Here is a 72,089-nt window from a genome sequence, read left to right as displayed (position 1 = left end):
GGCCGTGGAAGACCCGTGTACATGATAGCTTGGATTTAGAAGAAACGTGGGTCTCTTGTGTGTTTTAAAAGTTTAACCTGCCCCCAAACTTCACACACAACCACGATTTATTTCATGAGAGACAGCGACCCTAACCCCAGGCTCAAATATTGTGCGATCTCGGTTTTTAGCAAGAGACCCAAAGAGGAGAGATTCTAGTTTCAGCACCACGGAGAGCTCCTCGCGCGGTCCTTAGCAGGGCTGAGATAACAGGTCTTTGTTGGTTTCTCTCTCTCCTTCCCCCCCCCCCCCCATTCCTAAGCAAAAGAAAGAATAAGAAAACCGGGCATCATAATCCCGGGTGGTTAAGGTTGCAACCCGACCTCCCATTTACCTGGGAGTGAGCCCCTTTTAACTCAATGGGACTTGTGTCTGAGTAAACACGTGACATAGGACCGGGCTTTAAATGATTCCGAAGAGCCTCTCTGCGTAAAATCATTTAAGCGGTTGCTTGGCGTCTGTAGGGCAGATATATACAGATATATACAGATATAGACACTACAGTTGATTGAGGTCCCTTTCTCTCTGTCTGTCTCTTGCAGCATCAAAGATTGCAGTAAGGAAAAGATAGCGTTTTCTTTCTCAATTCCGTTATTTTATTTTATTTTTTGAGCATTATGATGTTAATGTTTACCAGCGTTGCTTTACCTCTCGGTGCCGGGCGCTTTTGCCCATTACCGTAATGCCCCCGCTGCGCGCATCTCTTGTGCTCATTTCTGCAGGAAGGGGAGGAGCAGCCGTTCCCCCCCGCGGTCCGCACCATCTGCCTGTGTGACCTTTAGCTTTCTTAAGGACAGAATCGCGGGGGAAGGCGCGCGGAGAGGGCGGGGTGCGGAGATGAGCGAGCAGCGCCTGATGGACTGGCTTAAAAAAAAAAAAACAGGAGCAGATTTTGGACAGCAGTTGTAGGATTTCAGCCATGGAGCCTGGGCTTCAGTTCCAACGCGGAACATTTTGCTCTGTTCCTTCTTTCGCTCGCTCTTCCTCACTCCCTCCTCCCCCGCTTCCCTCCTACCCCCGGCCAGCTGTTCAGGGGATTCCGCCCAGATTATGCAAAAAAGGGTTTTAGCTCCTTTCCTTTCCTTTTGTTGATTTGAGCTGCAGCCCCACACCCTCGTCCAGAAGGATAGGGCCCCGATCCTCAGGGCTGAGATACAAGAGCCATGTGTTGCTGTCATTTACCTGGGAAGCTCAGGGGAACTGACTTCTGCTTAGATCTGCATAGGATTGCGCTGTTGCTTGCTTGGGAGTAAGCGCCGTTGAACTCAATGGGACTGACATCTGAGTCGACATGCACAGGATTACACCGTTAATCCAGCGGAAGCCGAAGGAGCAGTCCCAGCTCCTGCTTGGTGCAGAGCAAGGGGATTAGTCTGCCCAGAGGATGAAAAAAACCAACAACCTGCGTTTCCCTTCAAGAGGGAAATTATTTTTTTTTAAAAAAAAAAATCATCATCATAATCAAACCATCTGGATTGCCCGTTCGGGTTAAACTACACAATCAGATAAGAAATCAGCCTAGAGTACATTCATCATAGGAGGCATATGCAGCGCGCGCCCCCCCCCCCCTTCCCACCTCCCCAGCACATGCTAATAGCTGAAGACTCGGCATATCGCCATCTTAACTTCTTCTTTAATGGCTCTTATTTAATCACTCATTGCTCGGCGCTTGTCCCATACTGGGCAGAGGGGGAAAGGCATTTTCCCACTGAGTGCTTAAAAACAGGGCATCTATGTGGATGGGAAGAAATGAAAATATGTGGTGGGGAGTGAAAACTATTGTTGTTCCTATTTATTGCATTAACATTTCCATCCCGTCTTTCTGTCAAAATAACCAAGGTGACAAATAGTATAGTCATAAGCACTCATACTGCAAAGTTATTAAACTTAATAATAATGACAATCGTCATTACCATTGCGGCTGCTAGTAGTAGATTTGATAGAAGGGGATGCATCTAGCAAATCTGCATTTGAACTTCGTTGCCGTGTTAATTTGTGAGATGAGGTCTCTTTTTCTCTCAATAAACCAGGGCAATGTGCTGACCATTTCAATGATCCGTCATAGATAGATAGAAGATAGATAGATAGATGATAGATAGATAGATAGATAGATAGATAGATAGATAGATAGATGATAGATAGATAGATAGATAGATAGATAGATAGATAGATAGATAGATGATAGATGATAGATATAGATATTTTAAAATTAAACTATGGAAGAAGAAAAAGACATCCAGCTCAATCCTATGCATGTTTTCTCAGAAGTAAATCCTATTCTGTTCAGTGGGATTTACTCCCAAATATTGTCCACAGGATTGTTTGAAACCTATGCACCCTTATGTGGAAGGAAACCCCATTTAACACCAGAAGAGTTATTTTTGCATAAACATGCTGTTAAAAGTCCTTCTGTTGAGGAGCCTAATTTGTGTGTTGGTTATCATAAAGCATTAATCTGGCACAGATAAAAAGACAGTGGGTGGGGAGTCTTTCTTCTTGATGAAAACCAGGGTGTTTTCTAACTGCTTATTTCCAAGAATCACCTATTTTTTACTATTTCCCTTGCAGATCTGGACTTCTAGGGATCCCTTTATAAGCATAATCTTTTATCATGTACATGGGTCTCCAACTTGGTGGCTATGGTGCCCATGAAGGCTTTCACTGGTACCCCTGTGCAGATGCCACAGAATCTGAGCCTTTTTAAAATTTAAAGTAAGTCTCTAGCCCTCCTAGAAAGAAAGTTATGGGACAAAATGTGCAGGTACCTTTTAAGTGAATTTTGTGAAATAAGGGTGAGTGTGGTGTGGCAATCTTGTATCTTTTCCCTGGTACTGAGGAATGTTTCCTGGTCTTATTAGACAGCAATAGCATCTCTGCGTATCTGTGTGAAATCAATATTGTGTGATGTCCACAATCAGGACCTGCAGCACATAGCTGACTATCCACGGTAAGCATTAGGTTGTTGGGGGAGGGAGATGTCTTCCTAATTTTTTTATACCACACCCCTCCACAGCAGCTGTTTTGCAACTGGCACCCCCGGCATCCACTCACAGTTTGAAATGTGCACTGCAAAAAGATTGGCGGCCCCTGATACAACATCGTCACAGCCGCTTACAATACAACCGATGCTCCTTGCTTGTTTTGTTGGCTTTTTAAACTATTTAAAAATTGTTTCTGTTTTAGAACTTCCAGGTTAAACAGCTCCATGGGACAAATAGGACAGTCCATCTTTCTTGGAGTCTGTGTGGATATTTTCTATTCTTTCACAGGATTTCCCCCTCCAAACAACTTTACTCAGAATGAAAAAGGCAGTGGTGAGAAAAGAATCAGGGGACCAGTTATTGTACACGTGTGTGTGTGTGTACATGTACATACACACACACACTCATATACATATTCTGCAGTCTTTATAAATTGCTAAAGAACTCCACAGGAATATATTTCATCCCACTACTGAGGAAATCTGTCTAACAAACCATTCAAGCATGTGTCAAGCCATCTGCATCCTTGGAGATGGAGTGACAGCTAATTATAACCCTCCTAAATGGCATCCCCCCTCTCCCTTCACTTCACTTCACCCCAATATAGGGCTACGTAACTGGCAATCTTTTGAGAGACATTCTTGCGTTAAGGTCTTTTCCCCTCAGCCATGAAAGTAAAACCTTGGTGTTTGGTGTGGTGCACCAAACCACTGATATTTTCACCGCAAAGTGAAGTCACTAAGATGCAGCCTTGGTTTCCAAGGGCAGCTGAGTGTTTGCTTGGTTTTTATATTCAAAAAATGAGCTTGGGAAAGATGGTGACGTATAATTTTGCTCCCTTGAGTGTCTTTCACAAAGGACAGGGGCTCTAGCTCAGTGACAAAGCACGTGATATTCATGAACACAAGGACACAATTTTTTTGTGTCTAATGAAGAGATATTTGAGGCCAGGATTGAAGAAACCCTTTTGCCAGAGCTCTGGAGAGCTGTAGCCCAAGCTCTGTTGTAGCTGTTGTATAGTCCGTTGAGAAATGTTGCATCATGTATGTTTTAATTCTCTGTCATTCATTAACTCCCTGCCCTTTGAAAGCTAGCGTGGCAAGGAGAAGAATTGTAGCCTAGTCTTCTCCCTGATACATTTGGGCTTTTTTTTCATAAACAGGGAGGTTTGCCTGTTTTTACCTATTCAGCAGTGCAGCACAAACATGCTGCCTGCAGCTCACCTATCATATGATATTGCCTGAACATGCCATTCGCCTCTCAGTTGCTAAATCAGATCAGATGACTATTTATCCACCTGCTTGCTGTAAGTCAGGACCTTCCACAGACTACCACTACTCCAGCAAGCTGATCCATATAAACTAGACCTCAGTGTCCCTCTGGCAGAGAGCCAGGAAAGTACACATACAAAGAGCAAATAGGCCAAAGCATTCAAATGGCAGGGTGGACCTGTGTCCCCCCATGGTGTTGTTGGACAACAGCTGCTATCACCCCAGACTATTAGACATTCCGGGTGGGAGGTGGAATCCACCAACATCTGGAAGGCAACAGGTTCCCCATCCCTGAATGGGGAACCCGTGGCCTTCTAGATGTTGGAAGCCCAAGCCTTCCAGATGTTGGAAGCCCAAGCTCCACACAGCAAGGCATCTCCTCTATCTCCTATCATCAGCCAAAGTGACCCATTGCAGGAGTACGGGAACCTGCAGCTGCCCAGATGGTGTTGAGCACCAGCTCCCATGAGCTCCAGCTGCCCAATAGTCAGGAATGATGGCAGCTGTAGTCCAACAAGAGCTGGAGGCCTACAGCTTCCCTCACCCCTGACCTTCCAGGAAATTTATTCCCTTCCCTATACCTTGGCTGTGGGCAAAAGCAACACACTTGAATCTTTTCAAGAGGAAAGTTATTGGGGCAAAACTCCATACCACCCAAACTCACGTCTCCAGTGGCATTTCAGCACTGCGCCGTTGATGTAAAGCAAATCAGCCTTCTTCAACCTGGTGCTCTCCCAATTCTTTTGGGTGATGACTCCCATCAGATACAGAGATCATGGCTGGGCTGATGGTAGGCATAGTCTAAAACATCTGGAGGGCACCAGGTTGGAGGAGACTAGAGTAACTTGGCCATCACAACTGTAGGGTGGCCTCCTATGACTGGAGTTATACTTTACAGTATATAATTAGAATCATGTTTAATATCGCCTTGCTGCTCCACTTCCATCTCCTGGGACATTGGCTTGGCTTTCCTTCCTCAACCATTCAAAGGCATGGTGTTTTGGGACTGTGAAACAGCCGCATTGGACCATCAGGAGAGAGGTATTACCAGCCAGGATGGGTAAATATCCCATTTTCTCCACTTTGCATACCTGGCGTCTCAACCAAAATCCTTCGTCTTTTATTGGTATTGACTCATAGAATGCCACATGCCTGCAGTCTGAGCTTCTGACAACCACTGGCAGTTTAAGGGCAAACTTCGCGTGTTATAGGAGATCTGTGATCAGGTTCACCGTATTTTTTGAAATAAGTTTAACGCAATTTCAGAGTTCTGATTTTGATCAGAGCAACTATATTGAGAGAGTGGAAAACTGGAGGGAGGGAAGCTTAAGCACCCCAATCTCCCCTGCCCCAAGATGCTTTGTGAAATTGGGATTAAGTCTCAGCATATATACTTTTTCCTACTCCAGTGTTTATAGTAGCTTCAAGGGATGACTTAGATTGAAAGCAATAACATGGGCTACTTCTCTGATCAACCCTGAGACCCAGCATGGCTGCTTTGAAATATAAACAGACAGACAGACAGACAGACAGACAGACAGACAGACAGACAGACATTGGGAAATCTGATCACAGATCACCTATGTCACGTATGACCTGTACATTCCAGTGATGATCTTATTATTGTTATATATTTTTCTGATTATATTCTTCTTGAACTGTACTCGCACAACAGATGAAGGAAATAAAAACACAGTTCGGCCTCAATTTCTTTTTCCACTGGTGTTATTTCATCTGCTTGAAATGCAGCAAGGGTGTGTCTAGAAATAAAATGTTATTGTCTTTCCCTGGCTAAAGCTGATTTTGACCGTGTGTCCAAACTGTTCCAGTTCAAGTGACAGTAGGACCACTGACATCAAAGAGTTCTATCTCCTGGTCTCCTCAGCACAACTTCAGAGCAACAAGTGCAGCTGGCGTTAGGAGTGGGCCTGAGGAGGCATCTGCTGAGCATCCACGGATTCAGGTTGTTCTCCCACTCCTTGCTCTGGCCTGGACCACAGCTGATGGTGAGAAGGAGGAGTCACAGATGCCATTGCCTGCTTGCTCATTGGTTCTCTGCCTGGCAGGCAAGCAAGCAGATGGGAGCAATGATGGGGAAGAGGAGCAGGAGCATCAGCTGGGGATCGTGGCAGTGAGGAAGTAGACTCACTGATGGAGGGGATGGTGGGTCCATAGAGGGTGTCTTCCCCAAGGGACATCCTAAATTTGGAGCCACCACTGGCAATAAGAGGAAAATGTCATTATCAATCTTAACACTCTAAGGATCAGTGGCGTTCACTGTCTTCACTGCATTCATATTCACAATAGCCATATGGTGTGAGAGATGGATTTTCTTATTCCCATTTTACTGAAGTCGAACTGATAGTGAAAGAAAAGGTTCCAACAAGTCATCAATGAAGCCAGGCTTCCTGAGTATATAAAAGTCAACAGTCTCATGCCTGTGCTCTGAAAGAGCTAGAAACTCATTTGAGAGATTTTCATCCTGTTTGGTTCCAGCATGCTACACAAAGTTTTGCCTCTGAGCCATGTAATAATGAGGCAAAATGCTATCACTGGGGTAAAGAAGGACCACAACCTTATTAACCTATAGACATTGTCTGCAACAGATTTCCTCTGATTAATACTATAACCCTCAAGTATGTGTTCAGCCCATGACAGTGTGTGTCATTTTCTCACCAGTTGCAGCTCAACAGGACAAGTCAACCTGGTTCAGTTCCACTGATCAGTATGAATGTAAGAAGTGTCTTTCTGGTTTGGATCGATACAGCCAATCTAGCTCAGCATCCCATTTCCTGCAGTGGCCCATCAGATGCCTCTAGGAAGCCTACAGCCAGGGCATGACAGCAATGGCGCTCCCTCGCTGTTGTTCTCCAGCAACTAGTATCCTGATGCATATACTACATCTGAAGTTAGAGGTTAGAACCTTCCCACTATGAATTTGTCTAACCCCCCACCAAAGGCATCCACGCTGGTGGCCACCATCACATTATGTACATGCCCAGCACCTCCTAGCTTCCTCTGTCAAGAGGTCTTGAGGGTGCTCTGTCCCCAGCATCACTTCCCTGAACTCTTAATACCTGAGTTGGTGAGTTGGGCAGCTCCCAAAGGGTTCTAGCCCTTGTCCCCCAAGCCCAATGGTCCTGAGATGTTGGTTTAGAGTGGGTATGGGGAATCTTTGGCTCTCTAGATGTCATTGCACTACAGAGCCTAACATTCCTGGGCCGGATGGAAGTTGTACCGCAGCAATATCTGGAGGGCCAAAGGTTCCCCACACCTGGTTTAAAGAATCTCCTTTTACAGGCAAGGTACTTTAATCGATACCCTCTTTTTACCTGCATTGGCCCTGCCAAAGAAAGAAACCTGGGAGGGGACTCAACTGTCTTGGATAACTACCAATAGGTTGTGTTGCAGATCCTTAAGAAATATATTATAACCCATATCTAAGAAGTGGACCCCCATCTGTCCAATACAATTGTGACATGGAATACTTCAAACCCAGGCGAGGGATATCTACACACACCATGTTGCTCTCTGCTGCCTTGCGAACTTTTCTACAGCCTCAAAAAATGCACCTAGGAACACAAGGCCTCCTCAATGCTCTCCTTTAAATCAACTCATCACACAATCCAAACTGTGTGCTAGCATTCCGCTATGGGCCAGATGTCCATCCTATGCTAGGAGGCTCAAAACCTTCCATGAAGGTATGAACCTGGTTCATTTTCCTCCAAATGAATCAACAACAGGTGAGGTGGAGGACACCTATGCACATCTGCATACACACAACCCTGAAAGATGGACAGGACCATTCCATGGGACACTTGCTGAAGGGAAGGACTGGAGCTCCATGGTAATAATAATAATAATAATAATAATTTTTTATTTATACCCCGCCCTCCCCAGCCAAGGCCGGGCTCAGAGCGGCTTACAAGCAATAATAAAAACAAGATGAGTGATTACAACTTAAAAACAAAAATAAAATACAACATTAAAATAATGGAACATTAAAATATTAAAATGGAGCCTCATTGCAGGAGAAGGAAAAGAAAAAAGAAAAAGGGGGCGGAGGGAATCAAATTGGCTCCAATCCAAAGGCCAGGCGGAACAACTCTGTCTTACAGGCCCTGCGGAAAGAGATCAGATCCTGCAGGGCCCTGGTCTCATGAGACAGAGCATTCCACCAAGTTGGGGCCAGTGCTGAAAAGGCCCTGGCTATGGTTGAAGCCAATCTAACTTCCTTAGGGCCTGGGACCACTAGGGTGTTGTTATTTATGGACCTTGAGGCTCTCCGTGGGGCATACCAGGCGAGGCGGTCCCGTAGGTACGAGGGTCCTAGGCCGTGAAGGGCTTTAAAGGTCAAAAGCAGCACCTTAAATCTGACCCTGTACTCCACCGGGAGCCAGTGCAGCTTGAAAAGCACTGGATGAATATGCTCCCATGGCAGAGACCCTGTGAGGAGCCTCGCTGCAGCATTCTGTACCCGCTGGAGTTTCTGGGACAGCTTCAAGGGCAGCCCCGCGTAGAGCGAGTTACAGTAGTCAAGCCTGGAGATGACTGTTGCATGGATCACTGTGGCCAGGTCGGGGCGGGAAAGGTAAGGGACCAACTGCTTGGTGCGGCGAAGGTGGAAAAATGTCGCCTTGGCTGTTGCTGTGACTTGCGCCTCCATGGAAAGGGAGGCATCAAGGATTACACCCAAACTCTTAACGGAAGGCAATGGCACTAATTGGGCCCCCGCAAGAGAAGGGAGTTGGTCCCTCATCCCCATGCTATCCCGACCTAGCCATAGGACCTCTGTCTTCGAAGGATTTAGTTTCAATCGGCTCCCACGAAACCATCCAGCCACAGCTTCCAAGCATCTGGTCAGTGTGTAAGGGGCCGAGTTGGTGTGGCCATCCATCAGTAGATAGAGCTGAGTGTCATCAGCATATTGATGACAGCCCAGCCCAAAGCTCCGGATAATCTGGACAAGAGGGCGCATAAAGATGTTAAAAAGCATTGGGGAGAGAATTGTGCCCTGCGGCACTCCACACACCAAGGAGTGGCGTGACGACATTTCCCTCCCTAGTGCCACCCTCTGTCCCCGACCAGAGATAAAAGAGCACAACCAGTTACGGGCTATGCCCTGTATCCCCACGTCTGCAAGGCGATGGTCCAGAAGATCATGATCGACCATGTCAAAGGCTGCTGACAAATCTAAAAGGATCAGCAGTCCTGACCCGCCTCGATCCAGTTGTCTACGAATATCATCTGTTAGGGCAACCAGAGCCGTCTCCGTCCCAAAACCAGGACGGAAACCGGACTGAAATGGATCTAATGCCGATGTTTCCTCCAGAAACCTACCAAGCTGTTCAGCAACCGCTCTCTCAATTACCTTACCCAGGTATGGAAGATTTGAAACTGGGCGGTAATTGGATAGGTCTAAGGGATCTAATGAAGTTTTCTTTAAGAGTGGACGCACCACTGCTTCCTTCAGTTCCCCTGGGAATGTCCCCGTGTCAAGGGACAAATTGATAATTTCAACCAGGGGGGTCCGCGCAACATCTGGACACTCCCTAATCAGCCAAGACGGGCACGGATCAAGGAGGCAGGTGGTGGGCCTACCAACTTGGAGGAATCTATCCACATCAGTAGGGAGTATCCGATCGAAATGGTCCAACACTGGACCTGAAGTCAGTCGAGGGGCCTCCAGTTCAGTCACTGTGTCTAAATTGGCAGGGAGGTCACGGCGGAGCAACAGGACTTTCTCCGCAAAAAAGCTCGCGAATGCCTCACAGCTGTGGGTCGAATTTGTGCTTAAATTTGGTTGTCCTCCTAAGGACGTTATTGACCTAATTATTCTAAAAAGTTGTGCCGGGCGAGAGCTAGCGGATGCAATGGAAGCTGCAAAGTAAGATTTCTTAGCAGCTTTCATAGCCATCTCATAGGCTTTCATAAGCGTCCTATAAGATGTTCTTGAGGCTCCGTCACGAGTCCGTCGCCATACTCGCTCTAGCCGTCTGAGATCCTGCTTCATTTTCCGGAGCTCCTCAGTAAACCAAGGGGCCCGGTTTCGACGGGGTCGCAGAGGGCGCTTAGGCGCGATCTCATCAATGGCTGCCAAGAGCCGGTTATTCCAGTCCTCAACAAGGTCATCTAATGAGTCGCCAGGAGGAGCAGGGTTCCGCAAGGCTTGTCGGAATCTATCAGGATCCATCAGTTTTCGCGGACGAGCCCAAATAGGCTCGCCACCCGAGCCGGGGAGGAGCGGGAAGTCAATCTTGGCTTTTAAAGCGTAGTGATCAGACCATGGCACTTTCACAGCAGGGAGCATGATCACATCTATGCCAGCCCCAAAGATCAGATCCAACGTGTGGCCTGCTTGATGAGTGGGGCCCAAAACAAACTGGGAGAGCCCTAGTGTTGCCATGGAAGTCACTAGGTCTAGAGCCTGTGAGGAGGGAGCGGCATCGGCATGGACGTTGAAGTCTCCCAAAACCAGTAGGTTTGGGAACTCCAAGGCCCAGCCCGCCACCACCTCCAGCAGATCTGACAGGGTGGCTGCAGATGTGCTGGGTGGTCGGTACACCAGCCAGACAGCCAAGCTCTCCTTGGTGCCCCACACGAGACCAACACATTCAATGCCAGAGATCGCCGGTGATGGCAGAGCTCTGAAAGAGCAATCCTCCCGGAATAACAATGCTACTCCTCCCCCCCGACCTACAGTCCGCGATTGATGGAGGACAGAGAAACCTGGGGGTGTTATCTCATGTAGGGAGACTACTTCGCCTTCCCGTACCCAGGTCTCCGTCACGCAAGCCAGGCGAGGTAGAGAATCCACATTGCACCCAGAATGTCCCGGGTACAATCCATGGCATTTTATGGCTGGGAAAGACTCCTTGCCTGAAATCATAGAAAGCCAATGCCGTTCAGTGTAGATAATAATGAGCTAGATAGACCAATAGGAGAAGTTCCTGGGTCGTTGGCCCTTATAGTTTAATACTGCTATAACCAATCCACATTCAGATGCCTAGGTTTTGTGGCTGAAAGATTTTGAGGGTTAAATAATTGTACTAAGCCCTTTAAACAGGGCCTCTCTGGGCTGTTTTGGGGGGGCCAGGGGGCGGAGGCAGGCATATCCAGCAATGTAGCATAAACCCAATAATCATGCATAAGTGGTAGACTGACTACACATCATTCTGCCTTATTAGTTGTTCTGTGATTCTTCCCCAATATCAGCTTCCTGTTTACCATCTGCAGGGGCACCCTTGCTCTGTAGAGTAACAAAAGTGGGACAATAAAATAAATAAAATAAAATGAATAAACTGGAACATTTGTGGCATGAAACCTCATGAGACTTCAGCAGGAAGTTAACAGGAAAGACACTGATTAGAAACAAATCAATGTGCCCTTCCCAAGACATTGGCAGATGCCAACAGGGTTGAAAGTGGAATTGCATAAAACATACCACCCTCCCCCAGATACCATCATGAGCATAAATAATCAGAATGTACAATAGATAGGATCCCAGGAGGGGCCCTTGGAAGATTCGTAACCCACTTTTCAGTTTGCAAGTGTGAAAATGAGGTACAAGTTTAAACAAATACATTTTTTTAAAAAAAATCAATCAAACAGGCAGAAGAACAGGTCAGAGCTGTGGAAGCAGTTTCATCATCATCATCATCATAAATTTATACCCTGCCCATCTGGCTGGGTTTCCCCAGCCACTCTGAGTGGCTCCCAACTGAATATTAAAAACACAATACAGCATTAAACACTAAAAACTTCCCTACACTGCCTTCAGATGTCTTTTAAAAGTAAGATAGTTGCTTATTGCATTCCACAGGGCAGGCGCCACTACTGAGAAGGCCCTCTGCCTGGTTTCCTGTAACTTCACTTCTCGCAGTGAGGGAACTGCCAGAAGGCCTTCGGCGCTGGATCTCAGTGTTTGGGCTGAACGATGGGGGTGGAGACGCTCCTTCAGGTATACAGGACCGAGGCCGTTTAGGGCTTTAAAGGTCAGCACCAACACTTTGAATTGTGCTCGGAAACCATAAACAGAACAATTGACCTGTTCAGATAAAGCAATGGCCTGCTTAAGAGGGGCAAGCAGCTGGAATCATTTGCACTCCTGGTTCCATAATGTAGGGGCCACCAATGCGAAGGTGTGCTCAGTGATCATTGGCCTTGGAGACAGCAGGATCATCAGAATATCCTATTAAAGAGCAGGAAGACACATCTGGAAGAAGGCATCTGCTCAAGTATCCCGGGGCTTTAAAGGTAAGATTTCCTGTAACGTAAACAGTAATTGGCCTAAGCAGCTAAACCTTTCTCCTGCTTTCTGAACATCTGCTAAGGCAGACTAAAAACAAAGACAGACCTTCTTGCTTTACCTCTATGACCCTGGAAGACCACAAGTGCAACAGCATTTCCTATTCCCCATTGAAATCAGCAAAACGGGACCCAAAGATAAATTCACACCTTCCTAATGGTAGAGACTAAACGTAGGCAACCTCTTCACCACAAACCTTCCTACATATTTTACATGTTCACACCTGACGTGTGGTGATGGAAGCCATCCCTACTGCCTGTCAGGATGATCAAAAAGAGGAAGTGACTTCATAGTAATTTGGACATTTGAATGGGCTCCCTCTTTCTAATAACACAGGCAAGCCACATTCCTTGATTTGTCACGTTCATATCCCACCTTTCCTCCAAGGAGCTGAAGAGGATAGGTATCTATGGTTCTCCCCCTCAGCACACTGCAAACAACTCCCCATATTCTGCAGCAGCCCTAAATAAGCAGCAGAACAGGGGTGGGGAACCTGTGCCTCTCCAGACGTTGTTGAACTTCAACTCCCAGAAGCCCCAGCCAGCATGGCCAATAATCAGGGATGATGGGAGCTGCAGTCCCACAACATCTTGAGGATTATGGGTTCCCAGACCTGAATCAGGAGCTCTTGGCACATATGAGGCTACAATCCACCCTCTACATGAGGGGTGGGAGGGCCACTTTTTTCTAGTCAAGGGACACATTCCAGGGGGTTGTAATATGCAGGGGAGATGGCAGGGTGGCAGCGGGTGGAAAAGCTTGAGGCCATGATGGATGGAGTCAGCAACAAAAGTGTTCTGGATTAACTAGTCTGGATTAAAGACTGCCGTGCTGAGGGGCGCCATCTGCTAGGGGTTAAGCCCTTCTGAGTCTCCTGAATATTTTCTGGGAGGGGGCCGTCCCCCATGTCCAAAAGTGGTGGAGGGGGCTGAGCACGGAGCCGAGCATGGCCTCAGGTTGGCTCCTCCTCCAGCCATGGAGGGGAAGGAGGCAGGAAGGTGATGGTGGCCATGGTGGCAGGATGATGAAGAGAAGGAGACAAGGCAATTGATGCTATGCTGCACCCATAGGCGCCGACTCCATGGGGCTTGAGGGGGCTCGAGCCCCCTCAAAAAAATTTTTGGGGGGGCTCAGCCCCCCCAATAATCTCGGGCGGGCGCCCTTCCAGCAGAGCGCCGCCGCCGTCCCCCGCCTCCTCCCCACTGCTCCTTCGCCAGCCAGCCAGCCGCGCGCCCTAATCGGAGAGCCCCGGCCGGAAATCCCGCAAGAACAGGGGAATCCCGACTGGCCACACCTCCCAGCCAGCCAATCGGCTGGCTGGGGGGGCGTGGCTTGCCCTATTTAGGGCCGGAGCCACTTTATTTGCATATTCATGAGCTTATTTATTATTCATGAGCTTTCCCGGGCCCCCCCAATATTTTTTCTAAGTCCGCGTCCCTGGCTGCACCACGCTTCTGCCACATTCGGACCTGCCTCTGGCTCCTCCAACATCCCGATGTCACAACATTGGAATATTGCATGTGCAACGTTGTGGGCCACATTCTGCCAGTCCCCCCCACCTTCTATTCTTTTTCAGAAGCTAGCACCTCTAGCTCTGCTTCAACTTTCACCATGACTTTGTCAGATTGAAATTCCCAAGCTTGCATAGCTCTGCTCAGAAGTAAGCCCCACTGGTTTTGATAGCAAAAATCTACTAATTTGTTTCGAGAGAGTAGAGGGAAAATATTTTTCTCCCAAGCCCAACAGGCCACCAGCACTAGGCTTCACTGGCCACTGTTGTGATGCCTCCAGAAAGAGGCATAGCAAGACCAGGTGGTACCCAGTGCGGGAAAAAATTGTCAACCCCCCCCCCCCATCAATAGCTCGGGGTAGGCTTGGGAGTCATAGGTGGGCGCTGAATGTCTGCCCCCCTTCCTACACCTCTGTGCCCCCACCCCTGCAACTCCCAAGTACCCCAAGCCTCAGGGGAAGGGGAAGAGCTATGCTGCTTTGCCGGGGCGCTGGAAAAGCTGCGTCCTCTCAGGAGCCACGGCTCCCATCCGTCCCCCTCTCTGGCTCGCTGCAAAGCGGCAAAGTGGGAGCCACTTACGGCGAGCCAGGGAGGGGAGGGAGGCTGGGAGGGGGGGCCCACGGCTCACCGTAAGTGTCTCCTGCCAGCGGCAGAGGGATCCCACTGCCGTCCGTACGGCGCTCCAGTGGCACCAGTGGGAAACCACTATGTACAGCACATGTGCGGCGGCGCTACACACAGCGCATGCATGCAACACCGCACATGCGTTGTACATAGCAATTTGCCGCCAGCACCACCCAAGAGCCGTACGGACAGTGGGGGGATCCTCTGCTCGCAGCTGCAGCCACGAATGGCGGATTCTCCACATGTGGCTGTGGCGGTGTGATGGCTGCTCACACCATAGCTGTCAACGTTTTCCTTTTTTTACAGGAAATTCCCTTATTCCGAATAGGATTCCTCACAAGAAAAGGGGAAAGTTGACAGCTATGGCTCATGCCGCTGCACCCAGGCTGGGGTGACAGGGCAAGCACCCCACAAGGTGCCTTCTTGTCACCCTCCCAGACCTGGAACCCGGGGCGCACCACCGCCCCTGCCCCCACCCTGCGACGCCACTACCTCCAAGCCGCCAGGGTGAGACTCCAGGCCACCAGCATGACATCAACCATTCCCAATCTCCTACCTGAGTCAGCGCACCTGGAGGCCACCATATCCAGCACTGTCCCATCTGCCATTCCCGGGACCTAAGGATTCTTCCCTAAGCATATAAAACAAACCTTTGGAACAAAGGAGGCCTCCTATCCATTTCAATGGGGCTGGCACAGAAGGACATCCTGGTGGATCTTGTGCCCGCTTTATTAGTGCCACTTGAGAAGATGGGGCCAATCCCATTATTCTGTACAATTTCCTTCCCCAACATTATGGCTATTGGGTGAAAGCTTTCTCCTAATAGCTTCTATAACTTCAAGGGCTGAAATAGCTAGTTGGCTCCTTTCAGAATTTCTCCGATCTAATGTTCTTGTTGGTTGGTGCTGTTTACTTATTCGGCGGTGGAAAATATTAAGAAGTCTGTAAACTGTTTGCTTAAATTATTTCTTAATATGTTCCCCCCACCCTGCTCTCTCTCTCCCTCTCTCGATGTGTGTCTCAGCACGGAGAGCGTGTGTGTAGGCCCCTATATGTTGTTGCAAAAACTTAATGGAGTGGAAACAATGAATATAAATGGAGGGCATTTGGGGGAAGGGGGAGAGGATGCTGCATTAGCTGAAGCACTGAACAATGAAAATAATTTATTCTTTTTTTAAAAAGGGGGGGGAGAAGAGTGTTGTGTTCTTTGTATCTTTCTCTGAAATCCTGCCCTCATGAAAATGAATTTCCAGGACAGAAATTAAAGATCAACTACAACATTTATCATCTTAGCATGAACTGAAAAGCTGGATGGTGGTCATTTTGTCAGTCTCAGCTTCTACATAAAGTCCAATGGAAATTATTATTTCCATTACTATTATTACTGAGCCTGCAAGGCAATTCACAACCCACACAGAACACAATAAAGCTGGGATGAATTTCAAAGCGGAGCTTGATCTACATACACAGCTGAATACAGTGGTACCTCGGCTTACAGACGCTTCAGGTTACAGACGCTTCAGGTTACAGACTCCACTAACCCAGAAATAGTACCTCGGGTTAAGAACTTTGCTTCAGGATGAGAACAGAAATCGCGCGGCGGCAGCATGGCAGCAGCGGGAGGCCCCATTAGCTAAAGTGGTACCTCAGGTTAAGAACAGTTTCAGGTTAAGAACAGACCTCCAGAACGAATTAAGTTCTTAACCCGAGGTACCACTGTAAGGTCATATACATTCTGTCCTGGACCCCTGGAGTAGCACCTGGTGGAGCAAGCCAGGCCCACGGAGAGCTCCTAGTGAGATAGCTTGGAGCCAGACTGAAGCCTTTTATGCCTTGGCATTTGCTTGTCTGTTTGTTTGCATTTATATCCCACCTTTTTCTCTAGGTGGCACACATGGTTCCCCCCATTTTATCCTCGCAACAACACGCAGGTTAGGCTGAAAATCAGAGCAGTGTTAGAAATTAGCCAGGCGCCAGGTGCGTTTTGCGACTTGCACGGGTCCCATAGCGACCACGTGGAAATCTCTGGGTGCCAGGTTGATGGCTGATATCTCCATCTGGCTGTCCCCTCCAGCTTTCTCAAGCAGGTAAGCAGAAGAGCTTATTTATTGCATTTATATCCCACCTTTTCCTCCAGAGAGTATATGGTTCACCCCACCCCTAAGTTAATCCTTACAATGACCCTATGAAGTGGGTGAAGAGGCTGTGACTGGCCCACGGTTATCCAGGGAACTTTAGGACTGAGTGGGGATTTGAACCCTGATCTCCCAGGTCCTAGTCTGACACTATAACAACTACACCACCCTGGCTTCCTAGCATACTTCTGCTGTAGGGCAGCTATATAAATAAGGTAGGGTAAATATAGGGGAATCAAAATGTCACTGAATCTGACACTGTAGTTACATTAAATAAATTAAAAATTAAAAATTGTCCAGTAGCTCCTTAGATACCAACTAAGTTTGTTCTGTGTATAAGCTTTTGTGTGCATGCACACTTCTTCAGATACCATGCACATGAAAGCTTATACCCAAAACAAACTTAGTTGGTCTCTAAGGTGCTACTGGACAATTTTTTAATTTTTTAAATTTATTTCGACTGTGTCAGACCAACACAGCTACCTACCTAAATCTGTAGTCACATTGTAGGCAAGTTGAATCTACAGAGGTGGCAAATGTGTAGCCCTCAGCTGTCATCTGCACGGCCAGTGGTCAAGGGTGATGGGAACTGTACCCCAGGAAGGTCTGGAGGCCCAAATCTTCCCCACCCCTGTATTATAGCATTGTTTCATTTTGAATTCCAAATAGTTCTTCAATCTGAAGGCCTTGTATGCCATCCAAGCCTGTCACAATGTTCATTTTGGCCTTTGCGTAATGATTTTCAGTAGCGATCATGTGGTGCCCCATCTGTTAGTGGGGTGGTGAGTGTGATACGGATAGAAGAACACTTTGACGCTGGAGTTGCGCAGCGAGGTTAGTTCAGAATGAGGGTGCAGGCAACAAGCCATGCTGCTCATCCCACCACTAACAATGTCAGGAGGAGGTGTTGTGGCAACCATGCAGCCATCACAGGGCCATCACTGTGTAGGTGAAGCATTGTGTGCATCCCCTTTCGCCAGGAGCAAAATGTGATGTCCCTGCAACAAGAGGAGCAATTCATTGCCAAGCCTGGTTCAGGCTTCTTGCATTAATTCACAAAGCTCTAAACAACTTGGGCCAAAAAACTTGCAGGATCACCTGATTTCTTATGCTCCACTTTAGTCACTGACATCTTCTGATGGGACACTTTGAGAAGAGCCACACCTTGCTTGCTTTCATGTGTCTTTTTATTGCTCTGTGCAGTTCAGACAGGCCTTTGGAATGAAAAATATTTTACTAACTAGTTTTTATTGGTATGTTATTGATTTTTTTATTGTTATCTTTTATACAGTACTGTCTTGTTATATTATCTATGAGCATGTGGTCTGGAAGCATTTAAATAAACAAATAAGGAACATGTGTACAGAACCACGGATTGCCCAGAAAGACACTAAGAGGAGTAGTATTTTTTAATTAACTTTTTTTATTTCATAAAATAAATTTGCTAGATGACATACCATTATTATTGGCTAGGAGAACAGCTTAAAGAAGCAACCTCAAATGAAAACGCACAGTTCAGCACCCCCGTCTCTCCTCTCCCAACACACTTTAGGTGAACTTGCCTCCACCCATTTTATTGCAAATCGGCAGCAAGACTGATTCTGACCCACAGGTCCATCACTGTCATATCTGCCATAAAGTGGTGGTGAAGGAGGAGGTGGCAAAAACATGCTTTGCTGCTGCCACTGCATCCTCAAGTAGCTGTCCAGCAGAGCTTTTCCAAGTGATGAAAGGGCTAGTAACATCTGGCCGGAAGACGGAGATGATTGTACTTTCAGAGGCCTACAGTGACAAATTTGCGAGACACTCCAAGGTTAAAGTTGCTCATAAACACACAAAAAGTGATACCAGCGTTCAAATGAGGAAGTGTCCAGAGCACCGTCTGGCTGCAGGCCGTCTTGGATTAGTTTCCACGGTTGCAATCTAAGGATGTGGGCAAGCTGCTTGAAGGATTTCAGCCAGCACCATGTCCTCTCCACCCAAGCCCATCATGGCTGATAAGAGCTAGACAAACAGATATGGCAGGGTGGGTCCAAGGAGTAGTGACTGCCTTGTTTGGGAGGGCAGGGAAAAGGTGTCATTGACCTTCAAGGACCTCCCTGGAACCAGGCACATTGGAAGATGACCAGCCAATATCCCTTTTTGTGGCAAGGCGCTCAGCCTGTTTGAGCTGGTGAGAAACTGCCTTTCATCGGCATCTCTAAACGAATCATAGCACATTGGAAGGTGCTAAGGCTAGCAGATTTGATTTTGTCAAAACTTTGGTTTGTTCTCTAAGTGCCTCCTTCCCGCCAACAATCCCACCCCCTGGCTCCCAGCCACATCATCCCCTGGCAGGTCTTGAACAGTGTAGAACAGGAGTAGGGGACCTTCTCACAACCTTGAGGGCCGCATGCTGGGGTCACATGACAGTGGTGGGTGGAGCCAGAGGCAAAACTAGGTGGAGCAAGAAATGCATGCTTTCCCTGTGTACATTGAGCTAGTTTTTACAAACACACACACACTCCTCTCAAATCTCCATGCTGGCAAGCAAAGGCATTCTCCGGGTTGAAGGATATGTTCCAGCCAGGGGAAAACATTTGGGGAGGGGGAGAAGATGGGGAGGTGTATGTGATGTGGGGTGAGTAATGAGGATCAGATAGAGAAGCTTGGAGGACCCTTTGACTTCTGGCTCCCTACCCCTGGCCTAGACCATGCTTTGGATGATAAGGAAACAAGCTTCTTTTTTCTCGCAGATTGATGCGCTGACTTGCATCCAGGGGAAGCCCTGGCTGAGCTACTGAAAGTGATGGAGGGATGGGTTTGGGGTTTTTTATTTTTTTAAAAAAAAAAACTGCCCGGACCACATGCCTGTGCCTCCTGCTCTTGCCTACGCAGCAGCTGCACCGCCATATTTCCATGTGGCAGGAGCTAGCACAATGCCGATCTCTTGGGCTCGGGACTTGCAGGAAGGCTCCCCAACCCCCGACTCCCTCTGCTTGCAGCCTGGAAAGGGACAGACTGTTGAAGAGTCGGCAACAGGAAGGAGAGGGAAGAGAGAAGGTACAGAAGGAGCTGGTGCAATACAGAGTCAGTGGACTGGTTCTCGTCCTCACGCTTATCAGAAAGGGTTCATCAGAGCCTTATGTGGGTTTTAAACAGGTTTTTTTCCCCATACAGTCATACCTCATGTTACGTTTGCTTCAGGTTGCGCGTTTTCAGGTTGCGCCCCGCAGCGACCCAGAAGTACCGGAAAGGGTTACTTCTGGGTTTTGCCGCTTGCGCATGTGCAGACGCGCAAAATGACGTCATGTGCATGCGCAGAAGCGGCGAATCGCGACCCGCACACGCACAGACACAGGTTGCATTCTTTTCAGGTTGTGAACGGGCCTCCAAAACTGATCCCATTTGCAACCAGAGGTACCACTGCATTGTGTTTTAATGCTGACCTTAGGGTCAAGGGCAGGTAAATTGTTGTTGTGATTTATTATTATGGCAGTCAGAAAATATACCGTATTTTTCCGTGTATAAGACGCCCCCATGTATAAGATGACCCCTATCTTTTTGAACCCTAAATTAAGAAATTGGGCCAGAGCTAGAGCCTGAACCCAAGCCCGTGTCACCCCCGCCAGAGCCCAAACCCAAGTCCAGGCCAACTGCACCACAGCTTGACCCCAAACCACTGTGCATTCACCATATGTATATAACACAACCCCCAATTTTTGACTTAAAAGAATTAGCAAAAAACATAGTCTTATACATGGAAAAATACGATATATCAAAGCCATTTACAGCAATATAAACAAAAACATACAACAAAAACCATTTAAAAGAGCCAAAAACAGACATCAATAAACCTTCGTGGAAGGATGCATTCTTAATGGCCTGCTTATGCCTGGCGAAATAGAAGGCTTCCTGGGGACTTAGGGTGAACAGCAGATCATTAATACTGATGATAACAATAAAAACTGTTATTATTATAGCAGGGGTGGGGAACATCAGGCCAGGGGTACGGTATGCGGCTTCTCTTCCTGGCCCAAGGCACTCTCTCAAAGCTCACTCTCTCCACTGGTCACACCCCTTTCTGGGCATTGCTTCACATCCAGAGCGGACTGCAATGGATCCTGGCACTCTGAGAATGCCTCTTGCTTGCCTGAAGCTGGGATAGAGAGAAAGGTGAGTGGCTGTGTGCAGAAACTAACCTCCTGCACAAAGGTAAAAATTATATGCATTGCGTCGCCCACTTTCGCATCTGGCTCTGGGCATGTGGCCCTCAGAAAGCTTCCCAGAAGGGAAAGCAGCCCTCGGACCATTAAAAAAATCCCCACCCTTGAGTTTTAGGTGTCCTTAAAGCTGGTTGTACAAGAAAGTAGGAAAAGGGCTTACGTTGCATTTCTTCCTGTGGTCAGCAGACACTTCTGCACTAAGCGACTGGACTCCTCCACCCACCTCGCCTCTCATTGGTCATTCCATCTCCATAGCAACCACAGCCATGGAGCAGGGTGAGGGGAACAACCTCAGGGACATAACTGAAGTCAATTTGTCTGCTTTTTCTAAAAAAGTGTAAAGCTGGAACCAGAGTCCAGCTTTGTGATGGTCATTGCAATGAGCCACAAGGGCTATCCAGGGAAAGTTTATTCTCCTTGCAAGATGCAGCAGATTTGAGATTCGGATCCACCATTATGCTGAGCAGAGTCTCTCCCAAACGGAGCAATATGTGGGGCAAATCCCACATGGCCTCCAACTCCCTCACCTGCCAGTGGCAGATTCTGTTTTCTGGGACAAATCCATGTCTGTATTTTGCCTTTTGGGGGTGCCTGTGGGAGGAAAAAGAGGAAGAAGGGTCCACTTCTCTTCTACTCCTTTGTGGTTGCAAGATACATGCATTGAGCAATAGGGTGGGTATCTTTTGCAGCAGAAGGAAAGAATCTTTTGCTCCAGCCCTTCCATGACACCGATCTCAGTAGACAGCACTACACCCATTATATTATTATTAATAATAATTACCTGCCCATCTCTACTTCTTCTATCCAGCATGCAATTAGGCCAGCCAGCCAAGGGCCTGGATTTGGCCCTCAGACAGAAGGTTCCCTAACCCTGGTTTAAGCAGAAATGCCAAGGATTGAACCAGGAACCTTCTGTAGAATGCCCTACTGGACTCCTCCACCCACCTCGCCTCTCATTGGTCATTCCGTCTCCATAGCAACCACAGCCATGGAACAGGGTGAGAGTAACAACCTCAGGGATACGGCCTAGGACCCTCGTACCTATGGGACCGCCTCTCCTGGTATGTCCCACAGAGGAACGTACGGTCTTCAAACAAAAACATCTTGAAGGTCCCAGGCCACAGAGAGGTTAAGCTGGCCTCAACTAGAGCCAGGGCTTTTTTGGCTGTGGCTCTGGTCTGGTGGAACACTCTGTCACAAGAGACTAGGGCCCTGAGGGACTTGACATCTTTCCGCAGGGCCTGCAAGACAGAGCTGTTCCACCAGGCCTTTGGCGAGGGCACAGCCTGACTCCCTCCTTTGGCAATCCTCACAGAACTCTAGCCCAATGGTTGCCATTTATCTGATTGGAATTAATTTTATAATGAAATGATTTTAGAATGTTTTATCATTTTACTGTTGTTAGCCGCTCTGAGCCCGGCTTCGGCTGGGGAGGGTGGGATATAAATAACATTTATTATTATTATTATTATTATTATTATTATTATTATTATTATTACCCCAACCTGGGATATGAAAAAGGGGCCTAGGAAAAGAGTCGTCGGATGAGGAAGCAAGGAAAGCAAATGGGAATGGGGAGTGGTCCGGAATAATGAGTAGGAGAGGACCAGGAGACGAGCCCAAGGATGGAAAGAAAGCTGCAAGGTTTAGCAATCAGAAAGGAGAGCCTGCCCATGGACAGGATCCGCAGGGCACTGAAGAAGGTTGCACAGAAATTCAGAAGAAGCATCGCTCCCTTTGCTTACCTTTGCAACAAGCAATGCACCATTTGGCTTCCTCTGGACTTTCCACGCAGCCACACAAACACCCCACACGCTATTTTTAAAGATCCTCCAAACTATTACGCATCATCAGGGCCTCTCTGCCCAAATGCTGCGCTGCCACTTACGTAACTGAGCCCATTGGCTTCCCTCCCTCCCTCCCCTGCCCCCACCCTGGTCCCGGCTTTGCAAACATGGCCAGATTGCATACAAGAGGCATCTGCTCCAGCACAAAGAACATTCTGTGCAACTGACGTACTGCAGAGGGGAAAGTCGCACTCATCAAGACCGTGTTGGCAGCGGCCGCGGAGCAGTTTTGCAGGCTGACGAAGCATGGCTGTGCGCTCTCTCTCTCCCTCTCTCTGGACCACCACGCACACACCCAGGTCCTGCTATATATAAAGGACTTGGTTCAAGGCACTCCTTCTCCCTGTCCACTACACATGCAGATACACAAAGTGGGTCACTGTGTCGATTCAGTGGATCATTGTAATGCATTAACTCCCGTCACCTGTGAGGGCAACTCAAGCTTTCTGTGCTGCATTCATTCCAGCCGCACAATATTTATGCTATACGGTGACATTTTGCATACAGCTCTACTACAAGCAGAACAGCCAGTGCTCCGTGTCCGAATGTTTTAACTCTCAAAAGTCCATACTCTGAAAAAATGGGCATGCAAATGTGTTTTATGTGTATGTTTGCCATAAGATAGCCTGCTTGTCATAGCCACAGAGAGGGGCGTGCATGCAAAAAGCTATTGAGGAATGTCACTTGCTATACAATATACACACAAGCACACACTAAGTAACATTTTGGAGGTTTCACCTTATACACTTCCAAGAATTTCTCAGCCTCAGTAAGGACTAGGTGCTTATTTCAAAAACCAAACAAACGTTGACCACCCGCAGGCCCTACAATATAAGCCATATCACAGAGTGCAAGTTTTTTTGAATGCCACATCTAGTACGTAGGTAAAACTACAGCCAGCCTATGCACATGTTTTAGAAACCACAAATCTACAATCTTTTCCAAAAAAAGGAAAGGGGAAGCAGCCAGTTGCTAAACATTTCAGTTCTGAGAACTGCAGCTTGTCAGACTTACCAATAATGGCTATAGAGATACCAACAGATATAACAATGTTAGCAAAGAGGAATAACTTATGGGTGTACACACTGGACACATTAACAGCACATGGGGGAAAGTTCAGTCGGTAGAACATGAGACCCTTAATCTCGGTTCGAGCCCCATATTGGGCAAAGGATTCCTGCAGTGCAGAGGGTTGGGCAAGATGACCCTCGCAGTCCCTTCCAACTCTATGATTCTATGGTCTCAGCCATCACTTAGCTTCAGTGAATGAAGCCCCTCTGAGCACTGCATCCTCAAAGCTATATAGCTGCCACCTTGGAAATAACATCATTTCATTTTTATCATTTTATTGTTGTTGTTGTTGTTGTTGTCGTCATCATCATCTATACCCCATCCATCTGGCTGGGTTTCCCCAGCCACTCTGGGCAGCTTCCAACAAAATATTAAAAATACAATAAAACATCAAACATTAAAAACCTCCCTAAACAGGGCTGCCTTCAGATGTCTTCTAAAAGTCAGATAGTTGTTTATTTCCTTGGCATCTGATGGGAGGCCATTCCACAGGGTGGGTGCCACTACCGAGAAGGCCCTCTGCCTGGTTCCGTTACTTCACTTGTCGCCTCAGAGGCCCTCAGAGCTGGACCTCAGAGTGATCGATTGGGGTGGAGATGCTCCTTCAGGTATACAGAGCAGCTGAGGAATGCAAAAGCCAGAATGTGTTGCCATGTAAATTTGAAAAAACCTCTGTTTGTTAATCACAGTAACAGGTATATTATGTTACTGATTAACTGGATCCTAAAAGGGATCTAGACCAAGCTTGCATGAAGTGCTGTTTGATCCTCTTACGACTACCTCTCTATCTATAAGACAAAATGCAAATATGCTGGTTTTGTTGATAAATTTTCTTACCCACAGGGCAGCATCTTCTTCTCTTCTTGTATATGGAGTACAAACCAGCCCTATAGAAAGACGAATGGGATTCTGCCAAAAGTGTTAGGCTGAAATGGTCTCTGGCTAGAAACAGCCTACTTTCCTGGATGCACAAGGCTGACCAAGAAGGGGGTATATGCATGCACACACACAAACAAGGAAGGGGCTTATGCACGTCCTCAGAAGACATGGACTTTGGGTGGGTAGGTTGACAGATGGACCAGCAGCCTGATCCAGACAGCAGCTGCTGCATCAACAAGAAGGATCAAAGGAATGCTTCTGACATGGTGTCCAGTCTGGTCTTCTGGACAATTCCCTCCAAACAGAGAGAAGGGATGAGTTTGCAGTGGAGGAGGAAAGGGATGAGCATGGCCTTTGGGGCAACAGCTTTGGGGAGGGGGGACATTTTGGCCCAGTCTAACCCATTTGGGTTTGACAGTAAGTTTAATTCTATTCATTCAGTGAGAGCCAGTGTGGTGCAGTGGTTAAGAGCGGTAGTCTCGTAATCTGGGGAACCGGGTTCGCGTCTCCGCTCCTCCACATGCAGCTGCTGGGTGACCTTGGGCCAGTCACACTTCTTTGAAGTCTCTCAGCCCCACTCACCCCACAGAGTGTTTGTTGTGGGGGAGGAAGGAAAAGGAAAATGTTAGTCGCTTTGAGACTCCTTAAAGGGAGTGAAAGGCGGGATATCAAATCCAAATCCAAATCCATTCAAGGCTCAATAGAAACTAAGGGTTTCTCTTTGTGGTAAATTTACCACCCTGGGGATTTGTTGAAGGGCAGGATAGAAATCCCTGAACCAAATAATGAAGCAACCCAACTATGATTTAAGTGCCAAAATAGCTCTGTGAGGAGCAGGAGGTGTATGGAGGAAATCCATCTCCATCTAGGACAGGGCTCAGCAACCGTTTTCAGCCGTGGGCCAGTCCACCGTCCCTCAGACCATGTGGTGGGCCGGACTATATGGGGGGGGGGGGAATGAACGAATTCCTATGCCCCACAAATAACCCAGAGATGCATTTTAAATAAAAGGACACATTCTACTCATGTAAAAGCACGCTGATTGGGCCGCATCCGGCCCACAGGCCTTAGGTTGCCTACCCCTGATCTAGGAAATGGGGCTTTGCTTAGAAACTCAAAACAAAATGCAGGAAATTGTTGCACCTTACAGGTGCACAATATTACCTAATCCCCTTTGTGATTAAGTGACTATCTACCTGAACTGAACTACTGACATTTGCAATAACTTTATTGCCTCCCTATAGCTTAAAATATGTCAGCTACCCTCCCCAGTGATTCCTGCTGATATGTCACTGCAACTGCAAGAGAGGTTTTTACAAATATAAATCACTGTTTGGCGTGTCTTTGAGAAAGATAGGAAACATGCTTTATACTGAGACAAGCCACTGGTCCATCTAACTCAGTATTGACTGACTGGCAGATGCTTCCCAGGGTTTCAAACGGGGAGCCAGACAGCCCTTGTTGTTGAAAATAATCTGGTAACTACCATAATGTTCTTCAGCAAATGAAGGGGAAACAATAGACATTGGTTTGACTTCTTCTGAGTTCTTGAGTTTTCCCAGCCATAGTTTACTGGGGACAGTGCTCCATTTAAAGCATGTTTAAAGCATGACTTCCACCAAAGAATACTAGGGGCTTTAGTTTATTAAGGGTGCTGGGAATTATAGCGCTGTGGGGGTAAACCACAGTTCCCAGGATTCTTTAAGGAAACCCTTGTGCTTTAAATGGATGGTGTGTATGCAACAATAAACTATGGTTGGGCAGTGTCCCCACTAAACTGTGGTGCAGCCACTGCAGCATATAGGAGAGGAGAGACTGGGGACTCCGGCACAATAGTAAAGAAACAGCAATTTGAATGTGCTATAAACATGCAACACCTGATGGCACCAGAGAGCAGGAAATTTTAAAATGTGATTTTCCATAGGGATTTCCCCCCCCCCTCTTGCTTTAACAATCTAATTTCTGACTTATTTATAGGGTCCCACCCCACCCGTATTTAGTTCCACCCTGGAACTACTGGTGATGAGGCACTGCATGGTTATTTTCAAAATACAACCAAGAGTCTTGTGGCATCTTAAAAGACTAGCCGATTATACATTTTGTCGATGAGAGGCCACATCATGTGATGCGTTGTCTTTAGTCTGTGTATAACATATGCAAGGATGTGCACGCGCACACATGCAGAAAAAGTTCTACGTTGTGGGGCAAGAAGGCCATGAAATGCAGGAGTCGCTGAGTCTGAAACATTTCATGCAAAGCTCAAATGTGTGCCGCACAAGCACAGGGATCGTTCACAAAGTCAGCAATGGGCAATACAGCAGTCTCCCTACCTTGGCCATGGCTGATTTAACCCTGGTTGTGGGAGGGAGAGCTTTGGTCTCAGTTGAGTCCTGAATGAATAGGATCAAACCTGCTGCTATATTTCAGCGCAGTTCCAGGCCTTGGTTATATTAATCTGACAGAGCGTGGATGATAACAGGGAAGGGAAGGGCTGCTCCCCACTGTAGAGAGGCCAGCAGTTCATAAATAAATGCATCTCATACATAAATGCATCACTCGGAGCAGCCACAGGCTCAGAGAGAGGAACACACAGACCAACCTCCCAAGGGAACAGACTGCAAGAGCGCACCAACTGCACCACTTCCCGCCCCCAACCGGGTTCATGCATAGCATTAGCTGTTTTCATTAACCCTTTCTGTTCTTTCCCCATCCCCCCTTTTAAAAAAAAAGATTTACAAGGCTCACATCTCTCTCTAGAGAATACTTCTTTTGTATCTGCCACCTGGAACTCCCATCTCTACCTGACAGGCAAGCAAGAAGAATGAGCTATTTAAGCAGCAGAGGCAATCAAGGGGTCTTGGGCGCATCAGGAAAAAGTCCTGGCCTTGCTATTGTTATTTTTATACACGTATCAAGGATCAGAAATCTGTGGCCTTCCAGATGTTGTTGCTCAGCTCCCCATCCGCCCCAGCTAACAGGCCCAATAGGCAAGGTTTTGGAGGGGAGATGGAGTCAGAGAGAACCTGGAAGACCACAGATTCTTCACCCTTGGTGCATGTCTATTCCCTGCCATTTAACCTGTGTAGACAGCCTCCCAAGCTGACTTGCTTACAAGCTTCACGTTGCAGCAAAAAAAAAAAAACCTACAAAGGAGTATTGTTCCACCTTAAAGATGAACACCTTCATTTATTGTGGCATCAGATAGTCACCTTCAAATATCTGAAGAGCTGTCGCATGGAAGATGGAGTGAGCTTGTTTCCTCCTGCTCTGGTGGGTAGGACCCAAAACAATAGATTCACGTTACAAGAAAGGAGATTCCAATGAAACATTAGGAAGAACTTTCTTATGGTAAGTGTGTTGAGTAGTGGAACAGACTCCCATGAGAGGTGGTGAACTCTTCATTCATTGGAGAGTTTTACACTGAGGTTGGATGGCTGTCAGGGATTGCTGTGATTCCTGCATTGCAGGGGGCTGGATTAGATGATCCTTGGGGTCCCGTCCAACGCTGCACTTCTACGTGTTGGATGTGATACATAAGTAGCAGTCAAGTACAACATTCCTTGTTTTCCTAGAGTGGACATGCAGGGGAATGTTTGGTCCAGCCAGTCAAAAACTTCCTGTTTCCTCCTGGCTGGGACATACTTCCTTTGCATGTAACTAGAGGTGGGCATGACCTTTCCTACCCAGGTATAATAATAATAATTTATAATTTATACCTCGCCCATCTGGCTGGGTTTCCCCAGCCACTCTGGGCGGCTTCCAACAGAATATTAAAATACAATAACCTATTAAACATTAAAAGCTTCCCTTAAAAGGGCAAGGCATTCAGCACACCCCCTCTCTTTGACTTCCTCTTTTTCCATCTTCATTTCATCGTGTGAACTGCAGTGACTGCCAGTCTGCAGTCACTGGGATTAACACCCATATGGGGTAGATCCACATGTACATACAGTGGTACCTCAGGTTAAGAACTTAATTCATTCTGGAGGTCCATTCTTAACCTGAAACTGTTCTTAACCTGAGGTACCATTTTAGCTAATGGGGCTGCCGCCACTGCCGCCACAATTTCTGTTCTCATTCTGAAGCAAAGTTCTTAACCCGAGGTACTATTTCTGGGTTAGTGGAGTCTGTAACCTGAAGCGTCTTTAACCAGAGGTACCACTGTATTTGCAAGTAAGTCTGCCTTCAGGGATCCAACTGTGAACTGACGATGTGAGTAAACTTCTTTTATATACTTTACACAAGATTGTGGTGTGTTTATTCTTTTAAGAGGGATAAAAGGGAACTTTCCAGGAACCAAACAAGCTTGCAACCAGCTACCCACTGCAAGTTTAAAAGGGGAATGTAAAACTCTGCTAAGGTATAGAACTTACTAGCGCAAGTTAGAAAGGATATTAATAAACAGTATATCTTCTCCTGCCTCCCTGAACATTCCCACATGATGCTATGTTAAACTTTCATAGACTCAAGCCCACTTCATCAGATGTATCTTATGCCACACACACAAAAATCAATTTGTTAGACTTGAAGGTGCCACAAGGCTCTTTGGTTGACTTTTGTTTACAAGTATTCCTTTTGAGGCAGTCATTTGATTTATCAGACGTTAGTCACTTTCCCCTCACTTGAATGCCTGCCACTTCCTCTCATATTGCATCTTAAGATGGTGACCAGATGCAGGCTCCATGGCTTCCGTATCAGCCTACTTGCTCCCTTCTCTTCTCTCCTCTTTGTTTGCCATCTAGGCCTGATGAAGAGTTCTGAAAAACTCAGAGGCTCACACCCCGTTTTGTGATGTTTGGGTGATGAAAGCATACCCCTCCACTGTCCCGATTAAATCAGGACACCCAGGTTTGGACAGCATGTGAAAGTACTGTTCTGGTGCAGATTCTGGAAGTCTTCAAACCCATTTGCACTTCATTAGGCACCTTTAGGCACCAGGCAAAAACGTTCGTCTTTAAGTTGCCATTAGTAGCACACGCAGCTTGCGGACCTAGAATCATAGAATCATAGAATCATAGAGTTGGAAGAGACCACAAGGGCCATCGAGTCCAACCCCCTGCCAAGCAGGAAACACCACCAGAGCACTCCTGACATATGGTTGTCAAGCTTCTGCTTAAAGACCTCCAAAGTAGGAGACTCCACCACACTCCTTGGCAGCAAATTCCACTGTCGAACAGCTCTTACTGTCAGGAAGTTCTTCCTAATGTTTAGGTGGAATCTTCTTTCTTGTAGTTTGGATCCATTGCTCCGTGTCCGCTTCTCTGGAGCAGCAGAAAACAACCTTTCTCCCTCCTCTATGTGACATCCTTTTATATATTTGAACATGGCTATCATATCACCCCTTAACCTCCTCTTCTCCAGGCTAAACATGCCCAGCTCCCTTAGCCGTTCCTCATAAGGCATCGTTTCCAGGCCTTTGACCATTTTGGTTGCCCTCCTCTGGACACGTTCCAGTTTGTCAGTGTCCTTCTTGAATTGTAGTGCCCAGAACTGGACACAGTACTCCAGGTGAGGTCTGACCAGAGCAGAATACAGTGGCACTATTACTTCCCTTGATCTAGATGCTATACTCCTATTGATGCAGCCCAGAATTGCATTGGCTTTTTTAGCTGCCGCGTCACACTGTTGGCTCATGTCAAGTTTGTGGTCAACCAAGACTCCTAGATCCTTTTCACATGTACTGCTCTCAAGCCAGGTGTCACCCATCTTATATTTGTGCCTCTCATTTTTTTTGCCCAAGTGCAATACTTTACATTTCTCCCTGTTAAAATTCATCTTGTTTGTTTTTGCCCAGTTCTCTAATCTGTCAAGGTCGTTTTGAAGTGTCATCCTGTCCTCTGGGGTGTTAGCCACCCCTCCCGGAATAACACCCAGAATAAGAGAACGAGAAGAACATACGTTTAAAGAAGACTGGAAAATATTTATCGAATATATGGGGGGAAATTGTGTGCACTTGAAAATGTTGGCAGCATTCAGATAAATTCAACAGTGAAAATAATTTTTTAAGGAATGTAATAATGGAATACTTAATGGTTTAGTTTATATAAAATATGCAGGAATCTATGATATGCAAAGTGAACCATGGAAAGAGAAAAAGGGAAGGTTTTGATATGTTGAGGTTGTTTAAATGAATATTCTAAATTGTAAAACAGAAAATTTAATTAAAAAGTATATATCTATAAAGCAAAATGATATTTTTTTAACCAGGCCTTTGGCTGACATCCAATGCCCTTTTAAAATATTGGGGGGGGGGGTCTTGGGGTTTTTTGTTTTTATTTTGATTATGTATTCTGCCTTTTTATATTGTGATTTTATCTTGTGAACCGCCCTGAGACCTGAGAGTATAGGGCAGTATACAAGTTTAATCTATTATCATTATCATTATTACTATACCTTTAAAGCAGTATTGACTCACTTTAAACAATCATGGCTTCCTCAAAAGCATAATGGGAACTGCAGGTTCTTAAGGGTGTTGACAGTTGTCAGGAAATGCCTATTTCTCTCACAGAGCTACAATTCTCAAGAGTGGTTCAACAATCCTCTTCCCAGGGGGACTCTGGTATTGTAGCTCTGTGAGGTAGGGATGCCATATTTCCAAATTTGAAAACCCGGACACAAAAGTTGTTGGTCGATTTGCAAAAATTCTGCCCGAATGCCATTTCCCTAGGCTCTTGTCTGGGAATTTCCGGACGTATGGCAGCCCTATGTAAGGGAAATCGGGGTCTCTTGACAACTCTCACCGCTCTTCACAAACTACAGTTCCCAGGAAGCTTTCAGAGAAGCCGTGGCTGTTTAAAGCGGGGAACTACTGCTTTCTTCCTGGCCAACAGGGGTACATTTTTATATTTCTTTAAAGGTTCTCTGTAAAATAAAATTTAAAAAATTGTAGTAAGGTAAGGGGTCCCTCTGCTGGTTGGCTTTGGAAGCACACGTTGTGGTTACGATCAAGATGAGAACTCTGCATAAGACATGGCTGAGTACACACACCCCATAGAGTTAAAGCGTGTGGCTTCCCCCAAAGAATTATGGGGACTGTAGTTTGTTAAAGGAACTGGGAATTATACTTCTGTAATGGGTAAAGTACAGTTCCAATGAAGCCATATCCTTTCAATGCAACTATTTGCATAAGGAGCCTTCCTTTGGGCTGTACCCCAAGTTAGAGTAAATATACTGATAAACAGATTGGTAGCTTATCAGCAGACCTTATCTGCTGATAAGCAGATCTGTAGTGACGGGTGCTTCCTCCTCCCACACAGGATTTTTCTGGGGAAATTGTCTTTTTCATTTGTGACATGATAAGACAGCCTCCAGGGACATGGGTGGCACTGTGTGTTAAACCACAGAGCCTAGGACTTGCCGATCAGAAGGTCGGCGGTTCGAATCCCCGCAACGGGGTGAGCTCCCATTGCTCGGTCCCTGCTCTTGCCCACCTAGCTGTTCGAAAGCACGTCAAAGTGCAAGTTGATAAATAGGTACCACTCCGGCGGGAAGGTAAACGGCGTTTCTGTGCGCTGCTCTGGTTTGCCAGAAGTGGCTTAGTCATGCTGGCCACATGACCCAGAAGCTGTCTGCAGACAAACGCTGGCTCCCTCAGCCAGTAAAGCGAAATGAGTGCCGCAACTCCAGAGTCGGCCACGACTGGACCTAATGGTCAGGGGTCCCTTTACCTTTAAGACAGCCTCCATTTAAGGAACGGCCAATTGCTTTAAAAGCAGGAGCAAATTAGGAGCAGGATCCTCTGAAAAATTTGGCAAATAAGGCAGCGTGAGTGCACAGCAAAAGTCTCATCTAGAAGAAACCCCAAGTGTTTGCTCACTGAAGACTTTCACTGGCAGAGGATGGATTTTGCATTATCGCAAGCAGCCCGTATAATTACTTCGGTGACCGTGGGAAAAGCCAATCTGTGCAGCAACCTAACACTTGACGAATTAAATATTAGAACTTTGCATTGTGGACTAGAGTTAGATTCTATCCTCTGGACTTTTCTTTGCTTTTCAGTTTCAGAATAAAGTAGCATGTTTGCTTGCTTGCAGCAAGAAGTAAGAAGTAACGTGAAAATGTCAAGTGTTCTGTAAAAATATCCATCCTACGTTATCCTTTCCTCTTTTAAAGCACTTCCTAAACTTACAAAATGGCTGTATTTCCTTCTTTTTCTTGAAAATTCCGAGTGCACAGAGAACGTGGAATGCTTACATTTTCAAAATGGATTGATGCAGGCTTGGGGAGAGCAGATCCATCAAAATGCAGTATTTATGTGGAATATAAATACATCATATATACATGGTTTCACAAGACAGCAGCTGGAGTGCATTGGGAGCATGTGCAGAGCCTGAGATTGTCTACGCCTGGATAGGAGGCCTCAAGTGAACATCATGGATACTATCTTGAAGAAGTGAGTTGTAAATGTGTGTCACCCTTGTAGTGATTTAGAGACATTTCCTTGCAGGAAACATTGGAATGAGAGTTTAGAGATGATCCCTGGAGAATAGTGCAAGCAGGCTATAGAGCCTGACTGGCTGAGAGGGCTCCAGCGAAAACCACTTGTTTTAACTTCTGCTTAATAAACCCTTGTAACCTCTTGCCTCAAGATACTGAACCCACACTTATCATAAGCGGAGGCCACAAGCCTTCCAAAGCTGTACAGCTTTCTTCTGCCTTGTAGCAGCTAGTGGTACCTCAGATTAAGAACTGAATTCATTCTGGAGGTCCGTTCTTAACCTGAAACTGTTCTTAACCTGAAGCACCACTTTAGCTAATGGAGCCTCCTGCTGCCGCCATGCCGCTGCCATGCGATTTCTGTTCTCATCCTGAAGCAAAGTTCTTAACCCGAGGTACTATTTCTGGGTTGACGGAGTCTGTAACCTGAAGCGTCTGTAACCCGAGGTACCACTGTACTGTGGACAAGAAATAACTGTGGCCTGGTCCCAATTTAGCAACGGAACCGCCAGCATCAGAACTCTTGCAGCTGTCATCCAACCTGCAAATGTTTGGGAATGTTGCAGGAAAGAGACCGGGGAACCTCAGGGCCCAGGGCCAAATGTGGCCCTCCAGGCCTCTCTATGTGGCCCTTGGGACTTGCTCTAGGCAACACCTCCTCCTCAGTCCCCATTCCTGGTTGGAATGTGTCCTTGCAACTGCAATAATGCCTCTTGTTTCTTTGGAGGAAAGACGTGTGCATATAAACCAGAGCTTTCCAGACTTTTCTTGTTGGTGAAACACTTTTTACACATGCATCATTTCACGATGCAGTAATTCAGTTTTCCTAGCAAACTGGAGGTTAAACTAACCCCTTTCCAGCGCGGGGAGCATTCATGTGACACACACTTTGGAAAGTTCCAATATAAACCTCTTGTTGTGTATGGGGTGTTAGGGGTTAAACTACCTCTGGGGTAGTTTGTCTGCCTTTGCTCCCCACCCTGTGCTCAGCTCTCACCTGTGGCTCCGAGAAGCCGTCAGCATGTGACAATGGCCACATCCCAAGAAACAGCTTTGACTGGCTGGCTAAACCAGGTGAGGGGAGCCGGTGGGTCTTAAACCCTAGGTGAGTTTGGGACTTCCCCTGCATGCAGAGACAGACACTGGCGGATTGAGCAGACAAGACCAACAGTGGGTCCAACAGTCGAGGAAGTGGTTATTGCACATGCTGTAGAGGGAAGTGATGATGATGATAATGATGATGATGATGATGATGATGATGATGATGATTTATACCCCGTCCATCTGGCTGGGTCTCCCCAACCACCCTGGGCAGCTTCCAACAAAGTACAGTGGTGCCTCGCAAGACGAACGCCTCGCAAAACGAAAAACTCGCAAGACGAAAGAGTTTTCCGTTTTTGAGTCGTTCCGCAAGACGAATTTCCCTATGGGCTTGCTTCGCAAGAAGAAAGCCCATAGGGAAATCTCCGGGGACCTCTTTTAAAATGCTGGCGGTCGGGAGCAAAGACTTTCACCCACTGCCAGCCTTCAGAAGAGGTCCTGGACCTCTTCTGAAGGCCGGCAGGGGGCAAAAGTCTTTGCCCCCCCCCTGCCTTCCCGGGACAGCGGAGACTTCTCCGCTGTCCCGGGCGATCTTAAAATGCTGGCGGGCGGCAGCGAAGCTTTCGCTGCCGACCCCCAGCATTTTAAAAGCCCCTGGGGCAGCGGAGACTTCTCCGCTGTCCCGGGCGATCTTAAAATGCTGGCGGGCAGCAGCGAAGCCTTCACTGCCGACCCCCAGCATTTTAAAAGTCCCCGGGGCAGCAGAGACTTCTCCGCTGTCCCGGGCGATCTTAAAATGCTGGGGGGCGGCAGCGAAGCCTTCGCTGCCACCCGCCAGCATTTTAAAATCGCCCCGGGACAGCGGAGGCTTTGCTGCCGCCCGCCAGTATTTTAAAATCGCCCCGGGACAGCGGGGGCTTTTAAAATGCTGGCGGTCGGCAGCAAAACGCTCCTGTCCCCAGAGCTTGCGGGGCGGGAGGTGGGGAGAAGGGCTTTTCTTCCCACCGCCAGCCTTCAGAACAGCCTTCTGAAGGCTGGTGGTGGGAAGAAAAGCCCTTCTCCCCCCCCCCCCAGCCTTCAGAAGAGGTCGGGGGACAGACTGTCCCCGGACCTGGTCTGAAGGCGGTTTCCATAGGAACGCATTGATTGATTTTCAATGCATTCCTATGGGAAACCGTGCTTCGCAAGACGAAAAACTCGCAAGAAGAAAAAACTTGCGGAACGAATTAATTTCGTCTTGCGAGGCACCACTGTATTAAAATACAGTGGTCTGTTAAACGTTAAAAGCTTCCCTAAACAGGGCTGCCTTCAGATGTCTTCTAAAAGTCTGGTAGTTCTTCTTCTCTTTGACATCTGGTAGGAGGGTGTTCCACAGGGCGGGTGCCACTACTGAGAAGGCCCTCTGCCTGGTTCCCTGTAATTTGGCTTCTCGCAGTGAGGGAACAGCCAGAAGGCCCTCAGCGCTGGACCTCAGTGTCCAGGCAGAAAGATGGAGGTGGAGAGGGGCAGATGTGGCTCATCAACCTGGGAAGGTAGCCCACCTAGGAGAACTCTGATCCTAAACCTCTGCTGCCTTGCAGAATATCTTGGGAGGGAGGGCGGAGAGAAAAGGCTAGGGAATTTACCCTACACAAATCCAGAGTGAACACCCTAAAACAGCTGGATGGCACCTTAGGAGTTCCTTCCAGCAACTCCTGAAGCCAAGCTGGTGCCAAACATATTGCTCTGCTTTCCTTTGGGTCACATCAGCGAGGCCGAGAAGGAGGTATTGTCCTCTGGGCAGCCCAGGATCTCCACACACACTGCTCAGGCTTGCACTCCAGGAAGCTCCCTTTGGTGCTGCTAATGCAGCGCTTTGACTTCACCCCTGGAGGCACACTCCATTGTCTCTCCAGACAGGCAGTTGCCGACAACCACCACCACAAGTGTTTTATTGCGTGGCTGGAATACTGGACAAAGGTCCATTGCCCAAGGGTCAGATCCATTGCTCTGCCCACGTTTGCCTCTGACTCTGCCCTCCACTGTAATGCAGCTACCAGATGGTTTGCAGCTCTTGGGCTGAAAAATGTTTCCCATTCCTGATAGAAGTCCATCCAACCATGCATTATTATTTAGGTTCATCAGGGCTTTAAACCAAAGAGAACCAGCCAACAACTTTGCAAAAGGATGGCGGGTGGGAGAGGCTTGAAGGTTAGCCTGTTTGTTAGGAAATTCAGTGCGATGGGCAGGTTGCAGAGCAGGTGGCTGAGCTGGGAGGCGGCAGAACCACCTGACAACACGGTGGCCTTGCCAAGCCACACGGCGCTTCTAGCAAAATGCCTGCAAAGTGCTTCCGCTCCACTAGCGTATACAAGCTGGGGCAAACGAGAGCAGTGGCATGAAGCAGCAATACTGTTGCACCTGCAGAATTTTAAGACAGCCATACCTTTTCCTTTCCAATCAGTGCAGGTCCACAGCTTTCTATTGAAACTCCGTAACTTTTCATGCCACAAATGTTCCACTGGAGCGTCTATTGCCCTACCTTCATTGTTTTTCTTACACAAGAGCACCCCCTGCAGATATCAGTGGAATAATACCGGGGAAGCATCCATAGGCATAGCCAGGATTAATTTTAGCGGGGTAGGCTTTATGTTGGGGGCGGGGGCAGAACGAAGATCTGTGATACAATTGGTCAGTTAGCTAAGTATTTTTATTTATTTCTTTGATTGGGAGGGGGAGCTGCCCATGGAAGCATCATAGAAGAACTAAAAAAGTATGGATGGATTGTCCAGTCCAAATCTGCTAAAAAGATAAAGGACCCCTCACAGTTAAGTCCAGTCACAGATGACTCTGGGGTTGCGACGCTCATCTCACTTTACTGGCCGAGGGAGCCGGTGTTTGTCCGCAGACAGTTTTTTCCGGGTCATGTGGCCAGCATGATTAAGCCGCTTCTGGTGCAATGGAACATCGAAACCAGAGCAGCACACAGAAATGCCATTTACCTTCCCGCTGGAGCGCAACCTATTTATCTCCTGGCACTTTTGGGGGCGTGCTTTCGAACTACTAGATTGGCAGGAGCAGGGACCAAGCAACGGGAGCTCACCCTGTCGCAGGGATTCGAACAGCCGACCTTCTGATCAGCAAGCCCAAAAGGCTCAGTGGTTTAGACCAGTGTTTCCCAACCTTTTTTGGGCAAAGGCACACTTGTTTGATGAAAAAAATCTCGAGGCACACCACCATTACAGCCCCGTGACGTCAGCGCGCAGCGTCACGCCGGGAGGGACGCACGAAAGTGTAAGTTTCAATTTTTTCCCTCCCCCTTGCTGGGGAACCTCCAAGCTTTGGGGGTGGGGGGGGGAGGAGGCAGCAAAGCGAGGCAGGAAGGAGAGCGCGGCTTGGCTGGGTGAGCTTTGGCAGGGGCAGGGAATGAGAGCCGCGAGGCGGGCGCTGCGGACGGAGGCGCTGCCCGCCGAGCTCGCAGGCAGCCAGGCAGGCAGATGGCGAGAGCCCCGCGCTGGGCGGCCTCTCCTCGCCGCCGCCGCCCCGCCTCTCGCCGCCCGCCTCCCTCCAGGCAACATCTCGCGGCACACCAGGCAACATCTCGCGGCACACTAGTGTGCCGCGGAACAGTGGTTGGGAAACACTGGTTTAGACCACAGCGCCACCCACGTCCCATCCAAATCAGCTACTAACACACTATTCTTGTATCAGTGAGTTGTTGCAGAATACGCCTTCAAAAAAGCAAGGACCAGTCTGGAGGGGCCCCAAGACAGACTAGAGCAAGTTGAGTTCATTGTAGCTGCTGCAAGCACAACTAGTGGAGGAGAACTGAAAAGGCAACCACTCACTTCACCTCTTTGAGCAAGGATGAGGAAACTGCAGCTGTTCGGCTGCTGTTGGGCTACAGCTACATCCTTGACCTTTGAACAAGCTGGCTGGGGCTGATGGGAGTTAGAGAGTCCTGAAAGACCAAAGGTTTCCCATCCTAGAACATGTGAACTTAGTTACTTCCCACCCTAGAAAGACAAGACATGAGCGTCAATCTCACCCTGATTTAAAGCTGTAGAAGCATCCAGAGTTAGCTCTGCACAGGGGAAGATTTTATCAGCATCTGCACCATTCCCAGCCATGATTTTCATAACCAAGCAGCGACTCGAGATGACATTCTCAGTTAATCTGTGGCGGTGGTCAGAGGAATCCCCAGCAGAATGGAGTTTACCGAGATTGTCAGAACACACTCAGAGTATCCTGCTTTCTTTACCTGAGGAGAAGGGCAAGATTGTTTTCTCCCTGACTAAAAGCTGTAGAAGGGGGAGTAAGAGCTTGCACTTCCATGCTGTTGGAGCCCATCACCCAACCAGTATGGCCTGTGCCAGGAATGAGGGGTACTGTAGTCCACCTAGAAAGTCACAGGCTCTCCATCTCGACCACAGAAAGGTCTGCAGAGATACAGAAAACAGTTGTGGGACTCAACCAAAAAAAGAGAGCATAAAACTTGTTTCAATCAATATATGCAAGTCCAAACCATGACTTTGCTAAGCAAGGATCTAGATCTGATGATAGGCAAAAGCTGAAAAATGAATCTGGCTCTTTAAAGAAGTTAGTTCACGATGAATACACTGAAGTTGCAAGAACTACCAAATCATTTTGCTTTGCCGTGTTTGCAATATTAAAAAAATGGCCATTCAAAAGGTTTTTATATGAATCTTCACTGATGTAGCTCAGTTGGCAGAGCACATGCTCTGCATGCAAACAGTCCAAGGTTCAACCCCCAGTTTCTCCAGGTGGGACTGGGAATGCATCCTGCTGGAAACCCTAAAGTGCCACTGGAATCCTAACCCCGCATAGTGAGTCAGTGTGAACCACACTGGGCTACGTGGACCAATCGTCTGACTTGGCATAAGGCAAGTGTCTATTGCCTGTCACAGAACATGGTAGAATGTTGGGCACTAGCTTTGAGAGCCAGTGTGGCATAGTGGTTAGGATGTTGGACTAGGACCTGGGAGACCAGGGTTCGAATCCTCAGCCATGTGGCTCACTGGGTCACCTTGGGCCAGTCATTCACTCTCAGCCTAACCTGAGGGTTGTTGTGAGGGTACAATGGAAATATGTACGTCACCTTGGAAATATAAATGCAGTAAATACCGTATTTTTCGTTCTATAACACGCACCCGACCATAACACGCACATAGTTTTGAGAGGAGGAAAACAAGAAAAAAAATATTCTAAATGAAACGGTTGATGTATGATTTTTGTGGTTCATGCTGCGGCCACAGACATGTGATCTGACGGTGAGTTTGGGGTAGCCCAATGCAAAAATCCTGAGGATCCATGTGGATCCATGCTTTGTAACCATGTTTTTGCACCATTGTGGCTCCAGGCAACAGTGGGTGCGTGATTTTTTTGGTGCAGGCTGTAACCATGGATCCTCTGCTCACGACTGCAGCAGATCCCCCTGTCATCCGTAGGCATTCGCTCCATAACACGCACAGACATTTCCCCTTACTTTCTAGGAGGAAAAAAGTGAGTGTTATGGTGCAAAAAATACGGTATGTAAATATGATCATTTCGGTTGCCCTTTTCTGAATCTTTTCCAGCTCCACAATACCTTTTTCAGGTGAGGCAACAAGAACGGTATGCAGTATTCAAAGTGTGGCCACAACATAGTTTTTTTTACAATAGTATTAGGTTATTGGTAGTGTTATTTTCAATTCCTTTCCTAATTAAACTTAACATGGAATTTAAGGTTTCCACATCATTTTTGAATCATCTACTATAACCCCAAGGTCTTGTCCCTGGTCAATCACCACCAGAGCCTATGTGGTTCAAGTAAAACTACGATTTTTTTTTGAACCTTGATATTTATCACTTTATGCTTGTTTACAATAAATTGCATTTGCCATTTTACTGCCCGTTCACCCAGCTCCAAAGATATCCTTTTGGAACTTTTCACAATTCCATTTTTGCTTTAACCCACTTTGAACAATTGGCACTGGCAGCTAACCTGTCTTACCTCACTGCCCACCCCTAATTCGAGATCATTTAGGAACAAGTGTCCCAATATAAATCCTTGGATAAGGCTCTCCATTTCTACATACCTCCATTGGGAGAACTGTCCATTTATTCCTACCCTCTGCTTCCTGTTTCTTAAACAGTTATTGATCGTAAGAGGACTTCTTCCTCATACACCTTGGCTGCTAAACTTAGTAGTCTTTGAGGTACTTTATCAAATGCTTTTTGAAACTCTAAGTATTGACTGGATCTCTTCTATTTATATGCTTTTGGACACTCTCAAAGAACAAAAAGGTTAGTGAGGCAGCACTGCAGAAGCCATGCTTCAGCAAGACGACTTCTTTTGTATGCTTGGCAATTCCATCTTTAGCCATGCTTTCCACCACTTCCCCCAGAGAAACATCAAGCTAACTGGCTTGAAATTTCCCATATTTCCCTCTAATACCTTTTTTAAAATTGGTGTTACTCTGGCCTAACCAGTCCTCAGGCACAGACACTGATCCTAAGGACGACTGCTTTAAAAAGTTAACAAAATGACTCCACTCCACAAATATAAGCACGCATACACAACTTACATAAAAAGCTGGGGTGGGGGTCATCAGGAATGGGGCTATCTGTGGAAGCCTCAGCATTATTTAGTTCTATGTGAATGCCATTAGAACTGGTTGGTACCCTAGCTGGTAGATGTTAGGGCTCTAGTAAAAAATAAAGCGGATGCACAGCAAATCTGAGGTCTCCCCAGAAAGTGGTTCTTCATGGTTTCAGAGAGAAGCCCTATCTGGAGATGCCAAGTGTTGAACCCGGCACCCTTTTGCATGCAAAACCTTTGCTCCACTACCAAGTTACAGCTCTTTGCTCTCACACACTAAAAGTATGAACAAGTATGACCAAGCTACGATTCCAAAGGATGACTGAGCTAGATGGAAATACTTGTCTTTATAATGTACAGTCAGATAATGCTTTTGAACAAACGGCCTAACGGAAAATGCATTTCTCTGTTAAAGGGAACACACTACTTAAGAAAAATCAACTTTATCTTATGAGGTCACCCTGATCCCCATCCCTGGCTGAGGCTAGCATAGGTGGATGGGGAGGGAAAGTCAGCCTGTTTTGCTTTAAACACACAACCCACTCTACGGCTAAGTGCTCCATTTGATGTTCAAATTGAATTCTGAAAAACCACAAATAAGCGAGAACATCTGCTACCAGCAGCAATACAAAGCAAGTCTAGAAGAGGCTACAAGGAGCAGAAGATTAAAGTCTCTTTTGCCTTAGATCCAAAAAAACTTCCATGTACTTGTGAGCCATGGCCACCGATATATCCCCCAGTCTCACTTCACGGGACCTATTTCACATGTCCTACCTGCCATTTCCGTTCCAGCAACCTTGGCAACTACCCTGCAGTGGAGGTTTCACCCGCAAGTCTGGCTACGAATAATTAAAAAAGATCTCTGAAAAAGAGCCAGCATGCGGCATATGCAGGGCTATCTCTGTGTTAACACGTATGAATTTTATTTGTGGGGGCTTATTCTATAATTTATAAGGTTGCACTCTTTGCTCAGTTATGATTCATAGATTTAAAAACCTTCCGAGTGACCAAAAAGTGTATTTGATAAACGGGTATTATTATTTTTTTTTAAAGAGCAGCATTTCTAAAAACTGCAAATAGCAAGGATCACCTTAAGAAAAAAGGATCCTCCTTCCGCTCCAGCACAGAAGGTAATGAATGGTTCTTCAATGCACTCTCTAAAAACGAAGTGTGATTTTTTTCTATCGCTTTTTTCTTCCTTTATATGCAAACTGAATCTACTAGAACTCTGGTAAAAAAAAATTTTAATCATGCAACAGCTCTAAGTATATTTTGCTGTTGCAGCAACACCAACAAACAACTAGAAATTTTTCTCTGCCTTCCACCCCATCTCTATTTACACACATGCCCATTAAACCTTTGCAGTCCAGGAAACTCAAATTGCCCAATGTTAATTTCTGCACTTGTGTACTGCAACAGCAGAATATGCATACCACCCTGTTCATATGCAGGGATCTATCCTGAGTTTTGGAAGCCTTTTTAAAAATAAAAATCAGAGTCCAGTTCTCCATCATAATGGACAAAACAATATTCAAAATCTGCAGTATTGTCATGCACAACTTTTGTTTGTACAGTATATACTGTGCCTGCCTAAAGAGCAGCACTCCACACACATTCAAATCAAGGTCCATGTTTGCAAAGACGTGGGTATTTAGTGCCATACACAACTAAGTGATGTCATGTTCAGAATTTTGCAGACGTTGGGAGGACAACAAAGTATATGCAATTAAATGGAACACATACCGAAAAGGTATCCTTTCTAGAACATTAAGCAACTATACCTGGGGTATTCCAAAGCATCTGGAGGGTAACTGCCATTAGCCCCAGCTATCATGGCCATGTTGGCTGGGGCTGATGGGAGTTGTCGTCCAAAATATCTGGAAAGCATCAGTTGGCAAAGGCTTGCCTAAAGGGAATGCCCTTTGCAAAACCACTAACGCAACAAGAAATTCAATGTCTTTTAGCCACAAGTGGCAGAGACATTTTGAGTACTGTGAATTGCTTTAGCTGGTTAAGAGTTGGAGATTCAAAGCTAATATGAATCTCCTCTTTGCATCTTTTATTAGGCCTAAAAAGGACAAACCATAAGAAGTGTTATATAGCTCTATGGTCTGGCAAGGCCATGATATCTACCTGCAGCAAAGTTGCTGCATTTATTCATTTATTAAATTTATATCCGGCCCAGGGTGGCAAGAAGGTCTAAATTAGCGCTTGGTGGTGAAATAACTTTGTTCTTCCTCTGCTCCTGCAAACACTGCCGGGGAACAAGTCAAGATTTGGTTTGTCCAAACCGAGGCTCATGGTATGTTTCACTTCAAAGAAACCATGAGCTTAATTTTGAGACTGACAAATACACAGAGGCAAAGCAAGGGGCAGCGTGTTAAAAATGAATGAGGTAAGTCAGAAGTATAGACCTTTGTTTGCCTCTGTATCCTTGTGAAGCACACCCAAAAACATGCAGTGAAAGATCAAAGGAAAATGGACAGGGCATTTTTTTCGTTCCTTTAATTTTGAAAACTGAACATCTAGGTGGCCACATTCTCTCCCACCACTCGCAGCCCTTCAATTGCAAGGTCTTATGTGGTAAGTGTCCCCTTTTATTCTAGCTCAATTACCCATTGTTAAGACCTGTTTATATAGCACTTTGAGCAGAATAGTCTACAACCTGTGGGTTCATTTCTGTTCAATTGCTATTGACTTGGTCAAATTTCTGCAAATTTTTACATGAACAGTCATGCATATATTGTTGGGTCTTTTAAACATGTCACCTGAGCCAATCGACTGCATGGAACAGAAGTCTGGGCTAATGAGAAAAGAGGAAATGTTGTTTGTCTAGACAAAAAGCTTACAGAGGTCACATTAGTACTAAACACAAGCTCTCACATAATTTTACAGCCTCGGTCGTATTTGGCCTGAACTTTCGTCATTATTTCTGTCGTATCATCTCAATCCTAATGAAGTCCCTTTGTCCTTCATCCCCTACTGAAACTTACTTAAACAGGTATTACTTAATCCTAGCATTGTTCTACTTGTCAATTTGGTCCAGCTGCAATATGCTGACAATGAACCTCAGCAATTCAGATAACACCTCAAACCTGGGATAGCTCCCCCCCCCCCCCGGAAAACAAGAGTTTGCTAACGTAGGCAGGAATGCCCCATACCACCAAACAAATCATCCCCCAATATTAGAGACCACTGTGATGTAAAGCAGGTCTGCAATTACAAACACCTGGCCTGTAAAAGGAGACCTCATAAATGCTACTTGCTTTAGAGTAGGGATCACCTTTGGTGTTAAGATAATAGTCAGGCAGTAACTCCCTGAGAAGGGAATTCTTAAAATGAGAAAGACCAGAACTAGCCAATGAACTAGAGGCTGGAAAGCCTCACTGAAGTTCATCACACCTGCTTTTATTCCTCGTACTGAAGCTTCTCATTGCTGTGCACAAGCGCTAAAGCAGTGGCCTACGGACTAAAAACTAAGGGGCCAAAAAGTGATGCTCAACAGGATCTCACGTTTATTATTGAGAAGTGATTAATGGTGAAAGAAAGGCAGCGCCCATTCCTCATTGGCTTAACAAGAAAACTGAAGAAACATTCACTACACAGTTTACAATATTTTTCTTCCAAAATTAATGTTCCTGTAAACAAACAAGTTTTTACCACTGTTCTCAGCCTTCAAATCAAATCAAGCCAGACTTAATCTGTAATCCATATAATGCACAAGAACAGAACATTTCTTAGGACTCTTCGTATTTGACTTTGAGAGAAAATGAACCACCCCTCAGACACGACCTTGCCGACAGATTCCATTCAAATCTTCTAGGCATAAAAAATCAAATTCTTCATAAAATTCCTCTTCCAGTCCATGGAAAAAATGTTATTTATTCCACTTTCCATGGTAGATGTCCAAAAGAAAGTCACAACTCGGTGTTCCAAGTGCAAATGTCAAAAAAACCAGAGGGAAGAGAGGTTTAGAAGGCCAGGAAACCAGGGAAGCGGCAGGTTTAAAAATTAGAGAAAAAGGCATATGCCACTTGCGGACTTTAAAATCCGATCAACATAGTAAAAAGACAAAAAAAACAAAGCGTATGCTCTGAAATCACAACCAAAGCCAAAAGAAAGGGGACAGTTTTCACCTCTACTCTACCTAGAAGGGTTTTTTTTGTTTTTGTTTTTAAGTCCTATGTCTCTTGTGAAATTCCAATACTTTTTTTAAAACTGTAAGTTTATAAGAGTTTGTATGAAGTCAATGAAACAAGTTCTAATTTTCTCTGGTGTAGTTTTTCGTCCTTTCTGAAAGATATCCATGTTGCAGCATGTCTGCTGCAGTCTCTGTGGAAGGGCTCGGCATTTTACTTGACACGGCCTTGACGTTCCTACAGGAGAGAGAGAGACAGAAAGGTGGCGGTTAGTGGCACGGCAGTTTTGTAAAACTTTTAATAGTATTATTTTCACTGCTGAATAGGTTAATGTGAGTCATTCTGTGGATATTCAGCTGAGCTGAGCTACCTCCTCATATTCCAAATATACCAGACAGCACCTGCTTTGTGTACATTTTAATCCCTAAAACATCTTTTGAAGCAAGCCAGTCTGTATCATGAAAAACATTCACTTGGGTCTGCATCCTCCTAGAGATCCCAGTATTTCTAACAATAAGCAAATTTTTGGACCTTAACTAGATCAGGGTAGGCACGTGGCTCCCTCTAGATGTTGTGGACCACAACTCCAGTCATCCCTGACCATTGATCATGCTGGCTGGTACTGATGGGAGTTGTCATTCACAACACCTGGAGAGCACAATCTTGGCTACCCAAGAACCAGATAGTGGTAATTTCTGTTTCTTCTTCCTCTTTTACATTGTGAAAAAATTAGTAAACAAGTGGCAATGCAATAGTTGGTATAAAGTGTGCTATCGACACACCAGCTGAAAACTAAGCTACGGAGGCATAAAGCTCTCCAGAGGTGATGGCAACTGAAAACACAACACTCCCACTCAAAAGGTGTCAGGGTAGAATTTAACTGCATTCCATTCCATTTATGTGAACAAACTTTATGTAATCATACTGCACCTTCCATTTACCTGATCATTTTATAATTTAACCACTAAAAGCAGAAAGTTAATGTGGTCTGAACCTATATATTGCAGGACACTCAGCATGCATCCCATCTAAAAGTTGAAGGCTAGGCTGCTAACTAGCAGCACTTCAGGAAGAGTGAAAAGAAATCCCTTTACTATTCAGGCATGACTGATCCCTTCAGGCTACTGAGAACATCATGTCAGCTGGTTATCACATGTTTGATACCAATGCAGGGGTGCCAACAGAGCAGACTCTGCTCCCATGTAAATCTAAAGGAATGCAGAGACAAGCTTTAAGTTACATACTACTGTGGTGCCTCGCAAGACGAAATTAATTCGTTCCACGAGTTTTTTCGTCTAGCGACTTTTTCGTCTTGCGAAGCACGGTGTCGGAAAAGTTTTGGAAAAGCTACAAAAATCACCAAAAACCTCAAAAAAGGCTACCACACCGCGTTCTATGAGTTGCTCCTCGAAGTCAAGTCACAACTGTATTAACGGTGTTAAGAAAAAGGAAACAAACTTGCAAGACGTTTTCGTCTTGTGAAGCAAGCCCATAGGGAAATTCGTCTTGCGAAGCAGCTCAAAAACCGCAAAACCCTTTCGTCTAGCGAGTTTTTCGTCTTGCGAGGCATTCGTCTTGCGGGGCAAAGCTCCTGAATGGAAATTGTACTGATGCTTTAAGTTTGTACTCCATCATAGAAGTTTGCCTGGGCACTTTGCTGAACTATGCTAGACTTTTGATAGGCCAGCCTATTCAATAGGCCATTACCTATCAACAGTTCAAATCCCCATTTTTTTCATTAACTTTCAAGATGGTCTTGGCAAAGTTGTAAGAAAAGAAAAGCTCTGCTGGGTCAAACTATAAGCCTATCTTATCCACCATGTCATTCCCTTTGTGGCCAACCAGATTACCATAGGGAAACCCCAATTGTCTCTTTTACTCCTCTGTCAAACAGGAATGTGAAAATAGGACTATAATCTATGGGGAAAGGCAATTAATTCCACTTTCCCTTAAGGCTATTGATGAAACACAGGAACAACCCAATGCAGGAAAAAACAATCTAGGACTCCGCCCTCAACACTGTCAGAAGAGGATGACCAAAGAGGTAATGCTACAAGATGTTATCTATCACAAAGTAGAAGAGCAGACACAGGTTACTTGGGAAGACCACCTGACTTGGGATAAAGTTGGAATTTTACTTATTGGCAAGAAAATTATTTCTCCAGAGCAAAAAGCAAATGTACGGTAAAGCACATCCTTTCTGACCTCAATGGATCACAGCTGCAACTGAGTAAGATATCCTTCCATAATTTATCCAGTGTTGTCTTTTGTTTTGGCAATCATATCAGGTAGACTATTCCAGAATGTTTCCTTTAGAACATCCTGCATGTAGACATTCCTGATCTAATTCCATCCCACAACACCCTGCTGCATCCTTCCCCAACCTGGTGCCTTCCAGAAGTTTTGAACTCCAACTTTTATCAGCTCCAGCCAGCAGGTCAGGGATTATGGGAGTTGTGGTCCAAAATATCTGAAGAACACCAGGACACCAGAAAAAGACTGCTTTAGAGGGTATACAGTGTGGCGAAGATGCAATGCCTGGTTTTAAGACTAAAATAGTGTAATACTCTAGCTAGTTGCAAGTTAACATAATTTAGTTTGAGAGATTTGTGCCATAGTTTAGGAAATGTATGAAGGAGAATCAACAGGAAGCTTGGTTTAAATGATGTTAGCTTTTTCACATTTAATATACTGGAAAATTTGTGGAAGGAGGTTAAAAACAATAATAACAGTAAGAGCCCAACAACATTCTTCCTTAATCTTGTTTCAGAGACAAGTGAAAATGTTTTATTCTACCAGGTGTTAGGGATTTTACTGAAAGTGTGTTTTTGTTTTAACCGCTTTATTAAAATTGTTCTGCAATTTTATGCATTACATTTTTAAATTGTTTAATTCGTGGTCACCTAGTTTGGGACTGTGTTAAAACATGGTACAGAAAAGTGGTCCTATATAAAAAGGTATCCAGAGTCTTCAAGGGAAACAACACTTTAGGTTGTATCCAAGTAAGTCCCACTCAGAGGAGACCCATTTAAATTAATGAAACTAAGCAAGTAATGTCCATTAACTTCAGTGGGTATACTTTGAGTAGGACAAGCACTGAACACAAGCCACTGGATTATTGCAACCTAGATGTAATCCAGAATTCAAGATTTGTGGCCAAGCTCTGCTTAGCTAGTTTAAGTCCTGGAGGTGATGCCCTCTACCGCTTGATTCCCACAACCATGTGTTTTCTACAAATTGCCCGTAGTTACTATAAACACCACAGCCAATCTGAAACTTCTATAATGCATTACCTATCTAACACAGCATTTCAAATACTATATAAGTATTTAGCTTCTGATATATTTATCACCATACAAATTATATAGATTTACCATAATTTGAATGAAGTCATCGTTGTACAGCACCTAGAAAGCAATTAATGCTATTAGCTTTCATTGCACTGATAATAGCCTTGAAAACAAATGCTAGGGGCAAATCATCTGTCATATTCCCAAACCTGATGCCTTATGCATATGAAAGTTCTCTCTTCTGGAAGAAGAACGTATGTACACTATCAATGCAAACAAAGCAATGGACTAGGGGCCCAACTAAGATGTTGTATGTAAATGTATGTAAAATTCTTGTCAGCCATCTTGTCCCAATAGTTACACTCTTCAGCTTGTTCTATGTAAAAATTCAACTATGCTTAGGTCACTGGAATCATGCTTTCACGTTGCATGTTTCTCCTCTCCTATGTTCCAATTCACTCCCCACTTCTGGCAAACCATGGTGTGTCAGCATATCCAAAACTGAACAAACTGATTTGTGCAACCTCTGTTTTGGCTCCAAACACGAACTAGAACTATACTATGGTTACACAAAGCAGAGGTGCCCTCCTTCACTTTGAATCAGGAAATCTGAGTGTGCAAGAGGAATAGGGAACACGGGAACATGAGACACAGCCCCATCAGCCCATCCATGGTTTGCACATTGCTTAATAGCCAGTGGCTTGTGTCCAAAACACATTTGCTCAAGCATCTAAGCAAAAGTGCTTTTCAAGACAGTCCTCAATATTTCGTCAACTTCACCAACCCATGACATATGCTAAAGTGTTTGATGGGACAAACCCTCACAAGCAGCTTTGATTTGCCTTCAAAAGAAGTGCTTTCCACTTTTGCAAATACAGCTTTGTAAACAAGGGAATGCATTGTGAGCCAATGATATGGCAGTTATCATAATGTAGAATGGGGATGGGAAAAATCTGATAGCCGCATTCTTTCATAGATCTTTTCAGGGGCTGCATGCAGGGCACAAGGAAGGAACTAGAGGCAAAAGGAGGCAGCACAGTAGATGTGACTTTTCTGCTTGTGTAGTAGGCTACATTCTTGCCAAGGAAAAGCCAGAGGTTTTTATATGGCCAGGTGTTTATCCCACATGCTCATCTCTACATCCACTGTCCAGGCAAGAAAGAGACATTATCAAAGTTCAACAACACATGCCAGCCAAAGACACTCAAGGAAGGCATGAAGCAGCACACGTTGGGGAGGCGGGGGGGGGGGTGCAGGCTGCAGAGGGGAGTAGCCAAAGAGAAAGCATCAAGGGCCAACCAGAGAAGCCTGGAGGGCCACATTCAGTCCCCGGGCATGAGGCTTCCAACCCCGACAGAGTACATTACACCAAACTCCTAACTAAAATGGGAGTGGTGCTTCTTAACAAATCCTAGTAATATACCTTCAAAACGACCTTTCAGAAACAGCAGAGTAAGGAAACTTTTTGCAACTTTATTTCAGGAAGCAAAAACGGGACAGATATGAGGTGCTATTTAGAGATACTTTTAAGAATTGGTAGCATTGATACACTTTGAAGTCCTATCAGAAGTTAGAATGAATAGTGTCTCACAAACTATTTTAATTACGTATTGTACAAATGCTGGCTATGGTATGGGCACTGAGTTAAGGGGGGGGGTAAGGAGAAAGACCTTTAAGGAACTGAAGGTTGCATCAATGTTGCGCCAATGGAGTTCCACTGGTGCAATAGCATTTTCCTTTTCTCTCCTTCACACATGCGCCCCAAAAGCCTGCTCTGGAAGGTCCCCCAAATCTCCAGCACTGATTTTGAGGGTGGACAGGGGACTGGAAGGAACAGGAGAGGAAGAAGAGGTTCCATTGTGCCAACAGAGCTGCAGGACTTTTACAAAATAGGTAAATGACATTTTCTGCATTTGTATTCTACTCAATGAACATGGATATAGGTTACTCTATTTTATCCTCACAAATAACCTTCTGTGTTGGATTAGGATAAGCCAAAATTACCCTGCTCCTATCAGCCCCAGCCAGCATGGGCAAATGTTCAGAGGCACTGGGAAATGGAGTGCAACATCTGGAGCACACCAGACAGTGGAAGGAAAAGCTGGGCTAAGAGAAAGCAACTGCCCCAAGGCCATCCATCCAGTGAATTTCAAGGCAGGTCTTCCCAGCAGCCTACTCTAACCACTGCCTCACGCTGGCTCTCCTAAGTTATTTTCATCTGTGAAATTCTGCACTGTGGCCATCCTGCTCGTATTTCACTTACTGTGTTTTTCTGTGTATTAGACAAGGTTTTTTGACTCAAAAATCATGTCAAAAAATTGGGGTCATCCAATACACAGATAGTGGCATGGGGGGAGGGGAGAATCGGTGCACCTGCTAGCCAGCCAGTTGGCGGGAGCGCAACGTCCGATGCCACAGTGAGCAGGAAACGATTCAGGTAGTGTTTCCTTAGCTGCGTGGGGGGGGGGGAGAAACAGCACACCTGCCCGCCGGCTGGCAGGAACGCAACTTCCCCTGATGCTGCTGTGCATGGGAAGCATGGGGGGGGGGAGAAGCTTGCAGCTGCATGGGGTGGGGGAAGAAGCTCAACAACTCTGGGCCATCTCCCCTCATTTTCTTTAAATTGAGTTGCTAAAAATAGGGGAGGTCTTATACATGGGGACGTCTCATAGACTGAAAAATACGGTATCTTCACTCATTTTTAAAGAAATGTCTTAAAAACGATTTTCACAGGAACATAGGAAATTGCCTGATACTGAGTCAAACCACTGGTCCATCTATTTCAGCATTGTCTACCCTGACATGCAGTAGCTCTCCAGGGTTTCAGACAGAAGACATTTCCAGACCTAACTGAAAATGCTGAACCTGTTGATGCTCTATCACTGAGCCTTTCCCCCATATGAAGGCATTCCTTCTCACTGCCCTTGCTCTCCCAATTACATGATCCAAAGCTGCTTTTTTACTTTTAAAAAAAGTTGGAAAATGGTCCATTCATATCTTGCATCATGTCTCAGTTTGGAACTAGTCCTCTGTTAGCAACTTGCCAAAATTTACTTTCAAACCCAAGCCTGTAGAATTAGGTACACACAAAAAACAGAGAATATTCTAAGGGATCCAGTCCAGTAAGGAGATTGAGGCACTTTATAGTGATATTACCCCAAGTGAAATTTAAGTAGTGGCAAAATCAGAAGAACTTTCTGAACCCTAATGCTGTAAACCAGCCTTCATCACAGGATTCTGAAATATAGTTTGCCTGCTTACTGTTCAAACCATCCTGCTGCAAGAAGGAACAGCAAGTCTAGCTTGGCTATGGCTCTGACTCAAGGGCAAAGTTCAAGCCCCTTAAATCTAGTCCCAAATAAAGGCCCGAGCAACTGGCTTAAGGACTAAGAACAGTGTTCAAATGACAGAGGTATAGGAGTGTCTTTAAGCCACAAGCTGCCCTCTGACTCCACTTTTGTTACAATCAAACCTCTTCTAAACACACTAGCTTTGGGAGAAGCACAAAAGGAAAAGGGAGCAAATCTGAACACTCTGAATCAGAGCAAAGCAAATTGTAAGTCACTGAACGCTCAACAACCAAGTTCCAAGTGCTCAGGTCTAATATTTATAGAATGTGACTGTTCAGTGATTTACATATCTGATATTTTTGGAGGAATGGAGCTCCCTTATGTGAAACATGGTCTCCACAGTCCATAGCGGTCACCAGTCCAGGGAATTTACAGTTTTTCTATACTTGCTTGAATAATAATTTCAGAATTCTTCATGGTTTGACATCCAGCATCAAGTTCTGAGCACTCATTTTTGTGGGGTTGGGGCTTTTTTTTTTTTTACTTATCCTGCTATTTTATTGATTATAACTATCAATAAGCATACAACAGTGAAGGCTTTCTTCCTTAAGTATGAATGGGAGATAGGCCTCTTGAAAGGAGTATTCTTCAAATAACTCTTTAAGGAAGAAATGCTCACCTAAATAGCTGCTGAGGCTATCAGAGGTGTGCGATTCTCCAAGTGATTATCCCCACTCCTCTGGGCTTCTCACCCTCACAATGTTTCTCTAACTTGGGTCTCCAGGTGTTGCTGGACTACAATGCCCATCATCCCTGACCACAACTTCTTGATGGGAGTTGTAGTCCAAAAACAGCTGAAGACCTAAGTTTGAGAAACATTGCTCTAAGATATGCAGAGAGAACTCAATACTTGCTGCGAGGCTTAGACTAATCCCTCAAATAAGCAAATCCATGCTTAATGAATCTCAGGCTTTTTGAGAGCTCAGAATCATTTTGGGGTTCTGTGAAGTACTAAGGGGTACCAGATGAGAGGCCAACATAGCACATACCAATTAGTGTACTGACATCACCATCTTTGGACAAATTATGATTATATGCAATGCTGAAATGGGCTATCAAATTGTTCTGAATCAAAAAGAGTTGCTGCAAATTGTCCAAAATTGGACCCAAGAATTGCCACTTAGACTGACTCATTCAATTTAAAGAAACATTCATTTGAATAGATTTCACCAAAGATCACATACTCACATTTTGAAACCCTAGTATTATAACACCTAACTCAATTTGGCTCTTTCCTGTTGACTCTGGCTGGTCTGATTTACATTATTCAGGTGCCCCTCTGGACAGCCAAAAGCAAAAAATCCCATTGCAGAATGCAAATCTTTAGGCAAATTCTTAAAGCTCTAAACAATATGTACAGTGTGTACTTTGCTTACATAGTCCAGAGCTCTAAACAAGATGAACAAATATTTTCTATCAACAATGGAATACTGTGGCACATTAAAAACCAATTTCACTGAGATTTACTTCCAAGTAGGTCACTTAAGGCAGAGATGGCCAACTGGCAGCCGATGATCCTGATATTGCATGTGACCACAGTTCAGTAGTACAGAACATGTTTTGCATGCAGCAGGTCCTAGGCTCAATGTCTGGCATCTCCAGTTAAAGGATCATGTTGCAGGTTAGGTTATGGGAAAGACCATCTGCCTGAGACCCTGGAGAGCTGCAGGCGGAGTAGACAAATGTCCTATCTTGCAGCTTCCCAGGTTCCTATGATCCAGTTTTATCCATCCTGAGAACATTTTCATAAGGATGTGGTAAAACATTAAGAGCTTCTCTCACCATGACTTCTGAAACTATTTTTTAATAGATGCTCCACTCATTACAGCTTTCTATTGGTTTTACATATGATGTCTCAGATATGCAAGACTGCAAGGAACTCATAAAAATGTTTAGCCCTTGCTGCCAGGTGGTGCTTTATTATAGAACCTGATCACTCATAAAGAAGTTGGTTGTGAAGCAAAATATACCTCTGCCACCCCAAACACTGCTTGGAACATCAAGTGGTTCATGAGAATACAAAAAACAGCTGCTCTTGCCTGGGTTTAAGACTGTACAGTCAAAACTCGGTTGTCGGACATAATCCGTTCGTAAGCCCATTCAGCTTCTGAAACATTCGACAACTGAGGCACGGCTTCTGATTGGCTGCAAGAGCTTCTTGCACTCAGGCGGAAGCAGTGTTGGATGTTCGGCTTCTGAAAAACTTCGAAAACCGGAACACTTACTTATGGGTTTTCAGCGTTTGGGAACCAAAACATTCAACAACGGAGGAGTTTGGGAACAGAGGTTTGACTGTATCCCTACATTCTGACAGCTGCTAGGGTGCTACAGTTTCACAGAATACTGTTATAAATCTAAAGCCCCTTGAAAATACAAGTTTTCCCAATACTACCATGTCAAAGTAGCACTGGAGGAGTTACAGTATTAGGTGGATCCCCAACCAATGAAATTAACTGTAGCTTTAAAAAGTTACACATCAGGCAAATTGAAGTGTTGATCTTTCAAAGAGCAGGGATGGAGAATCTCTTACCATCTTCCTGCCAACTGTCACGACAACAAGCTCTTTGAAAAACGACCTCTGTTACAATGACAGTGGAACAATAAGCCTTATGCCACTTTACAGGTGCCTGGACAACTTAGATGGGGAAGTTCTTCTCCAGAAGCCAACAGAACAGGCTACAGAGGATGACATGCACCACTTCTGCTTAAAACCATTACTACATTCCATTAAAAGTAAATGTCAGCTCCCACTTAAAGAGTTTCTGCCTATTCATGGCTAGGGTCAGATTCTCATAACATGGAGGTCACATCCAAAACTGATATGCTAAACACTGAACTATTACAAACCAAACCACTTTTAATGTACTTCTCAGACGGTGGCAGTCTTATATAAAACAAATGTACAGACTTTTTTTTTAAAAAAAAATCACTTTACTTAGACAATACTAGGGACACAATAATACTGTTTTTACTTGTCCATTTGAGGGCCCACTGATCTAACTCCAAGGAGGAACAAAAGGCAACTCATGGAGCTTTTAACTTAAAAGCATGCTTTTCCAGCAGCGTATCAGCTTTTAACATTGTCTGCATTGCTGTTAATACATAAGCTGAATTTTGACAAATGTACTACAATTTTAAAAAGAAGTGCCTGAAACCATCAAGTACCCACTGGACTTGAAAGAATTAATATACTTGTACTACTCTGCCATTCTTCCTTCCTGCACCTTCTTTGAAGTTCTACAAACCATAAACATAAGCACCTCCAAGGTCTATTTTGCCCACTTAGTTTTGCTTCTTTGCTCATTGCATTTTTACAACATAGGTGCCTCATAAGCCACTGTTGTAAAAATGATGGAGGTCGTATTTCAGTCTTTAAAAAAACAACACACTTCAAGGTTCGCAAAGTAACCTGGGACCCATAGGTGGTTGTGCACATTAACCTTTCCCATGCAAGATTTTTTAAAGAGAGTGTGCCCTATTATTACTCTTTCAATTTATTACCTGCCTTTCACCATGAGGTCCTAGGGTACGTTACAACCATTTCTTCATCATCAGTGCCAGAAAACCTGCACTTATGTATACCAAAAGGGGAAGCAAACACTTATGCTGCTTTACAGTGGCATACATTTGGAATTATGCTAGTCCATACATGCATCTGTTGAAGGGGAGTCTATCTTGTGAAGAGTTTAGGCCATAAATAATAAATGTGTTAGTCTTTGAGATGTCACAGGATTTGTTTTAGTGTTAATGCTGTCATCCCATGTGTTTCTGATCCAGCAAAAGAGATAGGGAGGAAAATCTTTTATTTCCCCTTCAGTCCTCCAACCCAGGGTTGCAAGCAGAACAGCAGCACTGGATTTCATCCTTACTCTGTACCAGGAATTGGGCACCTGCAGCCCTCCAAATGTTGTTGGACTTCCCATCAGCCCCAGCTGGCTCAGCCAATAGACAAAGATTATGAGAGCTGGAGTCCAACAACATCTGGAGGGCCAGAGATTCCCCATTCCTGATGTATATAAAGTATCTTTCAAAGACCTACATAAGAAAACTAATGCAACTGGCTTCCGATGCCCAACGGAGGTATGGACTTGTGTTCCTCAAAAGACAATCCTCATGTCATATGACATGGCTTTTTTGAAACAGTGAAGTTTCATAAGCAGTTTGATATGAAATAAGGGCCTCCTATTCAGAAGTCAAGTATTTCACCAGATGTCATCAATGCCTTGGACATGCCCAAAGTAGGTGTTTGGATCCTGCCCTATGTTTCTACTTCCCATTTATTAGCATTTTCTCACCAAGAAGCAACACTTTCCTCAGCATATCTTTTAGAGATGTTGAGTTAATTTTATTGCTCGAGTCAAAAGACCATAGCTATAGGAATACAAACAAATTGCAGGTACAAAATGGGGAAATCATATTAAACATTTTGGCCAAAAACAAAAAATGCAGTCACACTTTTCACTGAAGATCAACAATTTGATCTTCGTTAAAGTCACACATGAATAAGACTGCAAGAACCCTCATATAGCCCTTTCACTGTGTGTCAGTGGAAAGAGGCCTATTTGAAGTTTGCTAACAGTATTTCAATATAATGTATTTGTATGCTACACAAGCTTCTCAATATATGTTTACACGGTAATGACACCCCCTTCAAACTCACTTATAAGGAGGAGGCCATGGTCAAAATCACACCCAATTCCTCCCCTTTGTTTCTACTCTCTACCAAATCCTGGCAGTTTGGCAAGTTACCTTTTTCACATTTTCCTCCTCCTCCTGGCGTTTCTCATAGTGTGAGAAGTCATCAAAGATGGAAGTGGTGTGCTTGTAAGTAGCAATGATTTTCAGCACCTGCTTAGCCTTTTCCAGAGGAACCTCCTGAGTGTCCCTGGAGTTGGTCACTGGTTTATTCTCATTGTTCTCTAGGCGAATGTGCCGCAGTTGGCTGTTGGGAACGTCCTTCACAAAAATCCACCGGACATCAAAGCGTCCCTTCCATTTGTCCTGGGACCACACGCCTGCGCATGTGTTGTAGTCCACAGCAGATTTCATTTCTGCAACTCCGCAGAAATGACCACTGCCATTGACACTGAAAAGTAAGTAAACAGGACCTTTTCCATTCATGGAGCGGTAAGCAGCATCCAGTCTCTTATTACCATGCTCTGTACTGCACCAGATGTTATATTTAATGGAACGGTGGATATCATCCTCAGAGTAACTCTTGATAATGAAAACCCGACCATGTTTCGGGTTCCAGTCAAAATCCTTAGGGTTATAGTTGTTGATGGACCTCAACTTCTCCAAGACTGGGTGTGGCTCCGAAGGGGCAGAACCAGAAGTGGTCTGAGACTGTCCAACTGCACTACCATCCACTCCATTCTGGCCAAAACCATTGCCACGGTTACGAGGTGCAACCCAGCGGGCAGGCTGAGCTGCCTGTTGCTGCACTGGCAGCTGAGTTGGTTGGGGTGGTGGAGGTGGCAGGGGTTGTGGCTGTTGTCCAGCGGAAGGCTGCACAGCTGGAGGGCTGTTACTCATTTGCTGACCCATTGGTTGGGGAGATATTTGGGTTGGTGGTTGACCAATATTCTGAACTAAAGCCTGGGAAGCATTTTTTGTCACTGGCCCTTTGTTATCCCAAGTTCCAATATCCATGTTATGTTTTATGGGAGGTGGTGGAAGACTTGTCCCTGCGATGCCATTCTTGGTCTTCAACTTGGGTTGCTGTTTTGCAGGTTTGCTGGCAATATCAGCCCAGGATGCTGGCTTTGGAGGAGCAATGGTAGCTGGAGGCAAGCTATTAGAAGCTACAATATTGCTGGCAATAGACCCACTGCCAACAGCAGAGCCAACAACTTTTGGGACGTTGCTTGCTACATCAGTGCTGCCTAGCTTCAAAGCTGCCATCCCTTGGTCAATGGTATTCATGCCAGGTGCCTTATTCAGGGTCTCATTAGCAAAAGCAGACTGTCCATCAATCATGGCTCCACCCAATGAGCTTGGTGCATAAGCATAGTTGCTACTATATCCAGAACTTTGAGTTGATTGCCCCTGAGAACTGTTATTGCCCCAAGCTGAGAAGTCAATTCCACTTGGAAAAAAGTTAAAGCCATGCTGTCCAAGAAATGGTGTGCTGCCAAGGGCCCCTGGCTGTCCAAACATGGCATCTGGGAGAAAGTGAGGTTCTCCATTGCTTATCTGTCCATAAGATGTTAAGTAGGGCATTGGTGGATCACCCCCTGTAGACCAAGCAGCTTCACCCAAAGAGTAGGAGAATCCAATGGATGGACTGTAGTAATTCGGCATATAGGAATCAGACATTGCAGTGTACGCGTTGTTCTGGAAGAGAAAAGCAAGAACTGAACAGTTAAATGAATAGCACATTGCAGCATGAAACAGTATATGCTTTCCACAGACCTTTCCCCCACATTGTACTTTCAAGGCAAGCCTATTTACTGAAACCTGTGGCTAACACTGAACACTTTCGTCAAGTTGCTTTGAGACTTTTTATTGTACAGAGCAACTGACAAATGAAATAATAAAATTAAAAATAAGCTACTGTATTGGTTTTAAAGTATCAGTGAAAATTGGATCATTCTGCATTTTACCCTAAACCACAAAGATATTCCAAAATGTGCCCACTTGTCTAGCACATGTGGTGTTTGCACTTCTTACCGATATTGTGGGTTAGCAGGATATACACTAAGATCAGCTGGTCATACTACCCATTTAAAGCATTCAATTGCTACTCTTCTCAGACCACTGTACTAAAAGTAATCACAATTAAGGCTAAGTAAATTGATGAGTGCAGCAGGCACCATTGATACAATCAAAGATTGTTGGCATATTGATACCAGTGAAGAACAGAAAGCAATTAACAGGTTTCAAATGATGACTATTACGTGGTTACCAAGCTGATAAAACTTAATACTTCCTTACAAAGGCACTTGGAGGTTTTATTACAATCAAAATTTATATATTTAACAAAATTTATACAAGTAAATACTTCAAACAAAAATGAAAAAGTGAAGGGAGTGCTCAGTTCTTGAAACTCTTTTTTTCTTTCTAAATAGTTTGGTGCAGTTTAAACTTAATTGCATTTGGGCTCATAAAACATTAGGATCCAAAGTGGCTCAAACATTTGAAAGTATCTGGTTGGTGCTTCACAAAGCACTAGCACATTAATGACTTTAGCCCAAGACATTATCAAGATCAGTATATTTTACCACTGATAAAGAGTTCTGACCAGGTTGTATTTTAAATGTGTTCTTTCCACTTGATTGTGGGTTGAAAATTCACTACAATTTCAAATTTAAAAATCCAAATAAAGTTCAGAATAGTTTTTAATTATGTGTATATTATTTGAAGTTGTTAAGTTGTTTCTGGGGTTTATACCCAGAGTCTCTGCCAATAACTAAGAATTAACCTTACTTTGCACCCCACTCTACCAATAAGAAAGGATAATGCATTTTCTATGATCTACCAGCAAGTATAAGATTTAAAGAAATGTAGACAAAACCCACGCTCCAGTTAGTGGGCACATTTAGAGTTCCCCCTGTACAAGCCATAATAAGATGTACACAGCTGTTGGACAGCACCCATGAATTTTTGTATGTCTCTTGATCTTCCATCAAGAAGCCCAAAGTAGTGAGGCAGACTAGGTTGAGATACTAATTAATTTGCCTAAAGCTTCATCTTGTTCTAGAATGCAAGATCATAGGTGAAAGTTATTTGATCATTCAGCTACAATATAAGTTGTCGACCCCACAGCAGCAGAAACATTCCTTCTTGATAAAGTGTTCTCATTTAAACATCTCTCAGCCCATGTTACTTGTTCATCAGACCCACATAAGGTGAGAACAGCAACAAGCTATGAAAGGATAAAATCTTTGTCTCTGGACCTACAAGAATGAATAGCTTTGTATTTGACAAGTCTCAGATTTCAAAGCCATTTAAGCCAAGACCCTCTTCATGTATTTTGCTGTGTAGTCTGAGTAGATTATAAGACTGGGTACAGGACACCCAGCTCAAGGGAACCCCTTACAGTGTCACTCTACACCTGGGAGCCAGCCCAACACTCTGCAGGAACTGGTGAGTTGCCCAAAGGGCTTTTGGAGAGGAGGGAGAAGCTCCCTGCAGGAAGCATAGGACAGATTCAACTAATGTAAGTAAAAACATTCAGATACATTGGGAAAAGGGCCATGGCTATGCTTCATAAGCCAACGAACAGTTTCCAGAGGCTGCAGCAAGGATGCCTCCCTTGTCAACAGTAAGGTAGTACCTGTAATTCATCCACGAAAGACACAGACACCTTACAGAGGATGTGCCATGAATGCTGCAACTTATATTTATTGGCTTCAAATAGAATACAAGCTGTGATGGAGGGCGAGGGGATCATACACTTCTGAATGTGTGAGCAGAAACTTTGCAGGTGGTGGAAAGAACTGCCTGATTTATGCCAAGCAAGAAGACCACACCTGCTACAATTATTAATACCCGACTGCCTCTTTAGCACCATGTGCACAGCGGAAGAACATATGCAGTTCTGAACATACATCTTTGCACATTCAACCTTATGGTTTCTAGAAATAGTTATGAGCAGTTCAAAAAGTAAGTGGCACCTCCGCCTTGTGCAGCTGCATTGTATATCACTGAAGTGCAATCTTGCGCTCACAGCACTAACCTTTAGACTGGCATAGATTAGGTTGCAAAGGTACTATAGCACACAGGTAGGAAACCTATGACCCTCCAGATTTTTTTCAGCTACAACAGCTTCCCAATCATGCTGGCTGGGGCTGACAGGAGTCCAATAGAATCTGGAGAGCCACAGGTCGCCCATACCTGTACTGTAAGCAAGAAAGTTCTCATTCATTCTCAATAATTCTGTGATGTATGCTCATCAATGGCCAATGCCATAATATCTGTACCATAACTGCTGCTACTAAAAGAATGGAAAGTTGGCAAATTCAACCTCTCTCTCTGCTTCAGCAACCTACACTGCATTGAAGTGTTGACTTAGACCCAAACATAACATTAAAGGCAAATCATGGCTGTCACAAACCCACAACTCCCTAATGCTTAAGGATAATGGCTTGTATCCAATGCTAGTACTACTCAGACTGGACCCATTGAAAATAATAACCATGATGAAGTTCAGTTTGTTAAATTTGGTGGGCCTGCTCTTAGTAAAGTACAGCTGGACACAACTCAATACATATGGCATGATAATGTTCAGTTTACCCACTACAAAACTTTGTATCAGGAGTAGCAACTTATTATGTCATATCACTCCACATTGTTAAAGTTTTTTTTAAAATATCATCAAGAAGTGAGGCGGGGAGGGGCGGCAGACAACAAGCATGTCTGCTTCTTTTGAGAGCACTCATGGTGATTCCCATGTCCAGTTTGGGCTTCCCTACCCGCCAGTTTCAAATAGGAAATAACACAGTCACCGTAGAAGCAGGAAAACCAACTGTGGTTTCTTTCAGATAACTGAACTGATCAAAGAGTGAGAATCTGACATGCTAAGAGAGTGAAAATTTGAAACTAAGAGTTGTATCCAACTAAGTTAAACTCAGAGAAGACCCATTGAAATTTGTGGACATAAGTTAGTTATGCACATTAACTTCAATGGGTCAATTTTGATTAGCACTAACTTTGGGCGCAGCCCTAAGCCTTTCAAAGGATGAACTTGTGACCTGCAAGTCTCTGTCATTAAATTGAAATATCAGTTGCCAGCATGGCATCACATTAAATAATCATTGCAAAATGTTACTTCTGTAAGCTCTTTTGAGGCTATGCATTTGAGGTGTACTCCAGGAACCAAACAGCTCCCCTAAGGACCAACTGCTTTAACAGTGTAAACATCTCTCTCAAGCCTGCCAGAACTCTTCCTTTTAATGCCAGCAAATAAACAGGCATTAATGGCATAACTGAGCATACTGCTGCACACAAAAACCATGAATTTTTAAGTCTTAATTGAAGTTAATCAAGAATATGTTCCTCCACCACCTAAAGATTAAGGATGTAAACTGATAGCACTGAGCTCACTGTATGCTGGATGCGCTCCACTTCACAAAACACTGACAATGGTCCAGTTCACCCACACCCAAATTTATTGCAGAACCGGGGGCAGGGGGGTAGGCACATAAAAACCCCTCATAGATCTTGATCAGGGGTCAGCAACCTTTTTCAGCCGAATTCCTATGCCCCCAGATGCATTTTAAATAAAAGCACACATTCTACTCATGTAGAAACACCAGGCAGGCCCACCAAATAACCCAGAGATGCATTTTAAATAAAAGGACACATTCTACTCATATAAAAACATGCTGATTCCTGCACCGTCCGTGGGCGAGATTGAGAAGGCGATTGAGCCGCATCCGGCCCACGGACCTTAGGTTGCCTACCCCTGATCTTGATAGTGAACTGTCATTGAACTGCCCCAAATGCAAAACTGACCACAATAATCACCCACTACTTAACAAAATCTCTCTTGTTTACAGAAGTCCTACTACTTAAGAAATTGAAGAGCTGAAGAGTACAAAGATGACATTCCATATCTAGCAATGCAAACTTTCCAAGGCGAAGACTAAGGATTATAATGTAACAACCAAGGCCCACTTAATGAAGTGGTAAAACCAAGGTTCCCTAAATCCAAAGGCATTGCTATCTCAAGCCTACCAATATTAGGTTGACATCTACTTCACAAATAAAGCAATGCTTTAATTCGGAGTTTAAAAGTTAGCATCTAGGGGCTTCCTCTCATCTTGATTGACTTTTTGTTGGCATTGTCTACCAGTGGTGAGGGGTGCGATGATGGGAACCCAGGCGCAAGTAGCACCCATGTGCACATTTTTTTAATTAACAAAACACTGGGCAATGATCAGGGTAGAGGGGATCAGCATTAAGCAAAATCAAATGAGATTTAAGACTGTCCAGGACTCTGCTCTGCTTGAGAGGACCCTGGATAACTCCAGCCAGTTGTCACAGACTGCCAAATAGATCCATTTTCCTATCTCTTTAGATGCATCCAGATGACTGTTTTCTGGGACTGCCACTCTAATGTTCAATCATGTACAGTAGGAAAAATGTTTTTGAGCCCCCAAATCTAATTATTTTTCACCATGGCACAAATAAGTAATTGCAACATACTGTGCTCTGGTTTTGCTATCACTACTACAAGGCCTGTAAGATATTTACACAATTACTCAAAAATTTCCATTCATTCCTGGCAGGGAACTCCTGAAGCACTATGAACCACCCAGCTCCCTGTAAACCTCCAGGCATCACAGGATTCCACCCTCTACTATTTAACATGTATATATAACATAAGGCCGCTAAGCAAGATCAAGTGAAGACCTGGCATGAGGTGTCATAAGTACGCTGGTAACACCCAGCTCTTTTCTTTTCATCCGACCAAGGTCCTGTAGTCAGTTTACTTGATATCCAGGGTAAGTGGGGAACGGGATGCAGACAAGCCAACTGGAGCTGAAGCCAATAAAAGTGAGGTAATGATGAGTAGCAGACCTTTGATTGCAGGAAAATAGGAACATCCAGCATGTATGGGGGATGGTCTGCCCTGGATTCTTCAGGTTTTACATGCATGGAATGTTCTTATATTTGTTCATACAGCTGTAGCTTCAGTGGCATGAACACTTTTCACAAAGTTATAAGCAGAAAAAGCAACTGCCCCTTCTTATCAATTCAGAATTGTAAGCCACCTGTTGTGCCTTTGCAACTTTGAATGCTTTTGCAATTTTTTTGAATGCTACTGCAATGTTTTTACCTGCCTACAGCTAGTCTTGACACATCAGTGATTGGGAACACATTAAAACATGATTCAAGAGGCAGTGGTCTTCTGGGAACAATTCAAGATGCTCATGTATCCAGGATGCACTGAACAGCTTGAGGCTACTTTAATCCTGTCACAAACTCAAAGACTGACTAGATTTGCCTACGTGATCATGCTAAATGTCCACTAGAATACACTATGGCATGCGGCAATGTATTATTGGACAACAATGGAATTCTCTCCCAGCAGATCCCAGCCACAGTGTGAACCCAAACACCTTCCAGAAGTAGGGAGAATAACAGCTGTCTTTAAGTAGTCAAAATGAAACTGATATTAAGGTTTAGATCTCAACTAAATCAGAAGACTGAATCTAACTAAAGAACAAGCACCCCTCCTTTCACACACAAATAAACTGCTGGTGAAGATTAAAAAGGTAAGTGTTCTAAATGAAATCTCCTAGAACTAAGTCATCCTGTACTCTGATTTATTCTACAATTCTAAGCACATTTACTTCAAAGCAAGTCCTAGTGAAATCAATGGCACTTTTATAGTTTAGCTAATTGCAGAATTTCAAGCATAGAATTTAGGAAGTAAGTGTGCTGAGGATTGTGGCCTTGGTCCACGAAAGAGGCTTAAATGATTTATACAGATAAAAACAGAGACAGAAGTTTATATGTAGTCTACACTTCCTTTAGGAAGCTGAAATCAGTTTGCACTGGGACCCATGTTAAGGAGAACTGGGTGAGGGGTTGGGGGAGATTATTTATTTAATGCTAGGTTTGCAACATTTATAAGCATTGTTCGGCTAACACTCAGTTGTTACCACATGCTTCCAGCACAGTGCACTGCATATTTCCATATAAGTTACAAATGAGTATCTATATAGCATTGCCAGTTCAGTCAGTCGTTAGTTAACTGTACAATGTCAAGCCCAAAAGGCATCCTGTAAGCTAGATAGCAGAAAAGGAAACAATTACTAATAATGCACCCCACCCATTAAACAAATAGGTACGTTTTCTATCACTCACCGGTCTGGCCTGAGGACTCAAATAAGGTTCAATATCATCATCATTTAATCCATCTTTCTGATGCACCGATCCATTTTGCACTAAAAACAAAAATGTATAACAAGCATTATTCAATACCAATATAGTTTATTCCATCTTGTCTAAAAGCAACACCCTGTGACCTAGAAAGTCTTGCCACCTGATCCCTATTCCTGCGCATAGAAAATGAAATATGTAAATTTTCCTTCTGTTTCAATTTTGCCCCCTTCCACTGTAAAGGTTGGGGAACTAAAGGGCAAATTACTTCCTGTATATGCTGCCATTATCAAACACACAACTGAACTCTCTTTACACTGTTTACAGCTACATGAGCCACAAAAAGCATCTTTTAGCTTTACATTTAAACTTAGTGAAGGAGCAACTTCATTAATAGGAACTTTCCCTTTTGAGCAGCCCATCTCATATGGACAAGCATTTCAAAGTGAGGCAGGGAGAAACACAGGTACAGGCTTTGGCAGAATTCTGTTCTGCAACTGGAACCCATGAAATGACCCCCTTAACTTTTTTAACATTACAAACTATTCTCATTTATATGGCCTTTTAAAGCTTCTCCCCTTTATGTTCACCTTAAAAGAGCTGTAGAAACTTAATGAGTCCATTCCTTCTCCTTTAGCCTGAATATTCAGGCAAACCACCAATCTCCAGTTATTCACTGCCACCAGTTTTGCTTACAAGACCTCCTCCTGAAAAAGCTGTCAAAGGGCGCTTTTCTGTGCTGTTATCTTCATATTGCAATCCAAGGATAGCCAATGGGGCAGTTTCCAGATGTTGCTAGACTACAACTCCCATCATACCTGACCACTGCCCATGCATGCTGGGGATTGATGAGAATTAGGGTCCAACAACATCTGGACGGCACCACAATTACTACCCCAGCAGTAAGCCATACATTATCTTTTTATTACAACTTGCTGTGTTTGTGTGTTGTTGTTTTTTGGTTTTGCTTTGAGGGTGGGTGAAGCCTAGAGAAAATGGGAACATGCAATACCCCCTCAGTCCACTAACATAAACTGGCTACTGCCACCTTTTAATGTGCACTGCACCCTCTTAACTATGACTCACTTCTGCAATTAGCTCAAAACGTTAATTTCCAAGCACCCAGCTCCTTGCTCGGCCGAATTAAAGAGCCCATTAAATACGTCACACTTTCCCTTTTAACCAGGGATAACTTGTCACTCTCATCTCAATCAACTAATTTGGGATTCCCTTACACCACACACACACATATATAACTAGAACGAAGTTTTAAACCATAAGGCAATGACGACTTCCTCCAGTTTTTTTCCCCCCAAGGGGGCATCATTGCTTAAGGGAAAAAACGCTGCATTCCTCCCTGCCACGTTCTGTTTCATTTTATTTCTCTAAAGTCACACGGATACGTATGTGTGTTGCCCATGCGGCAACCCACGCTACGGTTTCCTGGAGAGACGACGGCACGGCAGGAACTCACCTGCACGCCTTTCAGGAAACAAGAGGTCCGATCGAAAAATGGGACGGGAGGCGTCCCTCCCTTATCCTCCATGAACGGAAAACGCGCTACCTTTCCACCACCCACCCAAAAAAAAGGAAACCACCACCTCCCCGGCCACCCCTCATGGATCTCTCCCGGTCCCGCCTCGGCGGCTGGTCCCTCAACTCACCTTTGGTGCCTTGGCCCTTAGGTCTCTGCAGCGGCGGCGCGGAGAAAAAGAGAGAGAAAGGGAAACATAAGGCGATGAGGCAAAAAGAGGAGGAACCCGAACCCCGAGTCCGACGGAGACGCGAAGGAAGGGAAGAGCCGGAGAGCAAAACCTAGGCCTCTCCGCCTGCCTCGGGGAGGCTTCGGCGGGAGGAAGGCCGGGCCCTGCTTGACGGCGGGGGTTCGTTTGAAACGGGAGCGACGCGAGGAGAGGAGGGAGGGCGCGCGGGGCCTCCTCGCTGCCCGTTTATGCTCCCCCCACCACAGCCGCCCGGTAGGCCCGAAGCCGGGGCCTTTCCCAGCGCTGCACCTCCAGCTCCCCGCTGCCGCCGCCGCCAGCCAGTTTCACCCCCCACCCCAGTTACCTGCTCCAAGAGGCTGCTGGCCGACATGGCTCCGTGCGGCGGCGTCTGGCGGCGGCCTCGTTCCGAGGTGAGCTGCGCCGGTGAGGCGAGGGGGGGCCCGGGGGGAAGCGAAGGGGCGGGGGCGGTAGTGGTGGCGGAGACCGCGGCGGCTTTGTCCGGGGAGCGAGGAGGAGGAGGAGGAGACACACCGCGCGGCTCGCTCTCGGCTTCCTGGCGGACTCTGACTGGCTCGCCCCGCCCGCGGCTCCGCCCGCTTCTCGCCTCGACGCTCTAGCCCCCGTCCCTCTACCACAACAACCCCCACTCTCTATGGTCCGCCCCCGCGCGCTCACGCATGCGCGCACTCGGCGAGAGTTAGCTGTCACGCGGTAAAGGGAGCGCGCGGTGAGAGACCGCGCTGGGGGGTGGGAGAGGGGAAGATGCGGGGGCAGAGAAAAGCATGATGGGTAAATGTGTTGAACCGCTCTGGGAAAGGGGTGGGGCGATGGAGGAGGAGGAGGGAGAGTTGTCACTAGCGCCCCCTTCCGGAAAGGTCCTGTAAGTTTTATAATATGTATAAAAATCCAGCCAAGGAAGACGGGGGAGGCTGTTAATTTATTAAAAGGGGGTCTATGCCTTTAACAACCTTGGCTGCTTTTTTATTATATTTTTAATGAAACGCACACACACACGCGCGCGCGCGCACAGCCATGGGCGTAGCCGGGGGGGCAGTAAAAAAAATAGAAATACTTAACTAACTGACCAATCAGGTCAGTTCTTCTCCCCCAAACAAAAATCCTGGCTTTGCCCATGTATATCGCTTAAGGTCGTAGCAGATGCAGGTGTCATCGTGCACAGCAGTTTGCAACTGGAGCCTAGGCTTTTCTCCGGAGTCATGGAATTGTAAAGTTGGAAAGGATGCCCCAAGGCTCATCTAGTCCATTCCCTACTCAGGCGAATAGTGAAGACTGCAGCAGAAATAATAAATGAAAAAAGCCTGGCAAATAAAAACACACGCACACAACTTTAAGTCATGGGGGTGTTAGCAGGTTGATCTTCCTGGTGATAAGGCTCCTGCTTCCATCTAGGATTCCAATGTTTCCTTTTACACTGCCTTACCTGCTGCCTTATGGAATGGCCTTCTGATGGATATACCGGCCGTGTCACGCTAAATCTTAAATTGCAGGAAATAGCTGTATGCAGGGAATTGGGATGCCGCTCCAAATTCCCTCACGGGAAATTACAATGCAAACTCCTGTGATTTTACAGGTCAATGGGTGTTGCAAACAGATTTTTCTTTTCCTGAAGCAAGCAACATGGATATGAACACTAAGCTTCTGTTAGTTTTCCAGAAGTTACTTTTACAATTTGTGAAATAACACATCAACCTAGGAAATTATCAGGTAAGGAAACTTTGGGGAAACAGAACAAAGTGCTGTCTGAGTGCAGCCCTAAACGGATGTCATAAGAATTTTAAGGTCTTATATATACAAAATAGATGTTCATAAATGTACCAAGCAAGCACATACAAATATGTAAACCACATGTCTGAAACCCACAGAAAAGTCCTGAAACCATTTTCTCTCCGCCAAAATGACCTCAAATATTTCTCTGCAAGGTCGAAGGAAATGGGAAATCTCCCCATTGTCTCTTTCACAAATCCTGTCTTAAGGGCACATTTAAGATATGAATAGGGTGTGAGCCTGTGACCTGTGACCTGGATTTAGGAACTGAGTAGTTATCATAACTGCAGGAGGCAGTGGAAGACAGAAGTGCCTGGCGTGCTCTGGTCCATGGGGTCACGAAGAGTCGGACACGACTAAACAACAACAAGTTAATCATAACAAGAGTGGCCAGGATGCCCAGGTAATCCAATCAGGTAACCTGGCAGACAGGAAGAAACAACACACCCAGATTTCTGCCCCTTCTCTGATGTATTAAGGGGGTGGTCTTGGGCTACACCCCTTCTGTGATGTATGTATGATGTTTCTGGGGGGTGCTCTTGTACTCCAGGGCGGGCAATTTAAAATGTCTATATAAGGGTTTGCGTGCATGGCTTGGGGTCCCTACCCCCCTCCTGCGGGGGGGGGAGCACCCTGTTGCAACAGCTTTAATAAAGATCAGGCTTACTAGCTGCTTTGTTTCTCAATATTCTCTGGTTGGTATATGTTGGTTAAGGAGTGATATGATAGCCATGTTCAAATATATAAAAGGATGTCATATAGAGGAGGGAGAAAGGTTGTTTTCTGCTGCTCCAGAGAAGCGGACACGGAGCAATGGATCCAAACTACAAGAAAGAAGATTCCACCTAAACATTAGGAAGAACTTCCTGACAGTAAGAGCTGTTCGACAGTGGAATTTGCTGCCAAGGAGTGTGGTGGAGTCTCCTTATTTGGAGGTCTTTAAGCAGAGGCTTGACAACCATATGTCAGGAGTGCTCTGATGGTGTTTCCTGCTTGGCAGGGGGTTGGACTCGATGGCCCTTGTGGTCTCTTCCAACTCTATGATTCTATGATTCTATGTTTTCTCCTACCAATAAGAGAACCTACAAAAGGACTCTATATGGGCTCTTGAGTACCCCATAAGGGAAAAGGAGCAGTTTTTTTCTCATAACACAGACAAACTACTCCATACCAACAAACAAAAGAAGTCCAGTGAGGAATAATTCATGTTTTATAGGCCCTGTTTTAAAACAGCTGCATTGGTTGCCAGTTCATTTCCGGCCCAATTCAAGGTGCTCCCATTAGTGTTTAAAGCCCAGAACCAGTGGCTCCCAAACACCCCCCACCATGGATCACTTGGAAATTGCTAAGGGTCTTGGCAGACCACTTAATGATTTTTCTGCATGTTGTAGCAGTTGTAATGAGCTGGGCTAGATGATGTATGGTTTTTAATTGTACTTTTATTGCTTTTTTATTTCTTATATTGTATGTATCTTACTGAGTTTACAGTTTGAATTCCACAATAAAATACAATACAGTATGAGAAATAAAAGAAGCAATAAAAATGCAATTAAAAATCAATATGAATATTTAATGGGGATGTGCCACAGACCACCTGAATGAGCCCTGAGGACCACTACTGCTCCGTGGACCACAAACTGGGAGCCCCTGTACTCAAGGACTTAGGCCCCAAATATCTGAAAGACCGTCCCCATCCCTGCAGACCTTCTCAGGTGTTAAAACTGACACAAGTTCCACCATCCTCAGAGGTTCAGGAAGATGCTGGGAAGTGGACATTTTCTGTAGCAACTCCTAGGTTGTGAAATTCCCTCCCCACAGAGGTGTGCCTGGTACCTTCATTAGTTCCCCATTGTATGCTGAAGACACGCCTCTTTTTACCCTGGTCTTCATACCCAAGATATTGTTTTCATGGCCCACCCTATTCCTGTGACTGTAATTTGTCCTAAACTGCTTTTCCTACTCAGTTTTAAACTGTGGCATCCCTCCCTGAGACCTTGTGGTGAAGGTCAGGATAAGAAACCAAATTATTAATTATAGTCACCCTCACCATCATGCTCTGCAGCCACAGAATATTGACTGTTGGTGTACATTACCCCAGGAAGGAAATAAATAAATAAACGATGGTAATAAATGCATTTAAAGATTTGAAGGTTCTCAAACCAGAATCGCTAGAGATAATAATCTGACTGTGGTTGTCTACAATCTAATGGTGGCAACTTTGGGGGGCCCAGCATTGCCCTTCACAGCAGTCTCCTCCCAACCTCCCAATCCTTGCTCAGCAATAAACACAAGCTTGCCTTGTACAAAATGCCATCACTCAACACAGCCTCCCACACCAGATCGTTGTGAGGATGAATGAGATAAAAGCTGTGTTTTCTCTTTCTCAGAAGAGTTCTGATAAATTGCAAGGAAACAGATGTAACAGTTGATCAAGACCCTATCGCTCTTCATTTGGCAGGCATGAAACCCATAGGTCCATATCTAAGGTAACTTCACACATGATGAAGAGGCAATCCTGAGCGTGCTTGCAAGTGCATGCTCCACAGGGAGGTGCAAGTATGCACAGTGCCCTGGCAAGCAAGCACACCCATACGATAATACGTTTGCATTTCAACATTTTTTAAGGAGCATACTTTAAACCTCTTGTTTGAAGTGACCCCTATGACAGGGTTGGCAAGACCTGAGGCATGCAGAATCTACTTTGCTATAAGAACTCTAAAATTAACAACTAGAGCCAAGACACACACACACACACACACACACACACACACACACACACACAAAGACACACACTATGAATTAAAGAATTCAGAACCCAGAACTCTCTTCTGAATCCCTGAACTGAAGTGAGATCACAGTACTCTTGACACACACAAAATCCACTCCCAATTCATTTCAGCAGTACATTTTAGGGGAGTAATGCTCTTGTTGTCATTGTTAATTGGGGTTCAGAAATCCAGTAGATCCAACTGTGCCCTCGTACACCCTTGGAGACGCCCACATGTCCAGTGGAACTGTGAATCAGCAATTCCATGCACTGATGGGAAAAGTCAGGCACCTCCAGAAAAGGGGTTATAAGTTGTATGTGTCTATTTAGCACTGGACAGCCATTCACACTTGAGTGCAAAAGCAAATATCCATAGATTACTGAGATTAGCAGTGGACAGCTGGCTCAAGTTGCGCTTGTGCAGCAGGAACCACAGAAAGTTGCCATGGTGCATGTCTTAAGAGGTGGAGCTGCAAATCAGCATGAATATATTCCTGCCTGCTGTGAGCTTATGCGGTGGCCTTAGGCAAGCCAATCTTTAACATGGAGAGGTAATAGTTGCTCTCTGACTGCAGAGGTGAAGGGAAGGACATGGCATTGCCAGTCCACTTGGAAGTGTTCATAAACGGTGTGGTGTCTCCAATGTTAAGTCCCACTCAGAATAGAGCTACTGAAATCAACAGGCACAATGGGTCTACTCTGAGCTGAGCTTAGTTGGAGGCTTTTTTCCCCATCCATAACTCAGTTCTGGCACCTCTCAGGTAGGAGCCACTGCCATTCCAGGAGAATGAGAGGGAAGTGTTCATGGTGCGTTCCGGCACCTCTTTTTCTAGAAAAACAGCACTGGATACAACCCAGTCTACATATCCATTAACTGAGTATCAGTATGGTGTCATGGTTAGAATACAATAGCCCTACACTCCATGGAAGGCACTGAGTGATCTTAGGCGAGTTACACCCACAGCCTAATCTACTCCATGGGGTTGCTCTATGATAAATGGGTGAGAGAGGAAGAACCTGATATAACCATAATAATCCAGTTAGCCTTTGTTTTCTGTTTTAATTTTTAATGCAAAAAATGAACAAACAAAAAAACAAATGGCACTCCACCCATGCCCCAAAGTATTGTATTCTTACTGCCGGCTTTAGAAATTTCTGTCGAACAGATTCCCCCAAAGTCTTCTCATTTTTCCAATTTTTGAGAAATGAACCAAGTGGGAAGGAGAAAAAAAATCCCTTTTCACTCCTTCCCCTTTCCTTAAGGAAACAAGAG

General features: G+C 45.2%; 2 protein-coding genes and 1 long non-coding RNA gene across 11 annotated transcripts in view; all 3 read right to left on the bottom strand.

The window, feature by feature from the left end:
* Positions 1 to 34,631: 34,631 nt before the first annotated feature.
* Positions 34,632 to 35,796, bottom strand: LOC308591361. The gene is made up of 3 exons (XR_014010141.1): positions 35,448 to 35,796; positions 35,296 to 35,371; positions 34,632 to 34,813 (listed from the first exon to the last, which is right to left on the bottom strand). It is a non-coding gene; the product is annotated as an uncharacterized lncRNA (long non-coding RNA).
* An 8,623-nt stretch (positions 35,797 to 44,419) lies between these two features.
* Positions 44,420 to 66,871, bottom strand: YTHDF2 (YTH N6-methyladenosine RNA binding protein F2). 4 transcript variants are annotated; one of them, XM_081201796.1, is made up of 7 exons: positions 66,608 to 66,854; positions 66,205 to 66,229; positions 64,526 to 64,605; positions 63,065 to 63,193; positions 56,456 to 58,042; positions 48,441 to 48,473; positions 44,420 to 45,303 (listed from the first exon to the last, which is right to left on the bottom strand). In XM_081201796.1, exons 1-7 carry the CDS (start codon positions 66,632 to 66,634, stop codon positions 45,280 to 45,282), a joined length of 1,905 nt encoding a protein of 634 aa, XP_081057922.1. In that variant the 5' UTR covers positions 66,635 to 66,854; the 3' UTR covers positions 44,420 to 45,279. The 4 variants fall into 4 exon arrangements, with proteins under 4 accessions (XP_081057922.1, XP_081057919.1, XP_081057920.1 ...); XM_081201793.1 differs by lacking the exon at positions 48,441 to 48,473 and having other exon boundaries at positions 66,608 to 66,871; XM_081201794.1 differs by lacking the exon at positions 63,065 to 63,193 and having other exon boundaries at positions 66,608 to 66,871.
* Positions 66,872 to 71,862: 4,991 nt separating this feature from the next.
* GMEB1 (glucocorticoid modulatory element binding protein 1) overlaps positions 71,863 to 72,089 on the bottom strand; it is a 22,341-nt gene continuing 22,114 nt past the window's right edge. For all 6 annotated transcript variants that reach the window (XM_081201966.1, XM_081201967.1, XM_081201968.1 and 3 more), the window contains one exon: positions 71,863 to 72,089. This exon is cut by the window's right edge and continues 1,855 nt beyond it. The gene's annotated coding sequence lies outside the window, so the exon portion shown is untranslated.

The sequence above is a fragment of the Podarcis bocagei genome (genome assembly GCF_964188305.1).
Source record: "Podarcis bocagei genome assembly, chromosome: 7".
NCBI lineage: Eukaryota > Metazoa > Chordata > Lepidosauria > Squamata > Lacertidae > Podarcis > Podarcis bocagei.
Note: the sequence above shows the minus strand (reverse complement) of the source record. Positions and strands in the feature narration are given on the sequence as shown.

Excerpts from the sequence above, each read along its gene's own strand:
- YTHDF2 (XM_081201796.1), bottom strand. The coding sequence starts at position 66,634 with ATGTCGGCCAGCAGCCTCTTGGAGCAG. Across the intron at positions 66,230-66,607 it reads CCAGCAGCCTCTTGGAGCAG|AGACCTAAGGGCCAAGGCAC; the intron begins GTAACTGGGGTG and ends CCGCCGCTGCAG. Across the intron at positions 63,194-64,525 it reads TGAGTCCTCAGGCCAGACCG|CTCCAGTTGGCTTGTCTGCA; the intron begins GTGAGTGATAGA and ends TATTGGCTTCAG.